This window comes from Ascaphus truei, chromosome 13, assembly GCF_040206685.1.
Source record: "Ascaphus truei isolate aAscTru1 chromosome 13, aAscTru1.hap1, whole genome shotgun sequence".
Classification (NCBI taxonomy): domain Eukaryota; kingdom Metazoa; phylum Chordata; class Amphibia; order Anura; family Ascaphidae; genus Ascaphus; species Ascaphus truei.
In genome coordinates, this window is record NC_134495.1 from 7,160,207 (window position 1) to 7,232,139 (window position 71,933).

At 45.6% G+C, this 71,933-nt stretch overlaps 3 protein-coding genes across 10 annotated transcripts in view; all 3 read left to right on the forward strand.

The window, feature by feature from the left end:
* The first annotated feature begins 446 nt into the window (after positions 1–446).
* PSMD9 (proteasome 26S subunit, non-ATPase 9) lies at positions 447–12,862 on the forward strand. Of its 2 annotated transcripts, none has more exons than XM_075568234.1 (6): positions 447–623; positions 5,647–5,746; positions 6,495–6,688; positions 9,417–9,518; positions 10,954–11,042; positions 12,403–12,862. In XM_075568234.1, the coding sequence occupies exons 1-6, from the start codon at positions 504–506 to the stop codon at positions 12,428–12,430; spliced, it is 633 nt and encodes a 210-aa protein (XP_075424349.1). In that variant the 5' UTR covers positions 447–503; the 3' UTR covers positions 12,431–12,862. The 2 variants fall into 2 exon arrangements, with proteins under 2 accessions (XP_075424349.1, XP_075424348.1); XM_075568233.1 differs by having other exon boundaries at positions 448–623; positions 5,644–5,746.
* Positions 12,863–15,125: 2,263 nt separating this feature from the next.
* Positions 15,126–53,798, forward strand: CFAP251 (cilia and flagella associated protein 251). Of its 6 annotated transcripts, none has more exons than XM_075568237.1 (27): positions 15,126–15,274; positions 17,410–17,703; positions 18,539–18,688; positions 20,641–20,790; positions 21,727–21,876; positions 22,594–22,740; positions 23,739–23,810; positions 24,173–24,511; positions 25,591–25,731; positions 26,036–26,145; positions 30,058–30,166; positions 31,460–31,540; positions 32,123–32,200; positions 33,522–33,566; positions 35,440–35,657; positions 37,195–37,389; positions 38,594–38,844; positions 38,955–39,106; positions 39,765–39,938; positions 40,931–41,115; positions 42,910–43,024; positions 43,152–43,315; positions 44,903–44,993; positions 45,834–45,977; positions 49,614–49,842; positions 50,253–50,354; positions 53,036–53,798. In XM_075568237.1, exons 1-27 carry the CDS (start codon positions 15,203–15,205, stop codon positions 53,173–53,175), a joined length of 4,098 nt encoding a protein of 1,365 aa, XP_075424352.1. In that variant the 5' UTR covers positions 15,126–15,202; the 3' UTR covers positions 53,176–53,798. The 6 variants fall into 6 exon arrangements, with proteins under 6 accessions (XP_075424352.1, XP_075424351.1, XP_075424354.1 ...); XM_075568236.1 differs by having other exon boundaries at positions 24,176–24,511; positions 33,519–33,566; XM_075568241.1 differs by having other exon boundaries at positions 15,128–15,274; positions 17,366–17,703; positions 33,519–33,566.
* A 7,304-nt stretch (positions 53,799–61,102) lies between these two features.
* The window catches only part of BCL7A (BAF chromatin remodeling complex subunit BCL7A), a 37,057-nt gene continuing 26,226 nt past the window's right edge, over positions 61,103–71,933 (forward strand). Inside the window, exons 1-3 of one of the 2 annotated variants that reach the window (XM_075568242.1) lie at positions 61,104–61,296; positions 69,691–69,772; positions 70,763–70,825. In XM_075568242.1, coding sequence (XP_075424357.1) covers positions 61,205–61,296; positions 69,691–69,772; positions 70,763–70,825 — 237 coding nt within the window. In that variant the 5' untranslated portion in view covers positions 61,104–61,204. Of the gene's footprint in view, positions 61,297–69,690; positions 69,773–70,762; positions 70,826–71,933 lie in introns of both variants that reach the window. The other variant, XM_075568243.1, reaches the window with a different exon arrangement.

Consider the following 71,933-nt stretch of genomic DNA (forward strand, 5'->3'; position numbering starts at 1 on the left):
ATATCCTGACAACTTGACCTGTTGGTGGCCCTTGAGGACTGGAGTTGCCACCCCTGGTGTACATGGATGTATTATACACACATATATATACTTATATAGAGACACCATAAGTCAGTCTACAATTTTATGTTTCATAGGAATCAAGGTCCAAGAACCCAAATCGAGTGATATTTTGGTGGATAATGTCCAAACATGGCATTTTAATTTATTTATTCTGACTTTAATGAGATTTAGTTAGTTTATCCAGCCAAAGACACTGGCCAGATCAGGCTGCAAGACTAGAACATGCCAACAAGGGATATTGTGACAATTTGTGGGACAGATGCCTCACATTTAGCATCACAAGCTTGTTTAGCTGCCAGTGTCAATGAGCCACACGTGTTAAGGTCAGCAGTTTCATGGCTTCGCGTTTCTGGCACTTGGTAGTTTGTCCACTGCGGGGACCCGTACTTGTAGTTTCTGGCTCTGGGTGGGACCCGTACTTGTAGTGCTGGCTGTGGGAGATGTCGGAAGTAGGGGGCCTGCCTGGAGTTGGGGTCACCATGCGTGATGTGCAGCTGCTCATCGGGAAGAAGGATGAGATTGAGGCGCAGATCAAGGCATATTACGATGTGCTGGAGGATGTGAGTGGGAAATACCTTCCCTAGCTGATTTACCTGTGTCATGGGTGCATACCCTCTACTACCCCCCCACCCCCTCTACATCCTTCCCACCCCCCCTCTACATCCTTCCCACCCCCCCTCTACATCCTTCCCACCCCCCCCTCTACATGCTTCCCACCCCCCCTCTACATCCTTCCCACCCCCCCTCTACATCCTTCCCACCCCCCCTCTACATCCTTCCCACCCCCCCTCTACATCCTTCCCACCCCCCCTCTACATCCTTCCCACCCCCCCTCTACATCCTTCCCACCCCCCCTCTACATCCTTCCCACCCCCCCTCTACATCCTTCCCACACCCCCCTCTACATCCTTCCCACACCCCCCCTCTACATCCTTCCCACCCCCCCTCTACATCCTTCCCACCCCCCCTCTACATCCTTCCCACCCCCCCCTCTACATCCTTCCCACCCCCCCCTCTACATCCTTCCCACCCCCCCCTCTACATCCTTCCCACCCCCCCTCTACATCCTTCCCACCCCCCCCTCTACATCCTTCCTACCCCCCCCCCTCTACATCCTTCCCACCCCCCCTCTACATCCTTCCCACCCCCCCTCTACATCCTTCCCACCCCCCCTCTACATCCTTCCCACCCCCCCTCTACATCCTTCCCACCCCCCTCTACATCCTTCCCACCCCCCTCTACATCCTTCCCACCCCCCCTCTACATCCTTCCCACCCCCCCTCTACATCCTTCCCACCCCCCCCTCTACATCCTTCCCACCCCCCCTCTACATCCTTCCCACCCCCCCTCTACATCCTTCCCACCCCCCCTCTACATCCCTCCCACCCCCCCTCTACATCCCTCCCACCCCCCCTCTACATCCCTCCCACCCCCCCTCTACATCCTTCCCACCCCCCCTCTACATCCTTCCCACCCCCCTCTACATCCTTCCCACCCCCCTCTACATCCTTCCCACCCCCCCTCTACATCCTTCCCACCCCCCCTCTACATCCTTCCCACCCCCCCTCTACATCCTTCCCACCCCCCCTCTACATCCTTCCCACCCCCCCTCTACATCCTTCCCACCCCCCCTCTACATCCTTCCCACCCCCCCTCTACATCCTTCCCACCCCCCCTCTACATCCTTCCCACCCCCCCTCTACATCCTTCCCACCCCCCCTCTACATCCTTCCCACCCCCCTCTACATCCTTCCCACCCCCCTCTACATCCTTCCTACCCCCTCTACATCCTTCCCACCCCCCCCTCTACATCCTTCCACCCCCCCCTCTACATCCTTCCCACCCCCCCTCTACATCCTTCCCACCCCCCCTCTACATCCTTCCCACCGCCCCCTCTACATCCTTCCCACCCCCCCTCTACATCCTTCCCACCCCCCCTCTACATCCTTCCCACCCCCCCCTCTACATCCTTCCCACCCCCCCCTCTACATCCTTCCCACCCCCCCCTCTACATCCTTCCCACCCCCCCTCTACATCCTTCCCACCCCCCCTCTACATCCTTTCCACCCCCCCTCTACATCCTTCCCACCCCACCCTCTACATCCTTCCCACCCCTCTACATCCTTCCCACCCCACCCTCTACATCCTTCCCACCCCACCCTCTACATCCTTCCCACCCCCCCTCTACATCCTTCCCACCCCCCCCTCTACATCCTTCCCACCCCCCCTCTACATCCTTCCCACCCCCCCCTCTACATCCTTCCCACCCCCCCCTCTACAGCCTTCCCACCCCCCCCTCTACAGCCTTCCCACCCCCCCCTCTACATCCTTCCCACCCCCCCCTCTACATCCTTCCCACCCCCCCCTCTACATCCTTCCCACCCCCCCCCTCTACATCCTTCCCACCCCCCCCTCTACATCCTTCCCACCCCCCCCTCTACATCCTTCCACCCCCCCCTCTACATCCTTCCCACCCCCCCTCTACTACCTCCCACCCCCTCTACATCCTTCCCACCCCCCCTCTACATCCTTCCCACCCCCCCTCTACATCCTTCCCACCCCCCTCTACATCCTTCCCACCCCCCTCTACATCCTTCCCACCCCCCCTCTACATCCTTCCCACCCCCCCTCTACATCCTTCCCACCCCCCCTCTACATCCTTCCCACCCCCCCTCTACATCCTTCCCACCCCCCCTCTACATCCTTCCCACCCCCCCTCTACATCCTTCCCACCCCCCCTCTACATCCTTCCCACCCCCCCTCTACATCCTTCCCACCCCCCCTCTACATCCTTCCCACCCCCCCTCTACATCCTTCCCACCCCCCCTCTACATCCTTCCCACCCCCCCTCTACATCCTTCCCACCCCCCCTCTACATCCTTCCCACCCCCCCTCTACATCCTTCCCACCCCCCCTCTACATCCTTCCCACCCCCCCTCTACATCCTTCCCACCCCCCTCTACATCCTTCCCACCCCCCCTCTACATCCTTCCCACCCCCCCTCTACATCCTTCCACCCCCCCTCTACATCCTTCCCACCCCCCCTCTACATCCTTCCCACCCCCCCTCTACATCCTTCCCACCCCCCCTCTACATCCTTCCCACCCCCCCTCTACATCCTTCCCACCCCCCCCTCTACATCCTTCCCACCCCCCCTCTACATCCTTCCCACCCCCCCTCTACATCCTTCCCACCCCCCCTCTACATCCTTCCCACCCCCCCTCTACATCCTTCCCACCCCCCCTCTACATCCTTCCCACCCCCCCTCTACATCCTTCCCACCCCCCCTCTACATCCTTCCCACCCCCCCTCTACATCCTTCCCACCCCCCCTCTACATCCTTCCCACCCCCCCTCTACATCCTTCCCACCCCCCCTCTACATCCTTCCCACCCCCCCTCTACATCCTTCCCACCCCCCCTCTACATCCTTCCCACCCCCCCTCTACATCCTTCCCACCCCCCCTCTACATCCTTCCCACCCCCCCTCTACATCCTTCCCACCCCCCCTCTACATCCTTCCCACCCCCCCTCTACATCCTTCCCACCCCCCCTCTACATCCTTCCCACCCCCCCTCTACATCCTTCCCACCCCCCCTCTACATCCTTCCCACCCCCCCTCTACATCCTTCCCACCCCCCCTCTACATCCTTCCCACCCCCCCTCTACATCCTTCCCACCCCCCCTCTACATCCTTCCCACCCCCCCTCTACATCCTTCCCACCCCCCCTCTACATCCTTCCCACCCCCCCTCTACATCCTTCCCACCCCCCCTCTACATCCTTCCCACCCCCCCTCTACATCCTTCCCACCCCCCCTCTACATCCTTCCCACCCCCCCTCTACATCCTTCCCACCCCCCCTCTACATCCTTCCCACCCCCCCTCTACATCCTTCCCACCCCCCCTCTACATCCTTCCCACCCCCCCTCTACATCCTTCCCACCCCCCCTCTACATCCTTCCCACCCCCCCTCTACATCCTTCCCACCCCCCCTCTACATCCTTCCCACCCCCCCTCTACATCCTTCCCACCCCCCCTCTACATCCTTCCCACCCCCCCTCTACATCCTTCCCACCCCCCCTCTACATCCTTCCCACCCCCCCTCTACATCCTTCCCACCCCCCCTCTACATCCTTCCCACCCCCCCTCTACATCCTTCCCACCCCCCCTCTACATCCTTCCCACCCCCCCTCTACATCCTTCCCACCCCCCCTCTACATCCTTCCCACCCCCCCTCTACATCCTTCCCACCCCCCCTCTACATCCTTCCCACCCCCCCTCTACATCCTTCCCACCCCCCCTCTACATCCTTCCCACCCCCCTCTACATCCTTCCCACCCCCCCTCTACATCCTTCCCACCCCCCCTCTACATCCTTCCCACCCCCCCTCTACATCCTTCCCACCCCCCCTCTACATCCTTCCCACCCCCCTCTACATCCTTCCCACCCCCCCTCTACATCCTTCCCACCCCCCCTCTACATCCTTCCCACCCCCCCTCTACATCCTTCCCACCCCCCCTCTACATCCTTCCCACCCCCCCTCTACATCCTTCCCACCCCCCCTCTACATCCTTCCCACCCCCCCTCTACATCCTTCCCACCCCCCCCTCTACATCCTTCCCACCCCCCCTCTACATCCTTCCCACCCCCCCTCTACATCCTTCCCACCCCCCCTCTACATCCTTCTCACCCCCCTCTACATCCTTCCCACCCCCCCTCTACATCCTTCCCACCCCCCTCTACATCCTTCCCACCCCCCCTCTACATCCTTCCCACCCCCCCTCTACATCCTTCCCACCCCCCCTCTACATCCTTCCCACCCCCCCTCTACATCCTTCCCACCCCCCCTCTACATCCTTCCCACCCCCCCTCTACATCCTTCCCACCCCCCCTCTACATCCTTCCCCCCCCCCCTCTACATCCTTCCCACCCCCCCCTCTACATCCTTCCCACCCCCCCTCTACATCCTTCCCACCCCCCCTCTACATCCTTCCCACCCCCCCTCTACATCCTTCCCACCCCCCCTCTACATCCTTCCCACCCCCCCTCTACATCCTTCTCACCCCCCCTCTACATCCTTCTCACCCCCCCTCTACATCCTTCTCACCCCCCCTCTACATCCTTCTCACCCCCCCTCTACATCCTTCTCACCCCCCCTCTACATCCTTCTCACCCCCCCTCTACATCCTTCTCACCCCCCTCTACATCCTTCCCACCCCCGCCCAACATTTCTCCCATTCTGTATCTCTTCCCCCTCTACATCCGTCCCACCCCCCCCCCCCCCAACATTTTCCTCTTTCTACACCCCCCTTTCTATATCCTACACCTCCCCTTTCTATATCCTTCCCTCCTCTATATCCTTCCCACCCCCCAACATTTCTCCTATTCTGTATCTCTTCACCCCCAACATTTCCCTCTTCTACATACAGCCCCCCTTTCTACATCCCCCCCTCCTCTTTCTACACCCCCCCCTTTCTATATCCTTCCCCCTCCTATGCACCATTTCACCACTTTCTGCAGCTCCCCCCACGCTTTCCTCTCACTTTTTGCAGCCCCCACTAAATTCTGTCTTATTTTGTAGCAGAAAGGGGTCGGGATGGACGGGCCGCTGGTTGACAGAGAAGGTTTCCCCAGAGCTGATGTAGATATTTATCAAGTTCGCACCGTGAGGCATAATATTATCTGTAAGCTATTTATCCAGAAACCCACTTACACATCACATTTTTGTTGTGCTCTAATAACTCTTTTGGACGCCTTCACTGCCCGAGACATTACACGCTGAGCGCAAGAAGTTTATAGGTGTGCGTAAAAAACAATAGTTTGCTTACCCTCAATTGAATTGGTCTAGTCATTAACGGTGCTGGCCTTTGGTGTGGGAGAACATGCTTGTAGACCCTGTATGTTCCCTGGTTTCAAGTCATTTCATTGTCCGCTCTTCTGATGCAAAATTCTATATTTCTTTTAAATTCTGCCAAGTACAGTTCTGTGCAGACAGTAAACATTATATTGAAACCGAATTAAAATTCTCCCCCAAATTGAATCTAGACTTTACATTTGAAACCCAGCTAGTTATCCAATCAGATTATAGCAAGTTAATATTATTTTTTGTCTTGGATATTGCTTCGAGTGTACGCGGCGTTGTACGTGGCATTAAGCAGACGCAATAAGTCCCCGCCACGTAGCGATGACGCCGGGAATTTAACCAGGCTCCCCCAAAGTCCGTGTCCACTCCAGCCTGGAAAACCACACATCTTCGTGACGTTTTTAATCTTATAACACAAGTCACGGTGATACTGTTTTTAACCCTTTTTTTTCCGCTGGAGCCTTGTGCTTCGCCAGTCATCCATTCTTCAGACCTCAAAACGCCATGTGCTTGTACCTGGTGCTGGTGAGTAAAAGAAAGTCCAATGCTGATCCAAGTCCCCTCTGCAGGTTTGCAGAATGATCATCGAGCCCTCATGAGAGAGATCGAAGAGGCCCTGCACAACTTGCACTCGCGGGATAAAGAGAAGCGCGAGAAGGATGAAGCGGAGGCGCAAGCGGAAGCGTCCAAACAGAACCAACCTTTGCCTGCGGCCTTTGCCCGAGTAGATACTGTCACCCCGGGATCTCCTGCCAGCGTATCCGTAAGTAATGTGTGCTGTCAAATGTGTCTACAGCGCCCTGAGATACTGGGAGAAAAGTGTCCCGTGAGACACCCAACCTCCGCACTGCCTGTTCTGCTACATGTGACTGATCCTATTAAAGCGGGGGTGGCCAACTCCAGTCCTCAAGGGCCTCCAGCAGGTCAGGATTTAAGGATATCTCTGCACAGGTGGCTCAGTCTTATTGATCCACCTGTGCTGAAGCAGGGATATCCTTAAAACCTGACCTGTTGGTTGGCCCTTGAGGACTGGCGTAAGACATTGGCCCGCCCAACAATTTGTGCCCATTTATTGGCACGCCAGCAAAAAAGGTTGGTTCTGCTCTCGTACAATGGTAAACGGGTAGTGGATAACGGCCCATATTTACTAAGTGCTGCTAAGCCACAAGACACCTTCCGACCAATCCAAGTGAGTGGTCCAAAAGTCTTCGGGCGCCAGATGGTGTTTTTGTGTCGCCGCTGGGTGAATATGGCTGACTATACATGTACGTGTCTGTGTGCACGACGACGCGGTCACTGCAGCGCTATGTGAAAACTAGAATATCGTTGCGCATTTATTCCTGCGCAAGCAAAACGCCGCTGTGAGGTTCACAGAACGAACGCCCGCGGTTCCGTATTCCTGTCTCCAGGCTCCCCTTGTTACTTACGCTGGTCTCGGCAAGACCAAGGATGAGCGCTGCCAAACCCACGGCGCGACCACAATGGGGGTCCGACTTCCGCAGCAAGAACCTGACCCATCTGGACCTCATTGGGATTGTTATTTCTGCTCTTACAACATCTGTTATGGGAGAAAAACAACCCCGTGGCTGCTCAGTGCTGACTCATGCCTCCCACCTTCAGCAGAGCTGCCGATCATTGGATAGAACTCCACTTTTTGACATTGCTCGGTGCTGTTAGACCTGTGATTTCCCCCTGCACAATTTGTATTTTTTACGGGTTCTTTACCATACCTTTTTTAAAATGAGACCAGAACCTAAATGGATTTGGCTTGTAATGTGCTCCCACCTTGTGGCACCGCTGCACTTCTCAGCGAAGGCCAGGATAACATTGTTTCTCTGCTAAGTCTATTTCAGGGGTACAGGAGGTGTCTCCTAGGCTAGGGGTTCACCCAAAATATTATGTAATGGCGTGTTCCTGAGCCTGTGTGGGGACTGCGCACTTGGTAAGCCCCCAAACTGCCCCTTAGCGTGGGTAGCATGGCTGTCATTTACAGCAGGAGATTCCAAAGTCACAGCAGCAAGGCATTGTGGGGCGTGACTTTGGAAGCTCCCGCAGTGAGTGCTGCTATACCCCTCATGCTACCTGTACACACTGAGGGGCAGTTTGGGGGATTATTAAGCGTATGTTCCCCCCACGATCAGGACTCTACACTGGCCTGTGATTGGTCACACTGTTTTGTTAGCGATAGTCTGAGTCGGCAATAAGATTTATTAATTGGGGATTTGAAGGACAAAAATAATTTCTAGCGGGGGGTGCACCGTGTAAAAACGAATGGGAACCGCTGGTTTATTTGAAGTTTGCATGGAAACCGTTTCTGAGCTGCCTGGGGGAGTGGAGCCAGTGCCGATGAACAGCAGAGGTTGCCATGTGGACACTATACTGCAGGCTTCGGGCCTTTGTAAATTGTCATTTAATATCGAATAACAAACCACTAAAAAAAGCCGAGTTGATCATCGACTTTAAAGCAGCAATCCCTCCCAGAAGCCCGGGCTATATACGTTTAACTCTTATCATGTTTGTATCTTACCTCCTGAGAATGTCCCGCTCTTTAACAAAAAATAAAATAATTGTTTTGGGGTGTTCAAAATCAGGATTTTCCTCATCTCTACCATGGTAACCTGTAGCCTGCACTGGGGGGGTTGGGGGGGACTCCATTTTAACATCCCGGACACTTCATTAATTAAAAAAAAAAAAATGCTGATATCTCCTAAACAGAGCATCCAATTTTAAAAACGTTAAGCTTTTTTGAGCGGACGTGCTCGAGATCCTAACATTGTGACATGGTATGAGCTGGGCCCGTCTAGGATTGCTGCTCTAGCAGCGTTTAGCTGTGTATGGAGTGGGCACACACTGTGACTATCTGTTTTTGATTATAGACTGAATTCCTGAGGGCGGGGGAGGTGACACGGGTTGTAAATCTTCATTTTATTTACACGTAACCCTTTTTACAACTCACAGCATGTTGATTTTATTCACGTTTATTACATCTCAATTAGGGCCAGTTTGGGGGTACGTTTATGGGCCCCTAAACAAAAAAACAAATAGGGACACGCTAATAAATAAGATTATCTGTAGGTTCCTTCACCGATGGTCATTATGACAGCCACTGATTGAGCCACCTGTGCTGAAGCAGGGATATCCTGAAAACCAGTCCTGTTGGTGGCTCTTGAGTACTGGAGTTTGCCACCCCTGGTCTAAGCCCCCCCTCTTATCTCGCTATAACAGGCCTCACAACTTGACTTTTTTTTAGTGGGACGCCTCTTACAAATTAGGGAAAATAAATATAAAGTTAAATCAGATTTGTATTTCTCTTAAATAGCCGATTGCTCTCCGTGGTCCTGAGATATGGGCAGTTTTTACACCCTTTCCACATGCGTGTGTCCTAGCTACACCCCACATTGATAAGATATGTATATTCGCTGCTCTTCTGGCATCTGTACATTTCTTTTATATACAATTAATTTTTTTTACCATGTTCTCTCTTTATTTAGGGCCTGCAGGCTGGAGATGAAATCATTGAGTTTGGCTCCGTGAACACAAGTAACTTTCAAACACTACAGAATATTGCTGTCGTCGTCCAACACAGTGAAGGGGTGAGTATGAGTGGGGTATTATAGGAAAGAGACAGACCCCGGCCCATAGAGTGGGGTACTGTAGGAAAGAGACAGACCCCCGGACCACCGAGTGCTAGATTCACTAAGCTTTGTTAAATGTACAATCCCACCCAGTCGGACAGTTGATTTCTCAGGGTCTCGGATGGGGAAGTGTTTTATTTCCCCTTCTACTCTCCTGTATTTAATTAACTTGAGTTAAAGACCCATTTCAGGGTCAGAGTAACGTTAAGACGTACTTAATGTCACGTTATTGGCAGACAACGTACCTTATGCTACAATAAGTGCCGCTAGCCCCGTGCTGATGAGATGCAGAGCGCCGTTGGTTTTGCATATAATTAGCTGTGACATACCATGTTAACTCCGGGAAATTCACTTCTGTTCCTGTTTTAGGCAACGGCCCGTTCTGATCCCTTATTATAGGAGACCATCCCTCCTGGAACCAAAGTGAACTCATTCCTGGGACCTGTTTAATGGGTCTCATCGGGGGGATTGATACATGTTTTATACCCAAATTTGACACCTATATTTGTTAAAGGGAGACTTCAGAGAGGTTTCATTTCCTCTGACTGCTCCCTACGGTGTGATGTCACTGTGTGATGTCACTGTGATCAGCGAGCGCTTGTACAGCCTAAGAAATTAATCTGCCTGATTTTTATGTGGAATTGCACCTTTAACAATCCGTTAGTACGAAGATAGTCCGTGGTGGGAGTTTCATGGCAGTAGGGGGGTAGGGTGTACCTTTTATTATGCATATGTGTATCTGTCTATATTTTCCTCTCTGCAACTTCTACAAAACTTCAAACAGAAAGGAGGTGATACAAAGCGTAGCATATCCGCTCAATGTATGAACAAATATAATTAGAGTGTAAGCTCTTGGAGCAGGGGCTTCTTTTCCTGAGTGTCACTTTTATGTCTCAAGCACTTCTTCCCTTTTTTGTTATTTTTTTATTGTCACGTGTATTACTGCTGTGAAGCGCTATGTACATTAATGGCCATACATACATACATACATACATACATACATACATACAATGGACAGAGAACCCCACATATAGAAGGTATTACCGCTACTTTTGATAGAGTAATGGTTCTATTTATTTTTTTAAATGGTACGACCAGGTGGATTGTAGGAAGACCCTCTCGTTTTCTGCTTCCTAAGCATAAATATTGTATACATCCGATTTATATTATATGGTCACAATAACTTCTTAATGTTGAATGTCCTTTTTTAGTTTTTGAATCGGACATTACTACTTAATTTTTTTTTTTTTTATGCCGCTGATTTCTGGAGTCGCTTTGATGTAAGATATTGTGGGAAAAGTCCCGATTTTACATATATACAAGCCTGTGTGTCCATGGTTTTGTTTTTTTTTTACACCGACGATGGCAGAAACCATGCATGTTTTAATTACAGAAGCCGTTAAGCGTCACCGTTATTAGAGTGGGAAAGAAAGTTCATTTAGGGCTCACACCCCAGCGCTGGAGCGGAAAAGGACTTCTGGGGTAAGTGTTATCGGGTAAGCAAACTCCAGTCCTCAAGGGCCACCAACAGGTCAGGTTTTCAGCATATGCATGCTTCAGCACAGGTGGCTCAAACAGTGGATCAGTCGATGAGCCACCTGTGCTGAAGCAGGGATATCCTGAAAACCTGACCTGTTGGTGGCCCTTGAGGACTGGAGTTGAGCCCGCCTAATTTATATACTGTAATATCGTAAAATCAAAACATTTCTAAAGCTCAATCACTGCTGAGGATGAGGTGATTTTTATTTGAATTGATTATATATAGAGATAGAGATATAGAGATATAGATGATGAGTTAAGTTATGGTGAGTAAAAAAAGTGACAAAAACCCTCCACAGGAAAGCAAATATGCAAATACAACTGTATGCTCATCTGCATGTCTTAGGGTTGCAGACCTGCCTAAGACATGCAGATGAGCATACAGTTGTGTGTGTGTGTGTGGTGTGTGTATGTGTATATATATGTATATATATATGTGTATATATATATATATATGTATATATATATGTATATATATATGTATATATATATGTATATATATGTATATATATTTTTTTTTTTTTTTTTTTCATTCAGTTAAAGAAAATGATTATTTGCAGAAGATTGTGTGTGTGGACAAGTGCTACGTTTCCAAGATAAAATATAAACTGAAACATTTATAGAAAATAATATAACTGAACTCTAAATGTAATAGTATTTTGAGTGTTTAGTTTTTTTTCAGAGCGGCCTGGTCTGATTTCCAGGCAGGTAGTGACTGGTGTCTGTTTTTATAGCAGCTAAACACCTTGCACTACATATTCTCTACCCCCCTAGTTCTAGGATTAAAGCAGGGGGTCTGACGCTGAACCTGGTTAATTTCAGCTTCGGGACCCCCTGCTTGCAGAGATACTTCCCTCCCGTAGAGGGCGCCGGTGTCTCTGTGCAGGTTTAAATGTCCCGGTCACGCTGGCTAATAGGAAGTTGCACGGGATGATGTCACGGCTTCCTATTGGCCCGCGGCAAACCTTAAGCTGCCATTTTGTTAGGCACACAAGCTCCCGGCCTGCCGAGATACCGGCACCCACTACCTCAGTATCTGTACCCACCTTCAGTCTGTATCTAGGGGGAGCAGGGGGTCCCCGGAGTTGAAATTAACGCAGCTCCACTCCGTAGACCCCTGCTAAAAAAAAAAAAAAAAATCAATTAAAAAAACATGTAGGGTGAATGGTTTTGCTGCTTTAATATCCACCTTATTTTGTACCAATAAAAGGCCCCGTATCTATTATTATTTTTATTATTTAAGGGATGTTTTTACGGAGGCGTCAGGTCTAATTTTATTTATTTTTATCCATTTTCTTTGCAGATGTAACATCATTCCATTAAAAAGATGAAATTAATACCAGGAAACTTCCCATACCAACTGCTTTTGGAGTGTGTCATTTTTAGAAACTGGCAGATTGTGTTAGAGGCGGAGTAGCCAACTACCAGTCCTCAAGGGCCACAAATGGGTCAGGTTTTCATGATATTCCTGCTTCAGCAAAGGCGGCTCGGTCAAAGACCTGAGCTACTGATTGAGCTGCCTGTGCTGAAGCAAGGATATCCTGAAAACCTGACCTGTTGGTGGCCCTTGAGGACTGGAGTTGGCTGTCCCTGTGCTAGACGGATGGTGATTGGTACTTCATTAAAGCTTCAAGTTCTGCCGGAGACATCGCTGCAGCGTGGATCGATTTTTCTCTTCAGATGATATTGGCCTGTTTTTGGGGCATTTTTTTCCTGTTTTGTGGTCTTCTTTCCATCGCAAAATAAAAATAATTTACACCTGTTTTGATGCCTGCAATAAATAAAATGTGATTTCAAAAAGAGCACCGCTACAGTTTGGGACTGATGAGGGACGTAAGATGATGTTTCTGAGCAATAACCGTGTAGAAATGGTATTACTTGGTCCTTATTGACGACTGAAGAATGGAATTGGATGTTCCTGGAGGTCTGGCTGCCATTACCAGCTGCCTGATTTCCTGTGGTACTTGTATATTGTTTTTATTGAACACATTAAACAATTTCAATTGTAATTAGTCTCAAAGGATATGTCAGGGGCGGCAAACTCCAGTCCTCAAGGGCTGCCACCAGGTCAGGTTTTCAGGATATCCCTGCTTCAGTACAGGTGGCTCAATCATGCACAGCCATTTTTCAGCGCAATTTGCGTTTAAAGTGAGATTTCGCACATGTATATGTGCTTTGATGCATAGAACCCAAACCCCCACACGTGCACGAGGGAGAGAAGGAAAAATGAATGCAGTGTTCGTATAGTAGTGCAAAGAATCTATATAGGCAGGCACACGCACCCCCATCGACACCCTCTATAGCGAGAGACACTGACCTTATAGACACACCACCTCTTCCCCTGCTAATTGTGTTAATACTGACCAACCTTTAAAACTTGCCTCACAAATCAAGCACCCAAACAGCCTGCATTCATGGCTACTGCCCCACAACCACTGCTACCGTCCCATTGTGGCCAAGCCCTGCCATCCACTGCACTTATTCCCTCGCCTGCTGTCTCTCTAACTCGCCCAATATACCACTAGGGCCTCGGGCATGGTGCCGCAGACCGTGCGGACGCCGAGCGATCAGATTGCCTTAAGGCAGTGTTCGCGTCCACGCGGCGTGTGGGAGGGGGCGCGCGTTGCGCAAGAAATCAGTTCAAAATGATTTCTTGGCGTGACAGGCCCGTCTAGTATGGCCAGGGAAAGCACCCGCTTTCCCGCGGCCTTAGATTGTAAGCTCTTCGGGGCAGGGATTTCCTTTCCTATGTCTGACTTTGCAGCGCTTGTTGTATTATTATAATTCCTTGTACTGTATTCTTTGTGAAGCGAGGAGTACACTTTTGGTGCTATATAAATATATACATACAAAGATATATATACCTACTCCCCTCATAGAAAGACACAGAAACCCCCTATAGAGAGACACCCCTATAGACACACACCTATTTAGGAACGGTCACGGAGTTTGAGTGCATTAAAATCTTCCTGTATGTACTGTTCTCGTTAGCATTTCCTCGTTATTAATATTAATTTCCTGTTAATATGTGTATTTGCTCTTTATGACTATGTTTATAAGTATATTAACCTGTGGGTGCCATAGATGCAGAATCCCTCATTAAGTGTTTTAGTTCTGGAGATCATTAGCATTTACATTCCAGATGACCTTTGTGGTGGGCAGATCCATTAAGAATTAGCGAAGGCCCCATGTTTAAAGCTGGATTCCTTCCCCCTCCTATTATCACACACACTTAAATCTCATATTCATGGTTATCCTGGGCAATGCACATTCCCTGCTTGCCCCAGCCCCAGCTTGCACAGCCCCTGGCTGCCCCAGCCTGCCTGCACAGCCCCTGTCCCTGCCCGCACAGCCCCTGCCTGCCCCAGCCCCAGCTTGCACTGCCCCAGCCTGCCCCAGCTTGCACAGCCCCTGCCCGCACAGCCCCTGCCTGCCCCAGCCCCAGCTTGCACAGCCCCAGCCTGCCCCAGCTTGCACAGCTCCTGCCTGCCCCAGCCCCAGCTTGCACAGCCCCAGCCTGCCCCAGCTTGCACAGCTCCTGCCTGCCCCAGCTTGCACAGCTCCTGCCTGCCCCAGCCCCAGCTTGCACAGCTCCTGCCTGCCCCAGCCCCAGCTTGCACAGCCCCTGCCCGCACAGCCCCTGCCTGCCCCAGCCCCAGCTTGCACAGCCCCAGCCTGCCCCAGCTTGCACAGCTCCTGCCTGCCCCAGCCCCAGCTTGCACAGCTCCTGCCTGCCCCAGCTTGCACAGCCCCAGCCTGCCCCAGCTTGCACAGCTCCTGCCCCAGCCCCAGCTTGCACAGCTCCTGCCTGCCCCAGCCCCAGCTTGCACAGCTCCTGCCCGCACAGCACCTACCTGCCTGCCCCAGCCCCAGCTTGCACAGCTCCTGCCTGCCCCAGCTTGCACAGCTCCTGCCCGCACAGCCCCTGCCTGCTCCTGCCCCAGCCCGCACAGTCTGCTCTACAAGCCACTCACTGGGGGCCAGTGGTGAAACAAGCAGACAGGATTCACAAAGGACTACATTTCCCATAATCCTCTGATCTGTAAAGCACGTGCACGCCTCGCTGGGTTTTACGACACAGCCGTGCGCTGGTATGTATCGCCATGGGAACGCTCTGTGGTTTACATGCTGTTGCTAGGCAACGCCAAGCAGTAGCTGCTGCGGTGGAAGTGTTGGTGAGTATGTTACTGCATGTAATCCTGGTACTAATGTGTGTGTGACCCCCAAATATCCCTACCCGGGACCCCCTCAGCGCTAGAGGGGCCAGCAAAAGCATTGCCCCCTGGGGGGTGGGGTTATTACACCTATCATTGCAGTATATATATATAATAATAAGAATGTAACACATAAATATACACAGACACACATTATATATTTATTATATATATATATATATAATATATATATAGACACTAAATATTTATAGACGTGTATATACATTATATATTATACATTGCACTATATTGTATTGTATTGTATGTCTTTATTTATATAGCGCCATAAATGTACATAGCGCTTCACAGTAGTAATACATATCATATAAATAATATAAATAATAGATCATGGGAATAAGTGCTTCAGACATACTGTAAAAGTAACATTAAGGAAGGAGTCCCTGCTCCGAGGAGCTTACAATATATATATATATATATATATATATTTTTTTTTATATATATATATATATATATATATATATATATATATATATATATATATATATATGTAAACACATAAATATACACAGACACACATTATATATTTATTGATAGACAGATAGATATAGAGACACTAAATATTTATAGACGTGTATATACATTATATTATATATATATATATATATATATATATATATATATATATATATATATATATATATATATATATATATATTGTGTGTCTTTCACTATACTTAGTTAAGTTATGGTGGGCAAAAACCCTCCACAGCAAAGCATATAGCAAATGGAAATATTACTGTATGCTCATTTGCATGTCTTAGACAGGTCTGCAACCCTGCAGATATATAAATATATATATATATATATATGTAAATATTTAATGTGTGTATATATTACAATATTTTGTGTATGTATGCATCACTAACATTCAGGGACTATTTAACACCTCAAGTCATAAATCGCATACTGCACAGGGGGGAGGGATAGGCTCTAATCACAGATAACATTCCAGGATGCGCTGTTTTTAAGTAAAAACCTTTCTTGCTTTATCCATTGTCGCCGGAAGAAGAGATCAGTGTATCTCGAAAGCTCGCATAAATAAAAGCATTTTGTTAGCCACAGAATGGGATCGTCTATTCGTTTTTGATTAATATATATATATATATATAAATGACACACGTATATAAATATTTAGTGTTTATATATTCAAATATTTAATGTGTGTAATATATAAGAAAAGAGGAAGTGAAATATATTGCGTCAATATTTTTCACTTTTTTTGTATATAGGAGTGCCTGTCCCTTTTTTCTGTATCTTTTTGGACAGTATTTACCCTCCCTTTACCTTTATTTTGTTTTGTGCGTGCCCTGGGGTGTATACACTAAATACTGGCACTGACAAAACTAGCAAATAATACAAAAGTGGGTTTATCTAATCCATAGAACATTAAGTATCCCGACTTTTCGGTCCCCGCTGTATCACTCGTGTCACAGAGGCACACGAACGTTGTTGTTGATCATATGGAGACGGACACCCTATTATCCCCATGGTCCTCTAATGTTATTACCCTTATGTTGAGCATTCAGTAAATATGTAACACATGCAAGTGATATACATCTTTATTGTTCATTTGATAGTCTATAATGTATTTATTTTTATTTATACATTGTTTCTGCTCCCTTTGCTCCTGTCCTATTATGGTATAATTGTATGTAGTTAATACAATTTGATTGTAACCTCACATTTTCGTTTTGGCATACACCCGCTCCCCACCCCCTTTGGCCCCTGGTTTTGGTGCCAAATGTTGTATTTACGTGTATGTTGGTGCATGTCACAGAACTCCTGAAGAAGGTCCCTCTGGGGACCGAAACGTCGGGATACCTGGTGTTCTATGGATGAAATAAACCCACTTTTTGATTATTCACCCCCTTTGTCACTGCCAGTATTTTGTGTATAACAGACTTACTCCCCTACCTGCCCATCAGTCTACCTGGCACAACTACTTGCTCTTTTGCACTGTTTTTCAGGACTGCGCAACCATCTTTGAAATATATATATATATTTAGTGTGTGTCTATACATGTTTTTTTAGATCTAAGCATAGGCATTCAGCTAATGTAATCTAGTCCCATCCAGACAACAATGTCCGATACCCATGGAAATCCACATGAAGAAACAGTGCACGAAAATACAGAGTCTCGTGATGTTGGCCAAGGTGAGAGTCCAGAGGAAACCCCTAAAACAGAAGCTGAAAATTCTAATGTAGAACAGGAACTATCTCAACTCAGTGAGAGCCCAGAGGTCCACCTGCTTTCCGATAGCGGACACACTGAGGCCAGAAGTGAAGAACACGAGGAGGGTGGAGCAGGCGAAGGAGAAGCCATGGAACAAGCTCACTCAGCAGCCTCACTTGAAGAAATTACCTTAAATGTAAGAACAAGTCTATTTATGGGGTTTGGCTTCAGCTCTTGATAAAACACGAAACCTAAAAATCTGGCGTGTCATTAAACTTTACTGTTCAAAATGTTTGACATAAAATATATTGTATATAATTCCTTGCCGTAGTATTGCATTGTTTATTATGCTTTGAAAATTAAAATCATAAATTATCCATATTCAGGACAGTTCCAGCCCAAATAATTGCGCCAACGACTTTTGCAAAACACAGTTAATTGGTGGATACATAACGACATAAAACCCACACATATTATTAAAACTGCAGACCAGGCAATTTGCTACATGTGTTTTTTTTTTTAAATATATCAGTTCTGTACTATTAGAAAATACTTGTAGCATTTAAAAAACAACAACTCTGAAATGACATTTTAAATGTATTATAATGTAACAAGCCTTTTTTGTTTCTATAGCAACCATTTACAATGTCACATCCCCTTCCTCTTCTGAAACAGGCTCTGGCACACCCCTTTTTGAGCCCTGCCCTCTCTCTAGCAGTGCACCAATTGCATTTAGTGACTGCCTGGTCACATGATCTTCCCCAGAGAACTTTGCATCTTTAGTCCTCTTTTGCTGCACTGACGGCCATTTAGTGACCCCCGAGCCGAATCTTCATTGATCGATCGGCAACTTAGCTAATTACTTATCATTGTGTGGATTGTATTGATGCGCATATTAAAGGGGGAAATAATAATTAGAATTTTTTTTAAAAGCCAGCAGCTTGGCCTGCTACTGTAAGAATTACGGGGACCTGGGAATCATTAGAAGCAGTGAGAATTGATCATTTCTGTTTATTTTCATGTGGAATTAGCGATCTGGTGCCACAAAAACTGACATTTTCAGAACCCAACACGCGGAATATTCAGCAGAGCAAGAGGTTTACAGGGAGGAGGTGGCAGTGAGCCAGGGTGGGAAAGAAGAAGAGCAAGATAATGGTACCACATCGCCCTCTGAGGATCAGGTAATGTCACCTTTTTGTTAAATGTGCATATTTGTATCCAGACAAGAACAGCAGCGTTTGAGTGACGGCACATTCACTTCCTACAGGAAGATGGTATATTGAATCTGCAAATTGTGGGAGGTTGTGTCCTTGCAAGAAGAAAGTCAGTAACTCAGACAGTGACGAGCATTAGGCTGAGTCCCCGCTGGCGCTGAGCGTGGTCATGCATTTACGCGCGGGGGGGCGGCGCATTGCAGGTAGTAAGCGTGCGATAAAGGTATAATTTTTTTGTTTATCTGAGCGCGGGTCAGTGTGTGCGCGCGCGCACGGCGTGAGTGGAGACTTACATATATCTATATATGTAAGTAACCGCCGCAAGCACCGCCCGCTCAGCGCTAGCGGGGACGCAGCCTTAGGAGGCAGGAGCGGCAGATCCTTGAGAGACTGGAACTTGCAGGGCAGCTGCAGTGAAGTCCGAGCTCCACCCTTCCCTTTCTTCCTTTCAACTGATCCCTCCTTAAATAGTACCAGACTTCATTCATTCCAGGACTAAACCAAATGTAGCATTTCAAAACATAAACAAATTAATAAAACATAATACACTTGGCATTAAGTATACAGTATCCTACAGCCAAACATAAGTGAATATTATAAATACCAGCTGCAAGTTATGTTACTCTTGCAAAGTGAGAATTCAAACCATTGCAGTATCACCTTCCTTACTTTGAACACCTACAATGGTATAATCCACCATGTATGGGATTGTGGGAAGGAAACTCCCCTTCCTTTTAAGGCTACGCCCCCCCCCCCGCCCCCCCAGTGCGCGTGCGACGGGGTGCCTGGCGGCGCTCGTTCCCTGCATCAGAGCGATCTGATGGACTCCAGGCAACTGGTGGCGGGGGCGCGGCCATGACATCACGTGGCTCGTTTGCCCTCATTGGCTGAACCGCCGCGGTGACGTGGCCAACGCTCGGCCGCCACGCCAAAATACAAATATCTTGTCTTTTGGCACAGGCGGTCGCGCATCGCGCTTTGTGCGCACACAAGGTGAGTGGGGCCTGCCCCATAGAGGGCTGTACTTTGTGTGCGGCACGCACGCCATCGCACGCAGCCACGGCTCCCGGAGACGCAGCCTAACAGACACTGCCCAAGAAACAGCAAACACTAAACTACTTTAACAGATCCTGATATATTCCAGGTAAGGATTTGTCTATCTTTATACCTGGGAATTAACCTCCCTCCCCTTATTCCTGCTAGAACTGCATCTAGCACGGGTAAAATCCATTAAGTACGGTGTAGCAAGAAAATAAACAATTCCTGCATTTATTTCACTGCCTTCAGGACACTAAAGGAAAAGTTAGAAAAGTTTGGGGAAAAATAGAGAAACGATAGCTGGGCCCAGCAAAAAGGAAACAGAAAAGACAGAGACACGTGGTGCACTGATTGCAAGAAACAATATACTACTAATACTGTATTACTTTCATAAACAGAAATTTACAAGCAGCCCTGCCACGGGAGAACGGATCAATCGGCAACTTAGCTAATTACTTATCATTGTGTGGATTGTATTGATGCGCATATTAAAGGGGAAACAAATTATAATTAAAAAAAAAAGCTGGCAGCTTGGACTGCTACTGTAAGGCTGCGCTTATAGTGCCGGCCACGTGATGTCGCCCGAAAACAAATGTATCGCCGCCGCCGTCGTGTGCGCTTATAGTAAGCGCGACGCGACGTGAAATTTATATGCCGGTCAAATTTGATTTTTCGTGACAGCCTCTGAACCAATCAATGACCTGATCGCCTGCGACGTCGCCTCAAAGCGAATTACAACTTTTGCTGGTCGGCGACGGGTGACGTCACACGTCGTGTCGCCGTCGCGTGCACTATAAGCGTGACCTAAGAATTACGGGGACCTGGGAATCTTTTGAAGCAGTGAGAATTGATCGTTTCTGTTTATTTTCATGTGGAATCAGCGATCTGGTGCTACCGAAACTGCCATTTTCAGAACCCAACACGCGGAATATTCAGCAGAGCAAGAGGTTTACAGGGAGGAGGTGGCAGTGAGCCAGGGTGGAAAAGAAGAAGAGCAAGATAATGGTACCACATCGCCCTCTGAGGATCAGGTAATGTCACCTTTTTGTTAAATGTGCATATTTGTATCCAGACAAGAACAGCAGCGTTTGAGTGACGGCACATTCACTTCCTACAGGAAGATGGTATATTGAATCTGCAAATTATGGGAGGTTGTGTCCTTGCAAGAAGAAAGTCAGTAACTCAGACAGTGACAAGCATTAGGCTGAGTCCCCGCTGGCGCTGAGCGTGGTCATGCATTTACGCGCGGGGGGGCGGCGCATTGCAGGTAGTTGAGCGTGCGCTAAAGGTATAATTTTTTTGTTTATCTGAGCGCGGGTCAGTGTGTGCGCGCGCGCACAGCGTGAGTGGAGACTTACATATCTCTATATATGTAAGTAACCGCCGCAAGCACCGCCCGCTCAGCGCTAGCGGGGACGCAGCCTAGGCCCGGGCCATAGAGGGGTAGGGAGAGCGGAGGCGCGCTAACGCTGAGGCTCGCCTGCTTCAGTCAGCGCGATTGCACGGACTTGCAGGCGAGCCAGCGTGCGCAAAGGGAGCCAGGGGGAGGTGGTTGGAGGTGGGGCAGTGACGTCGCTGGGCCAATCGCCCGCGACGCATTGACGTCAATGTCTTGTCTTTTGGCAAAGGCGGTCGCGCATCGCGCTTTCTGCGCACACAAGGTGAGTGGGGCCTGCCCCATAGAGGGCTGTACTTTGTATTCGGCACGCACGCCATCGCACGCAGCCACGGCTCCCGGAGACGCAGCCTAACAGACACTGCCCAAGAAACAGCAAACACTAAACTACTTTAACAAATCCTGATATATTCCAGGTAAGGATTTGTCTATCTTTATACCTGGGAATTAACCTCCCTCCCCTTATCCCTGCTAGAACTCACTATAAGCGTGACCTAAGAATTACGGGGACCTGGGAATCTTTTGAAGCAGGGAGAATTGATCGTTTCTGTTTATTTTCATGTGGAATCAGCGATCTGGTGCCACCGAAACTGACATTTCAAGAACCCAACACGTGAAATATTCAGCAGAGCAAGAGGTTTACAGCGAGGAGGTGGCAGTGAGCCAGGGTGGGAAAGAAGAAGAGCAAGATAATGGTACCACATCGCCCTCTGAGGATCAGGTAATGTCACTTTTTTTTTTAAAATGTTCATATTTGTATCCAGACAAGTACAACAGCTTTTGATTGACGGCACATTCACTTCCTAAAGGAAGATGGTATATTGAATCTGTAAATCTTGTGAATATATGAGGGTTTTGTGTAGTTGTGACATCCATGATGACAATTAAATAGTTTTATTTTTTTTATAACATAATACCTTTTCCTTTGCAATCTATCCAAAATTCTGCAGCTCGGATAATTTCACTTTGTCCCAGAACAATCTGTGCTCATCTCCTCCTTAAACCCCTCTCCTGGCTTCCCATCAAGTTCTGGATCACTTACAAAATGATCTTTCTTCCCTCCACGGCCCTCCAATCATCTGCCCCTCCCAACATACCAGCTCTGATCTCTCGCTATGCCCCTGCGCTCTACCCATAACTATCTCCTTTCCACCCCTTTCACCTCCACTACACTTTCTCTCGTCTTAAACCTATTTGAGGTAGGAAAACAGATAATTATTTGAGGAAGGAAAACGGATAATTATTTGAGGAAGGAAAACGGATAATTATTTGAGGAAGGAAAACGGATAATTATTTGAGGAAGGAAAACGGATAATTATTTGAGGAAGGAAAACGGATAATTATTTGAGGAAGGAAAACGGATAATTATTTGAGGAAGGAAAACGGATAATTATTTGAAGCCAGGAGAACTTATCATTTTTTTTTTTTTTGGAATCAGGGACCTGGTGTCTCAGAAACTAACATTTTGAGAACCCAACAAGAGGAATATTCAGCTGAGCCCGAGCTTTACAGAGAGGAGGCAGCAATGAGCCAAGATGGGAATGAAGAACAGGATAGTGATACAACATCGCCCTCTGAGGATCAGGTAATGTCACGTTTTTGGGAATTGGCACATTTGTGTCCAGACAAGTACAAATGCTTTTAATTTACAGCACATACCCTTCCTAAAGGAGGATGGTATATTGAATTACCTTACCAATTTCACAGATATCAGAAGGATAAGGATAAGTGGTACACAGCACAGACTATGTTTTGGTTTCATTACAGTGAGGATGTTTTACAATTCAATATTGCCTGGAGTCTTGCGACTTCGTTTAAAGCAATAATTTGCAAGCAAGCACCACTTGAAATAAAGGTGTTTAATCAATTAAATGAAAGCACATCTGGCCAAAACAGAAGTGAGGTGCTTAATTATCACCTGAGAATATATTTCGGAATCACAGAAGGATTTGACGCCACGGTGTAATATTATACCTTAGTCTTTATTTTCACAGTTCTCCAGGAAAGGACTGACAGCTCTTCATATAGTTGTACTTCAGCATTAGATATTTTATATAAAAAAAATTCTATTGTCTAACTCCCTTATTCATTGGATCTCAATGTTGGGAGAAAAGCTGAATTTTCATTGTTTTTTTCTCCACAGTACGATTTAGTTTAATGAATAATGATTTATCACATCTTAAAGGAATTATTTAATGTGTAAACAATAAGTCACAAATGATTAGAGATCATTTGTGATGCAATTATAACATGAGAAAGCGGGTTATTTTTGTTCCAAATTGTGATTTTGCAAGAGTAGCTAATTCTGACTTAGTGACCCCAGCTGTTTGCTAAAATATCCCAGCAATATTTTGACAATATCATAGTTGTGGCAGAAATTGGTCACCAATTGAGAATTGCCTAACTGAAATTGGTCATGTCTTACTTACATTTGCGTGTGATAAATGCAAAACATGTTATATCAGCATTGGTTTTATTAATAGCTTGAATGTTGCATCACCGGCAGATCCCTCTGCCAGCATAAGATGGGATAAGAAAAGTGCACAATATTCTTATCGTTTATTTATAATGTGCAATCCGTAGCGCTGTGCAGTGAGGGGACCGCAGTTACATCAAGGAGAACAACATACAAATAAGAACAAATCGATACAAAAGGTACTGAGGGCCCTGCTCTTTGGGGGCCCTGCTCTTTGGGGGCCCTGCTCTTTGGGGGCCCTGCTCTTTGGGGGCCCTGCTCTTTGGGGGCGCTGCTCTTTGGGGGCCCTGCTCTTTGGGGGCCCTGCTCTTTGGGGGCCCTGCTCTTTGGGGGCCCTGCTCTTTGAGGGCCCTGCTCTTTGGGGGCCCTGCTCTTTGGGGGCCCTGCTCTTTGGGGGCCCTGCTCTTGAGAGTTTATAATCTAGAGGGAATAAGGGCCACAGTTGAAACAAAATGTATAATTGGCACATTCGTTAATTCTCTTAACTGCAATTATTATTCTCCCCCTTCCCTCCCCCACGGTCTTATATGTGTTTTTATAGCAGGGCACTACAGCTCCAGATGGAAATGTAGTAGACGATTTGTCCAAGGAAAGAGATGACTTGGAGAGGGGGCATCCTCAGCAGAGGTTCTCTGAGATTTGTGACCGGGACCAAAGGTTGCAGTTAGAAGCCAAAGAGCGACAGCGCTCAGCTGAGGGAAAACAGCTTATGTCAAGCTACGAAGACGTGAGAGGGAAGGAAGCTTTGGAAGGAAAAGCAACAGAGAGACCCTCAATTAGGGACCAAGAAGCGGGTCCAACAGAAACCTCTTTGGTTTACACTTCCAACTCCAGGACGGTATTTGAAGATGCAAACTTGAGTCCCACAGCGAACCCACTTGTGAGTACTTGAGAGTGCAGCAGAGTCTCCGTGACTTATGAAAGCACGTAACACTTCACATGGCATCTTACACACTCACCTTCTGGCCCAATTACAGTCTCAGAGAAGGGGCGCCTCAGTGAGTAACGACACTGACTCTGTAAAACAATAACACTGAGTGTGAAGCAGGGGAACTTAGTTCTAATACCGCTGTCAGCTCCTTATGACCTTGGGCACTTTATCTGCCTGTGCCTCAGGCACCAAAATCATAGAGTGTAAGCTCCACGGGGCAGGGACTGTGCCTGTAACATTCCTATGTGCTGCGTACCACGCGCTGTACTGTAATTGTGACGCGCTTTGTGTCCCACTGGGAGAGAAGCGCTGTATGTAATAGAGTTGTTATTTCTCGTACCTGACTTAACCATGGTCACAAAGAGTTGGCACTGGAATTCAAACCTGTTTTCCCACAGTTGAAAAACAGATAAGGTCCTTATTTAGTACTATTAACGGCCAATATATAATGTGCCAGTAAAAGATGCACACATTTTATGTACTTAAAGCAACAGTCCATGCTGCCGTTTAAAAAATATAAAAATTCCCTTTAATATGCGCATCAATACAATCCACACAATGATAAGTAATTAGCTAAGTTGCCGATCGATCCGTTCTCCTGTGATCGATCGAAGAAGATTGGGCTCAGGGGTTCACTAAATGACTGCAGAGGAGTATTGACTGAGGATCTGTGACTTTGTAAATGGTTGCTATAGAAACAAAAAAGGCTTGTTACATTATAATACATTAAAAATGTCATTCAAAGTTGTTTAAAAAAAAAATGTATTTTCTCCTAGTACAGAACTGATTTATTACAAAAAAACACACATGTAGCATATAACTTGGCCTGCAGCTTTAATATTAGCCAGTTTTAGGTTGTGCATTTAAGGGGCACATTTGCCTTATGATAAATTACATTGTATCACCTCTTTCACCTCATTGCCTTACTTGCTTAAATGAAATGCCCACATACAGTGCCTATAATACAGAGCGAGGTTTACACCAGCTAACAACATCAATTAACGGTATTTATTTATTTATACACGCAGAACTTGTCCTGGTCATTTGGTATGAACAATAATCTTCCCGTTCACAACCTGCACGATGAGGATCACCAAGTGATTCTGTACGTGTGTGCTCACACGGCTGTGATCCACGACTTCCGGCTGAACCGCCAGCATCACCTACAGGTACAACAGGAAGCCGGGGGTTTCTCATATCTCGGGGTCAGTGTGCGGTGAACAGGCTAGAGCCGCATTTCCTGTCTTGGGGGGGAGGGGATGGGGGGGGGTCCCTGTCCCCCCTGTCTCCCCTGTCCCTCCTGTCCCTGTCCCCCCTGTCTCCCCTGTCCCTGTCCCCCCTGTCCCTCCTGTCCCTGTCCCCCCTGTCTCCCCTGTCCCTGTCGTCCCTGTCCCTCCTGTCCCCCCTGTCTCCCCTGTCCCTGTCGTCCCGTCTGATTTGTACATTCCACTGTGTTCTTTTATTCACCCGCAGGGTCACTGTAGCTGCATTTCGTGCGTGTGTGTGAGTGATGATCGGAGATGGATTGCTACGGCCGACCGGGGACCGGAAAGTCTCATCATTGTATGGGATGCCTTCTCTGGGTAGGATTGTATTTGCAGTACATATTACTGAGACTACAAACACTGGCCCTACGTATCGAAGGCAGAATGTAGGCACACGGCTCACACGGCAATACTTAGGCCAGGCAGCATCTATGCCAGGGGCGGGCAAACTCCAGTCCCCAAGGGCCACCAACAGCTCAGGTTTACAGGATATCCCTGCTGCAGCACAGGTGGCTTGGCTCAGTCTTCTGATTGAGCCACTTGTGCTGAAGCAGGGATATCCTGTAAACCTGAGCTGTTGGTGGCCCTTGAGGACGGGAGTTGGTCACTTCTGATCTATGTATTGGTCTTAGTTGCGCCATTTTGGGGTATCTCTGCGCCTGCCTGCGACGAGACGAGGGATTTATGGAGCACGTGAGAGCAGGTATATTAGCGCAAGTCTGTGTGTTAGTAAATGTGCGCTATTCCTGACTTTTATTGACGGTTGCGTCAGTTTTCTCCATCTCCTTACAGGGGGTGTAAGTCGTTTCTTAGCACATAATACTAGCGCAGCTCGCACCAGAGTCTGCAGGAGTATAAATACTGCTAATCTCCTGGTACGTACAGTATGTGAATGCACCTTGGCTTGCTGTGCAGGAGTATAAATACTGCTAATCTCCTGGTACGCACAGTATGTGAATGCACCTTGGCTTGCTGTGCAGGAGTATAAATACTGCTAATCTCCTGGTACGCACAGTATGTGAATGCACCTTGGCTTGCTGTGCAGGAGTATAAATACTGCTAATCTCTGGGTACGTACAGTATGTGAATGCACCTTGGCTTGCTCTGCAGGAGTATAAATACTGCTAATCTCTGGGTACACACAGTATGTGAATGCACCTTGGCTTGCTCTGCAGGAGTATAAATACTGCTAATCTCTGGGGACGTACAGTATGTGAATGCACCTTGGCTTGCTCTGCAGGAGTATAAATACTGCTAATCTCTGGGGACGTACAGTATGTGAATGCACCTTGGCTTGCTCTGCAGGAGTATAAATACTGCTAATCTCTGGGTACGTACAGTATGTGAATGCACCTTGGCTTGCTCTGCAGGAGTATAAATACTGCTAATCTCTGGGTACACACAGTATGTGAATGCACCTTGGCTTGCTCTGCAGGAGTATAAATACTGCTAATCTCTGGGTACGCACAGTATGTGAATGCACCTTGGCTTGCTCTGCAGGAGTATAAATACTGCTAATCTCTGGGGACGTACAGTATGTGAATGCACCTTGGCTTGCTCTGCAGGAGTATAAATACTGCTAATCTCTGGGGACGTACAGTATGTGAATGCACCTTGGCTTGCTCTGCAGGAGTATAAATACTGCTAATCTCTGGGGACGTACAGTATGTGAATGCACCTTGGCTTGCTCTGCAGGAGTATAAATACTGCTAATCTCTGGGTACGTACAGTATGTGAATGCACCTTGGCTTGCTCTGCAGGAGTATAAATACTGCTAATCTCTGGGTACGTACAGTATGTGAATGCACCTTGGCTTGCTCTGCAGGAGTATAAATACTGCTAATCTCCTGGTACGTACAGTATGTGAATGCACCTTGGCTTGCTCTGCAGGAGTATAAATACTGCTAATCTCTGGGTACGTACAGTATGTGAATGCACCTTGGCTTGCTCTGCAGGAGTATAAATACTGCTAATCTCTGGGTACGTACAGTATGTGAATGCACCTTGGCTTGCTCTGCAGGAGTATAAATACTGCTAATCTCTGGGTACGTACAGTATGTGAATGCACCTTGGCTTGCTATGCAGGAGTATAAATACTGCTAATCTCTGGGTACGTACAGTATGTGAATGCACCTTGGCTTGCTGTGCAGGAGTATAAATACTGCTAATCTCTGGGGACGTACAGTATGTGAATGCACCTTGGCTTGCTCTGCAGGAGTATAAATACTGCTAATCTCCTGGTACGTACAGTATGTGAATGCACCTTGGCTTGCTGTGCAGGAGTATAAATACTGCTAATCTCTGGGGACGTACAGTATGTGAATGCACCTTGGCTTGCTCTGCAGGAGTATAAATACTGCTAATCTCTGGGTACGCACAGTATGTGAATGCACCTTGGCTTGCTCTGCAGGAGTATAAATACTGCTAATCTCTGGGTACGTACAGTATGTGAATGCACCTTGGCTTGCTATGCAGGAGTATAAATACTGCTAATCTCTGGGTACGCACAGTATGTGAATGCACCTTGGCTTGCTATGCAGGAGTATAAATACTGCTAATCTCCTGGTACGTACAGTATGTGAATGCACCTTGGCTTGCTCTGCAGGAGTATAAATACTGCTAATCTCTGGGTACGTACAGTATGTGAATGCACCTTGGCTTGCTGTGCAGGAGTATAAATACTGCTAATCTCTGGGGACGTACAGTATGTGAATGCACCTTGGCTTGCTGTGCAGGAGTATAAATACTGCTAATCTCTGGGGACGTACAGTATGTGAATGCACCTTGGCTTGCTCTGCAGCAGTATAAATACTGCCAATCTCTGGGTAAGTACAGTATGTGAATGCACCTTGGCTTGCTCTGCAGGAGTATAAATACTGCTAATCTCTGGGTACGCACAGTATGTGAATGCACCTTGGCTTGCTCTGCAGGAGTATAAATACTGCTAATCTCTGGGTACGCACAGTATGTGAATGCACCTTGGCTTGCTCTGCAGGAGTATAAATACTGCTAATCTCTGGGTACGTACAGTATGTGAATGCACCTTGGCTTGCTCTGCAGGAGTATAAATACTGCTAATCTCTGGGTATGCACAGTATGTGAATGCACCTTGGCTTGCTCTGCAGGAGTATAAATACTGCTAATCTCTGGGTACGTACAGTATGTGAATGCACCTTGGCTTGCTATGCAGGAGTATAAATACTGCTAATCTCTGGGTACGCACAGTATGTGAATGCACCTTGGCTTGCTCTGCAGGAGTATAAATACTGCTAATCTCTGGGTACGCACAGTATGTGAATGCACCTTGGCTTGCTCTGCAGGAGTATAAATACTGCTAATCTCTGGGTACGTACAGTATGTGAATGCACCTTGGCTTGCTCTGCAGGAGTATAAATACTGCTAATCTCCTGGTACGTACAGTATGTGAATGCACCTTGGCTTGCTCTGCAGGAGTATAAATACTGCTAATCTCTGGGTACGTACAGTATGTGAATGCACCTTGGCTTGCTGTGCAGGAGTATAAATACTGCTAATCTCTGGGGACGTACAGTATGTGAATGCACCTTGGCTTGCTGTGCAGGAGTATAAATACTGCTAATCTCTGGGGACGTACAGTATGTGAATGCACCTTGGCTTGCTCTGCAGCAGTATAAATACTGCCAATCTCTGGGTAAGTACAGTATGTGAATGCACCTTGGCTTGCTCTGCAGGAGTATAAATACTGCTAATCTCTGGGTACGTACAGTATGTGAATGCACCTTGGCTTGCTCTGCAGGAGTATAAATACTGCTAATCTCTGGGTACGTACAGTATGTGAATGCACCTTGGCTTGCTCTGCAGGAGTATAAATACTGCTAATCTCTGGGTACGTACAGTATGTGAATGCACCTTGGCTTGCTCTGCAGGAGTATAAATACTGCTAATCTCTGGGTACGTACAGTATGTGAATGCACCTTGGCTTGCTCTGCAGCAGTATAAATACTGCTAATCTCTGGGTACGTACAGTATGTGAATGCACCTTGGCTTGCTCTGCAGGAGTATAAATACTGCTAATCTCTGGGTACGCACAGTATGTGAATGCACCTTGGCTTGCTCTGCAGGAGTATAAATACTGCTAATCTCTGGGTACGCACAGTATGTGAATGCACCTTGGCTTGCTCTGCAGGAGTATAAATACTGCTAATCTCTGGGTACGCACAGTATGTGAATGCACCTTGGCTTGCTCTGCAGGATTCCCGTTCACACCATATTCGACAGCCATCCAGAAGGTGGAGTCGTTGCCATTGCAATGTCTCAGAATACAAAGTATTTGGCGACTATCGGAGGTGGAACAATCCAGGTAAAAGAGACACTTCACATTACTTACTTGGTACATTTATAAGGCAAACAATATAGATACTGGAGTGATTGTCACAGATGCACAGTACTACTGTACAATGCAGTATGTAAACAGTACATGCACACGGTAGAACTCCAGCAAAGACTTTCTGAGTGCGAGTTCATTTTTACCAGGGGTGGCCAACTCCAGTCCTTAAGGGCCACCAACAGGTCAGGTTTTCATGATATCCCTGCTTCAGCACAGTGGCTCAATCAGTGTCAATGACTGCACCACCTGTGCTCAAGCAGGGATATCCTGAAAACCTGACCTGTTGGTGGCCCTTGAGGACTGGATGGCTACCACTGATTTATAAGGTCCATTTGGGAAAGCTAGCCTATGCAAACATTTTGGGAAGTATCCGGCCTTTGCTCATACATTTTACGTGTAATAATTGTTGACCTTTCCACAAGCAGAACCAATTGTGAGAGTGGCTGTGCCCCAGATAACGGGCATTACATGCCGTGGAAACAGCCCCCACCCACATCTTTGGAGAATGAGTTTAAACAAACAGCATACACTGACAGCACAACCCGATGTCCCTGTTCATTCTAACACATTAGTGCGGGGCTGGCCAACTCCAGTCCTCAAGGGCCACCAACAGGTCAGGTTTTCAGGAAATCCCTGCTTCGGCACAGGTGGTGCAGTCGAAGACTGAGCCACTGATTGAGCCACCTGTGCTGAATACCCAGGGATATAGCCACTGAATAGCCACCTGTGCTGAGCCACCTGTGCTGAAGCAGGGCTATCCTGAAAACCTGACCTGGGTCTTGAGGACTGGAGTTGGCCGCCCTTGCATTAGTGCTTTAGCTGTTAATAATATTAATCCTAGTCCTGGATACTGCAGTGCTGTGTGCACTATGAATCCCTTCCCCCAAACACGTTATAACCTCATTGTTGGTTCCTTTGGAAAAACATAAATAGTGATTTGCTGTCAATGAATTCCCTACATTGAGTTGGGTTCAGATTTTCATGGGCCTTAAGGTGCACAAAGGCTTAGCACCGTTTAGTAAACCTGGCCCCATCTGATGTACAACAAAACATAGTTATTTACTGTTTATCTCTAAAGTGCTCAAAGGGCCTGTACTAATGCAAGAGGTAGTGGCTGCTAAATATGAACCCTAATGAGCTGTATTTTAGTTATTATTATTATTATTATTATAATAATAATACATGTGCAATGTATTTCAGTGTGTCGGAATGACATTGTTTCTACCAATGAATGATGACGTTCACAGGACTCTTTGTATTTTTTAGAGAGTTTGCATTTGGGGCTGGACCAAAGGTACTGGGAAACCCATTTGCACTGCAGAACTCAGCCCAGACTTTGGCCTGCAGGTAAGCCACTTTACAAGACATATACAGTAATACAGTATGCACTTAAATATATACAGCTATCTATAGGTACATGTATATGTAGGGTTCTATACAGTAAGGGCAGATACAATAGATATGTTCAAAATAGGTTGGATATCTTTTTAGAAAGAAAAGTTATGCAGGGATATACCAAATAAGTAAACATGGGAAGGATGCTGATCCAGGGAGTAATCTGATTGCTATTAATTGGAGTCAGGAAGGAATGTATATCTCCCCTTATGAGACAGCATTAGATGATGTGTCACTGGGGTTTGATGTTTTCCTTCCTCCGGATAGGATAAAGTATCTGTCGTCTAAATTTAGCATAGGTGTAACTCGATGGGCATATGTCCTTTTCAACATCTACTGTGTAACTGTGTGCGTATACAACATACAGAAGCATGTTCCCATATAATTGTGACACCATTGATATGATAATATAATCATATACTGATCTAGTTTAATGTATATCAAGACCATATCATTATTATCAACTGGAAGTTTTATGGGGCTGACGTGTCATTTGCTTATATTTAAGCATCTATGTATATAATTACTTTGCAGAAATACATCATATTCAACCCGCGAGACCATGCACAGCTCATCACCAACAGCGAAACACAAGTGATATTTTATGCGTGGGTGAGTAGAGAATGAACACGGTTTAGATTCAAAAGACCCTGTCTCTCAAAATGTATATACAGGCAGTCCTCGGTTATCCAACGGAATCCGTTCTGGGAGTAGCGTTGGATAGTGAAACCGTTGTAAAGTGAGTCCCGTGTTAATCAGTGGCGGTGAGCGTCGGATAACGCATTCCGGCGTCGAAAAACGACCCAAAGGGAGGCATTGTAAAGCGTTGGATACGCCCTTCGTTGTAAAGTGAAACGTTGGATAGCGAGGACTACCTGTAGTCGGTGATCTAAGTGGATTAAAGAAAGTTGTGGTAAACTTTATGGTCCTTCAGAAAGATCTCCATTTATTAAACGTATTTCAGAAAGAAATAATCTTTCCAATGCCCGTGACGCAGAGTCACCAAAGTGGCACCACCCCCGGGGCACTTATGTGATTTGTCCTGGAGCGATCACGTGACGTGGCTACTACCCCGTGAAACAGGAAACAGAAGTGGAAGGATCTCCACTTCCGTTTCCATCGCGATGGCCGCTCCAATGGAGAGGTGCCCCCTAGGTAACGGGTATTTGCCCCCGGTGTACCACGGGGCGTCACCCGGGGTCTGAAAAGGGTAAGCGATGGGAAATAGAATGAGGAGAGGCTCAGCAAAATAAATCACATTTTCTTTCAAAAGAAAAGTGGAATTGTAAGTTTGTAAATAACAAAAAGTAGCTCTACTCTGGGTGTGAATTATTTTATATATATATATATATATATACACAAATTTGTGACTTACATTTTTTATTGAAGTTATTCAGGGGGTTACAGAAAAGAATAAAGCGTGGGAGGGGAGGGGGTCCGTTCATATTGCATACATCACAAGACATGAATTACGTCTCTTACACAGCTGGAATCTCCCTGGTGCGCTCAGAATTTGGGACTCTCTTAGTGAGTCGAGTTTGTCTCTTGGCACCGTGTAGTGTGGTATCTTATAGTGGTCTCGCCACTCAGTGGGCCTGGGGCATCCTAGATTTAACTCTTCCTCCTGGGGACGGGTACTCGTGGATATATATATTTTTTAATATTGGTACCCTGTACTCCGTAGCAACGACACATGTCAACCACTGGTATTAATCCATAATGGCTTCATCAATTTGAAATACTGTCCCCACTTTCCCTAAAAGCTGCCGCGCCTCTGGTTCTGAGCAGCAGCAGCATCGTGACTCTGGTATTTACATGACATAGTATTTAAATAGCCATCTTTATATATCAAGCAAAAACCATCACGTTAAAATAACTGCTAATTAGAAATCGTATGTGTGTATATATATATTTTTTTTTTTTATATCAGCAGAATGATACCAGTTTGGAATACGTTGCACCTCCTCTGAGTGACACAGTGAGTTGATTTGGTTTATTAATTAAACAAAGAGTGGAAAGTGGCATAGCATCTCTGGGACGGCAAGTAGATACCTGGTAAGCGCCCCAAGGGGGGGTGGCAAAGTTGATGTAAGCAGCCAAAGGATGGAGACAGTTGCCTCCCTCTACAGAAACAGGCTTTAGCTTTACAATGAGCTCCCGTCTAGCTTTGTCTTAACATATATGTTCTCTTTTGTGATACAATGTTACTGGCTTCCCTCTCACACTGCGCTGCGCCAGGCATTGAAAACATGACCATTATAACCCTAAGGCCAACCTGCCATCATGAGGCTTTAATCTTCTGCTGCTGGGGCTGCAAAGAACTACTGCCCATAGAAACCCAGGGACGTGGAGAACCAGCAGGCACTGGGATTAGAGGTCGAAAACTGGTCTGGATCAGAACCTCGTGTTGATATGGATTCCAGAGGGCAATAGTGCTTGGGGTAGACGTAAGGCTATCTCAGCCGTAACTTAATTTGTGTCTGGTTATTCCCACTACCAGCTTCACATTGCAAAACCAGTACCCAACCTCACACTTAGGGCCACCAACAGGTCAGGTTTTGAGGATAACACTGCTTCAGCACAGGTGGCTCAATCAGTGGCTCAGTCGAAGACTGAGCCACTGATTGAGCCACCTGTGCTGAAGCTGGGATATCCTTAAAACCTGACTTGTTGGTGGCCCTTGAGGACTGGAGTTGGCCGCTCCTGGGCTATGAACGACTTGAACCCCGGCAGTGCTGCAAAGCTGTGCAATACGGCAGGCATAAGCTTATAGGGGCCATGTGAACATGGACAAGAAGCAAAAAGAGACGCACTGTGCGCGCTCATTTGCATGTCATTACCCAGAATCCCTGGCTGCAGCGGAAGCAGTGTATGCTAAGAGATAATGGCAGGTTTGTGGCCCCGTCTGAGACATGTGTGTATGTGTGTATTTACTTACACAGCGCGTCACAGCGGTACTACACGAGACATAATAATATAACAGACAATGCGAATAAGCGATTCAGACATGGCCGTAACAATAGGAAAGGGAGTCCCTGCCCCAAAGAGCTTACAATCTACTTGAATGGGTTCACAAGTGGTATTTTTATTTACTAAACCACGTGAAAGAAAGCCACGGGTGTGAGGTTTTACTGCAGATCGGAAAATGCGCAGACACGGATGACCACATGATTCTTATCTGCCGTCACATCCTATGTTCCTATGCTATATTGTTTTCTGCTACATGGGTGTTGCCTATATTGTCTAAATATGTAGGGTTGCCAGACGTCCCATATATACAGGATTGTCCCGTATTTCATTGGCGTGTCCCATTATCCCGGAAAGGACTATCGGGACGCATCACTGTCCCGTATTTTAGCGCCTTGTCGGGAAAATGCCTGAACTTAAAATGACTGTAATGGAATCAGTTCTACAAACATAATAGATTTGTTCTTGAGCGTCATCGTTGCCTTTTCCGATAGTGCTGGGCTTAGTAAATGATTAAAATAATAAAGTTCGGACACTGCCTGGTCATCTCCTAATACCCTGACCCCCCGGCCCCTACAGGCGTTCCTTTTTCTCCCACCGCTACTCGTTAGTTCCGCGCGCGTCTTTCCTCGCCCGTCCAAGCGCAGAGAGGATAAAAAAAACAAAGAATATAGCGGACAAGCAGGAGATACCATTCATCATTCATCCCACGTTTATTTATTTATAAAATGTTTTACCAGCAAGTAATACACTGAGAGTTACCTCTCGCCATGGCGTCACACTCTCATACTGGATTTCGCCGTCCCTGTATTTTAACAACTTCAATCTAGCGACCCTATAAACACATGACAACCCCATGGTAATACTTGTACCTCTTTTTGCAGACATTTAACAAACCAGTGGGGGCTTTCAGCCAGTCGGTGTTTGATTTCAGTGCGGGGAAAGCTTTCACGGGCACATATGCAGGAAAGTTGGTCGTCTGGGAGACAATCTACATCCCCTCTATCAGCGCAAAGACCCCCATAAAAGCGCACAATAAAAAGCCCCTGAAGTTGATGCACTTGCAGAACGACGGTATCACTGTGCTCACCACCCACGACAGGTCATTCTATATTTTTCCCTCGATCCTCAGCAACCCATATATTTTGGATTGTCTCGTTTTCTATTTAAAAAAGCAACGTTGTTAGCGGAGCCGTTGAGTTCATTGTGATATTTTCCTTTTCCTATTTCCTTTTGTGATGTTGCAATCCGGATATAGGCCGCAATTATAGCGCTGGCGGCGCGCGCGCGCCACCGAATCAAATACCTGGTGTCCAGTGACGCTACACATCGCGGGCGTGACCGCGACTGCGCGACTGTATCCAGAGGCGACAAAATAGTTTGTTTTAGATGCGCGCCGCCGCCGCCACTATAATCGCGGCCATAGCCTCCAAAATCATAGACTTGATCCATATAAAGATGGCTGCCGTTGTGCTCATGGGATGAAGCCTGAGCGATGAATGCTTATCTTAGCATTTGTAATGATGGCTAAAAAGGGAAAAGAAGAACAGAATGTTGTATATTTTAAGAGTATTATGTATTTTAGGGGAGTGCACCTCTCAATAAATCATCAGTTTGTCCTTTCAGGAAAGACCGAAGGACATTAATATGTACAGCCTAGAGCAGGGGTGCACAAACTGGGGGGGGGGGAGCCGCCAAGAGGGGGTGCGAGATTTTCTGGGGGGGGCGCAGCGCTTACAGAGGCCCCGCCCTCTTCCCGAAAGCATCTAAATTAAATGCCGGGGGACGGCGCGAGGCCTCTGTAAGTTCCCTTACCTTGACTCAGACGGGCGATGTGTCGCCACGGCAACGTGGCATCGAATAAATGACGCCACTGGGTCACGTGATGTCACATGACCCTGCGGCGTCATTTGACGCTTGAGACAAGGTAAGGGGGGGGGGGGGGAAGCAAGCAGTGGGGGAGAGCAGGGCAAAAAGTTTGCACACCCCTGGTCTACAGAATAGAAAGGAGAGGGGGAATATGGTCAAAACTTTGAAATACCAAACAAAGTACAGGAGGGCAGCGTATCTCAGGGAAAGGGGAGTGCAAGAGCAAGATAATAACTTTATTTCATATAGTGCTATTGCCCCAATGGGACTCAAAGCGCTTCACAGTAACAGTATAGTGCGCGGCACTCAGCACATAGGATTATTACAGATACAGGCCCTGCCCAGCAGAGCTTACAGTCTGTTTGGGATAAAGTGACTTGCCCAAGGTCACAAGAAGCTGACACTGGGAACTGAACCTGATTCAAACTCGGTGTCATTGTCCTCAGAGTGTTTACTCACTGAGCCGCTCCTTCTCCCTGGGAGATGCTGTGCTCTGCCGCTGGGAGGAGGCAGCTAAGGGGAGATGTGAGGAGGTGCTTCTTCACTGAAAGGGTGGTGGATGGGTGGAATAGCCTCCCAGCAGGGGGTAATACAGTAAGGGAATGCAAAACACGCTTGGGATAGACACGAGGCATAATCCTAAATACGACAGAAAGCCCCGCGGGTCAGATAGTGTCCGAGGTTTTACGGCAGGTAGGGAAATGGGCAGCGGGGTGGGGTCACGTGGTTCCTACCTGCGGTCACGTTCCGTGTCTCTATGTTCCGTTCAGGTATTTTGTGACTGGCGACGTTCAGGGTCACGTGAAATTCTACGACCAACAACTGCAGCTATTAAACGGGTACAGCCATTTCCGCCTGGCGCCGATTCGTTCCATCTCCTTCTCCACGTGCCCACCGCGCACAGCCAGTAACGAGACCAACTACCCTCAGGACTGCTCCATATGGGGAGATCAGTTTGCCATAAGGTGGGACCTCCAGGAACCTTGCTGTCCTTTTGTTGTCCTATTGGTTTTAATATAATTTCCCAAATTGCTTTGGTTAAGAAACGTTTGATATTATGAAATAAAAGGGGAGCAGTTCAGTATTTGGGGACATGGGGAAAAAAAAAACGCATTTTAGGTTTCTAAAGCCATTTAAAGCTGCAGTTCAGTCTTTTTTTTTTTTTTTTAATTCAATAGTTTCATGTGTGCAATCTCTAATTACCTAAAGAACTGCATAGCTGCCGGTCAATTCGTTCTCCATGTGTTGATCGGCGAAATTTGGCAACACCTTTAGATATGGGATATGTTTTTCCTCTGCTTCTGTCACCCAGTGGAAGCTCATGAATATTCATGAGCACTCCTGCACTGACATGTGCTAGAGGGAGGGCAGGGCTGACAAAGGGGTGTGCCAGAGCTTGTGACAGGACATGAAGGGGCAGTGCCTTAGCAAATGCTTGTTAAAATAGTATACAAGAAAATTGGTCTTTCAAAGTTGTTGTTTTTAAAACAAAAAATGCTAAAAGTATTTTTTCTTACTACAGAACTGATTTATTAAAATAAACACACATGCAGGATATTGACTGAACTGCAGCTTTAATGATGAAGATGTTGCATTAGTACGCCTAAACCAGGGATGGGCCACCAACAGGTCAGGTTTTCAGGATGTCCCTACTTCAGCATAGGTGGCTCAGCCAATGACTGCACCACTTGTGCTGAAGCAGGGATCTCCTGAAAACCTGTGTTGGTGGCAGCCCATGAGGACTGGAATTTACCCACACCCTGCCTAAACCATTCACCCGTCTGAAGCTTTAGAAGCTTTATTGGGGAATTATTATTATTATTATTATGGGTAATTGCATCTGCTAACCCACAACGCAGCTCTTTCCATTTGCACCCTTGCAAACAGCAAACAAAATCTTATTTTCTCACTAAACATCAATAGAAAATGAGAAGTTGCAAGAATTAGGGGTAATTCTATACTGTCTAAGATGGTTTGGGGCAGGATTTCCGCCTAAAACAGGCCGAATGGCTGCTTCGGACAATACAGCAGAAGGCTCAGGTTTGCTAAACAGTCTCCCCCTCCCCCTCCCTCTCCCTCTCCCCCTCCCTCTCCCCCTCCCTCTCCCTCTCCCTCTCCCCCTCCCACATAGAAACATAGCTGTGACACTGGTACCTTTTTATTTTACAGCAATTTTATTGCATCCACGTCCGATGCTTTGGTGCTTCACGTATTCACAGAGGGTACAATGCTGAGAAAGGTGTTGCAGGAGTCCAGCGAAGCCGTTCACGCGCTCGCCGCTCATCCCTGCAAGCCGCAAATTGCTATCGGAAGCTATAACGGAGTCCTAAAGGTTTGGGACTACAGGGGCAGAAATCACTTCATCAGCAGAATCTTTGGGAAGGGCAAACGTTTGCATTGCCTTTCATATGATCCTACAGGTAACTATGCCACTACGGAGGAGCGGCCACCTGCAGTCCTCAAGGGCCACCAACAGGTCAGGTTTTTAAGTGTGGTTTCTTATCTCATGGCTTCTGGATCTGCATTTTAGGGTTCCTGTTGGGAGCTGGTTTCACGGACGGGAGTGTCCATGTCCTTGATGCCATTACACTGGAAGAAGAATGCGCAGAGCCGTTTAAATACGCCAGAGGAACAATAACTCACATCACTTTCTCGCACGATTCGCGGTATCTTGCGACCGCTGTAAGTCCCGGGCGAATGACGTAGCTTTTAACATGCCAACATTTTCTTAAAGTACGTGAAAGATTTGACGTTTCGCGGCAGTCCCCTTCCGCGGTAGAAACCGTCGCGCAGGTTAAGGGCTCGTTTTAATCATTGTTTTATACGCTCTTCAGAGTGGGTTTTCCCTTTGATTTTTCTGCTGTTTACACTCTGCACGTGTTTGATTTTTATGCTGTTTACACTCTGCACGTGTTTGATTTTTATGCTGTTTACACTCTGCACGTGTTTGATTTTTATGCTGTTTACACTCTGCACGTGTTTGATTTTTATGCTGTTTACACTCTGCACGTGTTTGATTTTTATGCTGTTTACACTCTGCACGTGTTTGATTTTTATGCTGTTTACACTCTGCACGTGTTTGATTTTTCCTCTCTCAGGAATTGTGTTATTTTATTTTGTGGTGTTTTACAGTATCGCTAAGGGGATAACATATTAGTCCAGATACGCAGTTAGTGCCGGATGTGACATGTATATACAGCTGAGGCTGGAAGGAATTCTATTTCTGAAGTATTACTGTACCTTTCAGTGTTGTGATTGCTGTCACGTGAATGCTATGTATCGCAAAAAAAAAAAGGTTAAATATACCCAGCAAAACTAATACCCTGTAATCTTGTGGTAGGATGACGAGTTCACAGTGACACTGTTCAAACTAATAACCCAAAATGGTAGAGCCGCTTGGGAATACTTTGGAAGATATCGGAGCCATTATAAGCCTGTACAGAGCATAGTGTTCGGCATTCATCTGGACAGCGATGAACCCAGACTGTTATCCCTTGGAATGGATCGGATGTTGGTCGGTATATTGGTTGTTATAACATATATATATGTGTGTATGTGTATATCTCTATCTAGCTATATCTCTAGCTATCTCTAGCTATCTCTATCTATATCTCTATTAGGGCCACCAACAGGGGGGGACAGCTGGGACTCCTGTCCCAGGCCCGGTGAGTAAAGGGGCCCGGCCCCCTGCTGGCAAAGCTAATCTGGCCTGATCTGCAGAGGAGGCCTGCTGGAAGGTGTCCGTGGAGGTGCCTGTCCAGGCAGCATGCTATAGACTGGTAGAAGGGAGGTTCCCCTGACAGGCACCTCTGTTGGCACCTTCCAGCAAGCAGCTTAGAAGGCCCCCTCCACGGGCCTCTAACAGGCCCCCTCAATCCTCCAGGGTAGGCAGTGGGGCGCACTCATATACTCTCCTCTCTTTTAATATCCCTGCCCCGTCTCTCCCTCTCTCTCTCCTTCTCTCCTACACCTCTCTCTTCCATTACCTCTCTTCCCCCCCTCTCTCTCTCCTTTCCCCTCTCTCCCTTTTCTTCTCTCTCCTTCCCCCCTCTCTCTCCCCTTCCCCCTCTCTTTCTCCCCTCTCCTCCGCGCACTCACTCCCCCTCTCTCTCCCCCTTCCCCCTTCCTCCTCTCTCTTCCGCACCCTCCACTCTCTCTCCCCTTCTCTCTGCCCCTTCCCCTCTTTTTCTCCCCCTTCCCTCCTCTGTCTCTCCCCATATCTCAGTCTCCCACCCCTAAGGAACACACAATACACTGGGGATTAATGGGAGGTGAGATGTAGGGATTAATGGGAGGGGGTGAGATTTGGGGATTAATGGGGGGTGAGATGTGGGGATTACTAGAGGGAGAAGGGGGGGATTGATAAGGGGGGGCCCTGCTCCTTTAATATGTCCTGGGTCCCAATATTTCTGTTGGTGGCCCTGATCTCTCTCTCGCCCTCTCCCTCCCTCCCCAGCAGAAGATGTTCCCAGTGTTTGTAACACGTTGTTTATGATTCTTGAACAGGTGGAGTATGATCTCATCAACAGCAGTAAAGGCCGCCTCCAAGTCCACAGCAGGGACCGCATTGACCAGAGTGCAATCCCACAATGCTTAGCTTGGTATCCGCCGCTGACCAAAGAATGTTTTATCCTAATACCCAACGATCAGCACAAAATGAAGCTGTACAACGCGACAACCAAAATGTGCAGGTACCGAGAATATATCCCACCTAAAAACACTCTCGCCATGCCCGAAAGAGTACTTGCGTTTTGGTTAATTCGGATTTGTGTTGGTTGTGCCATTAAAGTATTAAGTATTAAGGTATTAAGGTGCCCGTCGGGCCACCAACGCGTTTCTCTGCAAAGATCTTCCGCACAAAGTAGTTTACGGCACATCTGTCACTTGCCAACACGAATTGAGCGATAGTTAGCTGCTGTTTAAAAAGTTACTACTCGTGGCACTGTGGGAGGATGAGTCAGTCAGCGCTTTCAAAACATTTTGCTCATATCGTTTCATATTGAAAGCTTGCTCAATGTTTGTTGGCGACAGATTTCTTATTATAGAAAACAAGTTTCCTTGTTATACCTCAATGTTTAGCAGAAGCTCCTGTCATGCTTTCATGGGAAGCGAGATGCAACAGAAGGGTAATCAGATGTTGGGTTTAAAGTCATATTAGTTACAGAAGCCGAGTTCGCAAATGCAGAATTACCTTTAGAAAAACACTGAGATTTTTGTAATCGTTTGTGTACTTTATATAGTTTATTAATTCACTACAGTTTTCCATAATGTCTACTAAAGGGGCAGATAAGCTTTTTGAAAGCGGTGAATTAAAGCTTTCTCTGCCCCAAAAGTATTCTTTCTCATTGTTCTTTTTATTGGTTTTCCAACATTGTTGGTAAACATGACAGATTTCAGCACATCTTTATAATTTCTCATGTTTAAATTATACAACAAGAAATACAACAGGTATAAAGCAGATGCTCAAGCTTAAGTCCAAAATACACCATTTTGAAATGCAATAATTAACTTACAGAATGTACAGAACATAATATAGTCAGACACATATTACAGACGTTAGGTTCAGATATACTGTTCTCCGGTCTGGATACCCCTTTACCAAAAAGTATTCTAATTATTAAGAAATAACACTATTCCAGGACATTGCTATTTTGTAACATTTAGGGCACAGGGAAAAGCGAGGGATCCAACAAAGAGATAATGAGACGTTTGAAATGTTTTTCAGTAATTAAGGAAAATGGTTTGACTCGATGAGACAAAGGATCAGTATTTTGATATGTGTTTTACAGTGTTTTTATTCTGTGATAAAAGGTGGGGATACTGTGATTCTCCAACAATTTTTTTGTGAGAAGCTATTAACACAGTAGCCGTCTGCACATGCACGAGAGGTCACGTATCAGAGGTCACGCACACGCAGGCGGCCACTGTATTAATAGCTTACACAGTGGCCGTATGAAAAAGGTGGGGATACGGTGTACCCCCAGAAAAAAAGCCCTGATTTTACATACTTTAATTGTATATGTTTGCAACATACATCCAAAATGTGAGCCTTATAGTTGGCAGTAGCAACAATGCTGAGGCTGCGGCCTGGCAGGGAGCGGGCACGCTGGCACTCGTGCGCTGCGCCCTGCTCGGCCGGGCGATTCGTGGCCGGCTAGGTGCGCGCGCTGAGAGGCGTGACGGGGGGCGCGGCCGAGACGTCACGGAGCTGGTACGCCCTCATTGGGCGAACCGCTCACGTGACGAGCGAGCAGCAGATTCAGATTTGCCTGCTTGGCAAGCAGGTAAGCGCTGCGCATGCTCAGGCGCTTGCTCACGCTGGTACACAAACGTTGCCGCAATCTGTTTCACCGTGGCCAGCGTGAGTGCGCCCACCCGCTCAGCGCCACCCCGGACAAGGCCTTCTAAAACCCAAAGTGTATTTTGTGCAAAATGCATTTTTCACGGTTCGTGAAGCCCATGTGCGCTTCTGTCTCCTTCTTCAGGCACACGGTGCTGGGACCGACATTTGGTTCTCCTATTAAGAAAATGGAAGTGCTTTCCTCAGTCAACAATCATGATGCCAGCAAGGGCTATTTGGCTTATATTATAGACGATAAGGTATGCTTTTTTGTGCTTTTTTGGATAAATATTAACAGTAGAGGGTGAGGGCTCCAGGTAACCAGGTTTAAAATCGTACATAATATTTGATCAGCACCTGTTCCTTTATTGCTCCCCTCGCCTATAGGTTGGTCTTCAGATTTTACCGGTTGATGGTAACCCGCACAAGTCAACAGCTCTTACATGCCACCCAGAAGGGGTCTCCAACCTGGTCTGTTCGCATGATGGACGCTATGTCTTTACTGCTGGGGGGAATGACTGCACCGTGTACATGTGGCAGACGAACTTACAGTAAGTGCACGCAAAGCAATAACACAGGGGAGGCCAACGCCAGGCCTCAAGGGCCACCAACAGGTCAGGTTTTCAGGATTATCCCTGCTTCATCACAGGTGGTTCAGTCAATGACTGCACCACCTGGGCTGAAGCAGGGATATTCTGAAACCCTGACCTGTTGGTGGCCTGTAAGGACTGGAGTTGGCCACCCCTGCAATAAACCAACATTATGGTACAAATGAAATCGGTTCAATCGGCGGTTAGAACCTCCCCAACATTCCAAGGTGTTTTCTTCCTTAAAGCTTCAGGGCCCCACGTTTTACTCATTCCCACTCTATAACATCGCATGAAACATCTCATTTAAGGTGAGACTCACCCGTTAGTTACTGCAGCAGGGGCAGGCAGAACAAGAGAACGAGTGTGTCAGAGATGTGTGTGTCGTGGATACTGCCAGTCGTGTATTCTCTGACAAGCAGGAGCTCGGAGAATTGGAAGCGGGAAGGTACTCACGGGGCCTATTACATTTTCCAGACGGTAAAACTCCGGCGAAGGAAACGCAGCAGATTTACCAGAGGAAATTAACCCATTACTTCCCCCTGTAGATCAAAACAAACGCTTGAGTATTATAATACAATGCACCGTGTTCATTTTTCATGCTGCAGTATTTCAAGCCTGATTTATCATTTCTGGTGGGCGAAGAAATCTTCAAACGTCACCTTCGTGGAAATAAAACGCAGCAGTAACATGTAACCGTTGAGGTCTGAGGAAAGGATCTGGACTTTTATTGTATATGACTGTGAGATGTGTGCAGAGGTACATATAATGGAGACTGTTTTAGGGTGAAGTTATATCTTGGCTTTATTGAGCCTGTTCCTTTATCCAGGCAAAATAACAAAATAACAAATTAACAAACCCCTATCCCTGTGTAAGGGTAACTTCCTTCCCCAGACCCTATCTGCAGGACTGGAGGGATATTCCCATTACCAGCCTATCACCCCAATGTCTCAGGAGGTACCTTAAGCAGGTGGCCCTCCGTGTCAGTCTCTGGCAGGTTCCTGGGGCCTCTGTGTCCAGGAAATATAGGTCTCTGGGTGTCGTGGTCTCAGCACAGCCTTTGTGCTCAAGAGAGTGTCTGCGTGCAGGCTTCTCTGCTCTCCTTCTGTCAGCCCAAATGTGAGCTAAGGAATATCTCTCCTGTGTCTCTCATTAGGCTTTTTACAGAGCTCTCATTAGTCCAGGTGGAGACTAGTTAATGGAGTGGCTGCAATTAACTATCTCTCTGCTGGATTCTCAGAGCTCTGAGGCTGCTTTATCTTAACAGGGACATGTCCCTGTTACATGTCCCTGTTACATGTCCCTGTTACATGCCCCTGTTACATGCCCCTGTTACATGCCCCTGTTACATGTCCCTGTTACATGCCCCTGTTACATGCCCCTGTTACATGTCCCCGTTACATGTCCCCGTTACATGTCCCCGTTACATGTCCCCGTTACATGTCCCCGTTACATGTCCCTGTTACATGTCCCTGTTACAGTGACGTGTAACCCAGAATCTCAGATGGCACGAGTAGATGGAAGGAATGATGTTTTTTGTTTATTTTGCAGGGCTCTGGAGGCAGTGGCTTCCCTGGGGGGAGCGGATTTAATACCATTTTACGGTCTGTTGGAGGGAGGGAGAGATGGCGCATTATTCAAGGTTAGAACTTGCATGACGGCTTTATTTCATTTATTTATTTTTTTAAATATGGTTTTGAGGAAAGGAGAAGTTGATACTAAGACACGGATGGGTTATCAGCGCTATTGCTTTTTGTCTTAAAGGTGGTTTTAATTATACAAAACATTGTACATGGAAAGGCTAGAGGTTAACCTGAAAGCGAGTCTGTTTGCAGTCTCTGATTTATAAATGCGCTGAAGTCCGATACCATCTGATGCTAGCGCTAATTATCCGAGTCTTAACATTGGAGCCCTTGGATCTTCCCAGTGCTGCGATTATTCAACTCCAGTGCGGTATTCAAATGTCCTGCTGGATAATGGAACGGTTTCATGTCACAGGTTTGCTGCCCAATAATGAGACCAAAGTGGTGTAGAGGAAGTTAGTGCCAGACTGCAATTAATGCCCCCCCCCCTCACCCCCGAAAAACAAATAAATACCTCTGCTATATTGTTTTCAGCCTTATATGAGTGTTGTATAAAGCATCTACAGCAGGAGTGGGACAACTCCAGTCCCCAAGGGCCACCAACAGGTCAGGCTGTAAGGGTATCCCTGCTTCAGCACAGGTGGCTCAATCAGTCTTTGCTTCAGCACGGGTGGCTCAATCGAAGACTGTGCTACTGATTGAGCCACCTGTGCTGAAGCAGGGATATCCTGAAAAAAGGACCTGTTGGTGGCTTTTGAGGACTGGAGTTGGTCACCCCTGACCTACAGAAAACTGTTTGTTGGGACCGGGCGAACCCTGACCCAGCGAGACACGTAGGGCTCGGTATTTACCCCCTGTGCAAGTCAGCATGTCCGTGTGTGCTTTGTATTCCCACTCAGGAGATGGAGGATTATTTCTACTACGCACAGCTGCGTAGTCAGGGCATTGATACGATGGAGACCAGACAAGTGTCAACTCATATTCCCTTGAAAGAAGTTCCTGTTATCATGCGGGCACTGGGATTCTACCCAACGGAGCAAGAGGTGGTGAAATAACTCAATAAATAGAGATATTCCCTACAGAACCTATCGCTATGGCTGCAGGAGAGTGCGGTATTCATAGATCAATATGAAACACGTAGCAGTTGCTTTGAATAGAGGAAGCTGAAACAGATACTTGCATGTATTATTTTGTGTACGTTTATGTGATGTATGTCTTTATTTATATAGCGCCATTAATGCACATAGCGCTTCATAGAAGTAATACATGTGACAATCATATAAATAACAAATAATACAAATAACAGATCATGGGAATAAGTGCTTCAGACATAAAAAAAAACATTTAGGAAGAGGCGTCCCTGCTCCGAAGAGCTTACAATCTAATTGGTAGGTAGGCAGAACGTACAACACAGTAGGAGGGAATTCTGGTAAGTGCGTCTGCAGGGGGCCAAGCTTTATGTCATGTCTATAGTATTAGCCAGGGAGCTACTCATATGCTTCGTTAAGCAGGTGTGTTTTTACGGTGGGTCTTAAAGGTGGAGAGAGAGGGTGCTAGTCGGGTATTGAGGGGAAGGGCATTCCAGAGGTGTGGGGCAGTCAGTGAGAAAGGTTTAAGACAGGAGAGGGCTTTAGATACAAAGGGGGTAGAGAGAAGACTTCCTTGAGCAGAACGCAAGAGTCGGGATGGTGCATGGCGAGAAATTAGGGCTGAGATGTAAGGAGGGGCAGAAGAGTGTACAGCTTTAAAAGTGAGGAGGAGAATTGAGTGTGTGATACGGGATTTGATAGGAAGCCAGGAGATGGATCTCAGCAGGGGAGACGCCAAGACAGATTTAGGAAAGAGTAGAGTGATTCTGACAGCAGCGTTTAGGATAGATTGTAGGGGAGACAGGTGAGAGGCAGGAAGGCCGGATAGCAGGAGGTTACAGTAATCGAGACGGGAGAGAATGAGGGCCTGAGTCAGAGGTTTAGCAGTCGAGCAACAGAAGAAAGGGCGTATCTTTGTTATATTGCGGACGAAAAAGCGACAGGTTTTAGAAACGTTTTGAATGTGAGAGGAAAAAGTGAGAGAGGAGTCGAGTGTGACCCCTAGGCAGCGTGCTTGGGCTACTGGGTGTATCAACAGTAATGTGGAAGGAGGTAGTAGGGCCAGGTTTGGGAGGAAGTATGAGGAGCTCTGTTTTAGCCATGTTGAGGTTAAGGCGGCGGAGGGCCATCCAGGATGATATCGCAGAGAGACATTCGGAAACTTTGGTCTGTACAGCAGGTGTAAGGTCAGGGGTTGAAAAGTAAATCTGTGTGTCGTCAGCATAGAAGTGATATTTGGTGATAAATTTGTGATTAGGTCACCTAGAGAGAGTGTGTAATTATGAGTACTGTAGCTGCCCATTTCAATAGGAAAATTATCCATTCATTACAATGTTTTTAATTCAGTTCAATTTAATTCAGCAAGTTAAAAATAAGTTGCCTGTTAAATAATGTTACATATCCTATATTGCCGGGGTGGCCAACCCCAGTCCTTAAGGGCCACCAACAGGTCAGGTTTTCAGGATATCCCTCCTTTAGCACAGATGATAGTCGTTGAATGAGCCACCTGTGCTGAAGTAGGGATATCCTGAAAACCTGACCTGTTGGTGGCCCTTGACGACTGGAGTTGGGGCGCCCCTGTGTTCAGTAGTAAAAGACGTGATCTGATTGCATTGTGGCCGACGTATCCGGCTAACGTGTAGTGATCGGTTACGGTAACTATGCTTCTGTCTTTCGAGTTAGCGTTGGATTTTGGCTAAAACCGGGCAGTTTTTATGCGGACACAACAATAAGGGAGAAAAAGTGATGGAAATGCACAAGATTAACACATACTACATGCAGTCAGGCAGGGCCAAATGAGAGCAAAGTAACTAACCATAGGACAGGAAAAGTCCAGTGGGTTCCCTTTGGTTCTTTATACATAGTACTCGCAGTGTTTAACTTTGCTGCCTTCTCCCCTAGCTCTACAGGCAGCCAATCTTTACAGCTGAATAGATTTCATTGTATTCAAACTGACCTAGTTCATGAAGCATATCCTAGAAGTAATGGTACGAACAAAGAATGAACATGTTGTGACTAAACTAACCACTGGCAGACATGGGTGCAACATGTAGGGCCATGTTTACTAAGTGTGGCTAACTTGAATGTCGCAGTTAATGATTAGCTGCCTTGAAATAACAAGTGGGAGAATGAGGAAGAGGTGTGGGGCGCCCGGTAGGAGCAATAACAAACAGTTCATTGGTGACTAAAATAGAAGATTACTGAGGAGGTGTCTCTACTTGTTAGACTGGTTCCTGGAGAGCTCGGAGACATGATGGGACCCGGCCCTTTAGTGCAGATATATACTGTACGAGACGTCTGCCTATATTAAAGCTGCAGTCCGTGCGGATCACTTTTTTGTTCTTTTACTTACTGTATGTATGGATATCTTTATATGGCGCCCACAGGTGTTCTTGGTGCTTTACAAGAGAGGCAATACAGTACAGGGAATTATAGCACAATAAGATCAGACAATAGGAAAGGAAACCCCTGTCCCGGAGAGCTTACAATCTAAGAGGTATGATGGGAGAGTCACAGAGACAGCAGGTGAGGGAGTACGTGCGGTAGATGGCAGTGGTTAGTAGGAGTGACTGTCCGGGGCCCTTTTTGTCCTTTCCAGCTCTGATTTTATTTGTAACATCTGACGCTTTGTTCAGGAGTTTGACATATTAAGTCTGCGGAGCCCTTTGCAGTCTAAAGCTTACCTTGGTAACCGCAGACATGGGCTAAAGAAAATCATGTTGGTATTTTTTCCCTTAAAACCTTTTTTTTATTCAGGTTTCAATTTTGGGGGTACAAAAGAAAAGGGGGGCAGGGGTATCAGATCAAAACAACATAAACAAAGGAATATTGACAAAAAAAGAGTACAGAGGGTAACATGCAGAGCTCAATTCAAGCATTTCCAAATATATAGGTTTTCAGGATATCCCTGCTTCAGCACAGGTGGCTCAATTAACGACTGAGCCACTGATTGAGCCACCTGTGCTGAAGCTGGGATATCCTCAACCTGACCTGTTGGGGGGTCTTGAGGACAGGAGTTGAGAACCCCTGAGTTAAACTTAGACATGTTGGGGGGGGGGGGGGGGAATGGTAAACTTAGACTTCTTGGGTGGGGGGGGGGAGTGGTAAACGTAGACTTCTTGGGGGGTGGAGGGGGAGTGGTAAACGTGGACTTCTTGGGGGGGGGGCGGGGGAATGGTTGCTGCTTGAAGCTCTTGCTAAATGGATACAAGATATTCAGATAAACACACTCAGTTAGGGTTTTACACATAAGGAAAAGTAAGCGGAGGGTTGAGGGATTTCTTAAAGGGGCCAAAGAACTGGCAGACTTCCCACTAAAAATGTTTATTTGTATGCAATGCAATGTAAAACCACCAGTACTATTTTCTGAACACTAACGTCTTTAGGTCTTTTCGAGGTCGTACTCGGATGTGTCTGGTTAACCTCCATATCCGTATAATCAGCACTTTATATGCAAAAGTTTGGGTAAACTGTACGGGGTCCACTACCAACATTCAAAGAGAGAGAGCGTGCGTGTGTGTTTCCCTTCAGCATCGAATGAAAGGTAAAAGTTAAGGCCTTACTTCTCCTAACGAATATCTTCTTATCTAGGTGGAAAATATGCTGAATGAAGTCAAATTCAGTCAGTACGTCGACACTGGAAAACAAGTCACACACATCAATTTAGGAGATTTTATAAAACTTTACATAAACCATAGACCGGCGTTTGGACTTTGTATGACGGAAATACAACGGGCATTTAAAGTGCTTGGTTTTGCTAACGAGATCGCGGAGCAAGCGATTGGCAGAGGGAATTTTCTACAGCTGCTTCAAACGAGAGGTGAGGGGCTGCGATACACACAGACACTGGGTGCAGGGGGAGGGGGGGGCAATTACCGTCCTTAAGGACCACCAACAGGCCAGGTTTTAAGGATATCCCTGCTTCAGCACAGGTGGCTCAGTCAGTCCTTGATGTCGCACAAGTGGCTCAATCTTTGACTCAGCCACTGATTGAGCCACCTGTGCTGAAGCAGGAATATCCTTAAAACTTGGCCTGTTGGCTCCCCCCTGGCCCCCCCTGACATAGGGGGTCATTCTATATTGTCCAAAGTGGCTGATCGCAGAACGACCTGGTCAGTCGCTTCAGATGATAGTGAATTGCCCCCTTAGAAACAGCAATAAGAAAATCTTATTTCCCAAATGTATTAAAAACAAAAAGAAATGAAACTGAAGTTACCATATTCTACCCAGGTGAGCATATGACGGAAGAAGAGCTGGCAGAATATCTTACCACCTTGTTAGGTCTGAATGCAGAAGGAGGGAGCTCGGAGCTATGCACCTATGACTCTGCAGGTACCGTATGTAATTGTAACCCCAGACTGTGTTTCCGTGTCGGGGTGCTGGATCCGTGCAGGCCGGGCCTTGGTAATGCAATGATCGGCACCAGGAACTTTATTCATACAAACAGGCTAGGGAGGTACTAAGACTTGCTGGGTTACCTAACCGATCCCTCCGCTGCATGGCAGCGATAGCGCTCCATCTCCCGTGGGCGGGTCTTGTACTGCACTCTCTCTGGCTGCTGTCAGTATCTCCGTGTCGGGTACTGAATGCCACCACATGGCCTTTTGTGCTGGAGTTAGCCATGGAACCTACGGTTGGGTTGATCATGTGATGTCTCAGGGCTGCAGCTTGGGTATCCCCCGTCTAGGCATACTGTAGGCTTCCTCCATGAGAAACAAGTCATAAGGAGCCATTCGTATGGACACTATCTGGGTAGGACACAATCCCTAAGTACAAAACAACAAAGGGGGATCCCTACACTATAATATTCCCATCTATACACTGAACATATTTACACTATTCACAGGGAGGCTCCTCCACTATTACTCCTCCAGGAATCTGAGTTTCAGCACCTTCTCCATCTCTATTATCTATCTATCCTATCTATCTCTAACATCTATCTATTTATCTCTATCATGTATCTATCATCTATCAATCTCCTACTGTGACGTCACTGTCACCAGCCAGAAGTGGGCGGGACTTAGGTTCTGCCAAGTCAGCCAATACTGTGCGATAGGAGAGAAGTGTTACTCTGTGTGAGCCCACACGGTTAAACCTCTACGGCCCTCGTAATCCCAAAGGGGGGGGGGGGTTACATGATGGAATGAAGAGCAACGATAAGGACAATTCCAAACACTTCAGGGATTCATTAAGCCCACTGCCATGCACCACTGCCCTGTGCCACTGCCATGCACCACTGCACCACTGCCCTTCACCTCTGCCCTGTGCCACTGCCATGCACCACTGCACCACTGCCCTTCACCTCTGCCCTGTGCCACTGCACCACTGCCCTGTGCCACTGCCATGCACCACTGCCCTGCACTACTGCACCACTGCCCTGCACCCCTGCACCACTGCCCTGCACCACTGATCCCCCCCTTTATTGCTGGAAGGTTCTTCAACCTAAAGCTTTGCAACCTTCTAAGGCAGCGCTTACAGTGCCGTCGCCGGCAAAAGTGACACGACGGTGACGTCACGCTGCGGTCGCTGGAAAAATCAAATTGACTTCCAGCGATCGTGATCAAGCCGTCGCACCGTCGTGCCGCTTCTACTATAAGCGCATGCGGCGGCGGCAATACATTTGTTTTGCCGCGACGTCGCATTGCCGTCACGGCACTATAAGCGCGGCCTTAAGGTTTCGAGTGTCATGTCAACAGCAAACTGTGATGCAATTGTAATATATGGATATATTCAAGTAGTAGGGTAGTGACATTTTGAAATCCGCCGCCCCTAGGCACAGCTGTTGCGGCCGCCTCCTCACCTGCCGCCCCCTCCTCACCTGCCGCCCCCTCCTCACCTGCCGCCCCCTCCTCACCTGCCGCCCCCTCCTTCTGGACCGCAGTGTCAAATGACGCCGCTGACGTCACGTTGCCATTGTACCGCGACCTCGTGATGTAATTTGGCGCTGCGACGTGGCATTGCCGTTGGCATTGTGGCGGTTGAGGACGAGGAGGGCGGCAGGTGAGGAGCCGGCTGCAACAGATAAAATGACCCCATTTGGTCCGATTGGCACGAGAACGGGGAAAAAGAATATGGGGGCGGACATTTTTGCCTCCCCCAAAATGTTGCCGCCCTAGGCCCGGGCCTAATGAGAAATCCCGCTACTGGGTAGCGAAGTCTGCAAACATTGTCTGCCACTCATTATAAATATCCCTGTTCCTGCTGAGTGTGCATGATGAGTGTGCATGATGAGTGTTACATGATGAGTGTTACATGATGAGTGTGCATGCTGAGTGTGCATGATGAGTGTTACATGCAGTTACAGTGACCAGCGACAGTCACATACAGAATAATGGGGCTTTTCTAGGTCCCTGATTTACAGATGTTCACACAGAGGTCCTGGGACATGGGAAACACACACGTTCTGCTCTCATGGTTCCCAGGCCCCTGAAACATGTGGATGCGATTAGTCCCACACACCCGTGATATCTTCTTAGTATAACATGTGCTTTTCTGTGTTGACAGTGAGTTTTCCTACATATTTTCCTAAAAAAAATGTAGCTGTTTAAATAAAAAAATGGACCGGATTGTAAATGTTTTTATGGACCTTTCTATAGAACAGGTATGTTAAGGAAATGTGGGTTTTTATTAATAGTACAGTGCTATCAGTGTATATAGCTATGTTCATTGTGCAAAGGTTCGCACAATATATCTGTACTCAAATACTTACCACCTCATTTTTAGTATATGGTACATACTAGCGCAGGGACGGCCAACTCCAGTCCTCAAGGGCCACCAACAGGTCACGTTTTCAGGATATCCCTGCTTCAGCACAGGTGGTTTAGTTGTTGACAGAGCCACCTGTGCTGAAGCAGGGGTATCCTGAAAACCTGACCTGTTGGCGGCCCTTGAGGACTGGAGTTGGGCACCTCTGCGCTAGTGCATCATGAATCATGGAAATTGAGAAATAACTGGTTTATTTGGCATTGATTAAATCCTGCGCCATGTAAAGCCGGTATACATTTGCTTTGTAGGTGCAGCAGAATTGCTTGAACAAGAAATACCAGAAGAAATCACAACAGATATGTTTGCTGCTGAAATTCTTGGTTTACCTGTTCGTGCAACTGAGGCCTATGAGGAACCGATTCCAAATCCAGCGGCAGCCGCGTCCTGACCTCATGATGGTTTATGTTATGAACATATTTTCTTCTTTATGCATCTTCAACCCAATCCATTGCTGGCAAAAACTAACAGTAATATTACAGGGACATCCCAAACTGCAGCGGTTTTCAACTCCAGTCCTCAACACCCCCCCCCCCCCCTGCCCAATCAGTCAGGTTTTGAGGATATCCCAGCTTCAGCACAGGTGGCTCAATTGACTGAGCTACAGATTGAGCCACCTGTGCTGAAGCAGGGATATCCTGAAACCCTGACCTGAGTTTTATATTTGTTTGACACTTGTTAGTAAAATGTAGGAAGTAATACAAATAGTCTACCAATATGATGTTTTCTACAGCTTAAAGTGTAACGTTTGACATTACACCCTGATATTTTGGTTGTATAAATGTTTTGCTCTGGGTAGACACAGTTATCTAGCTTCAAAACGTGTTTACTTTTGTTGACAAATGGTCAATGATATTATTATATATATTAGATATGAGATATAGTCATATATTCCTATTATAGAAGTCCCGTTATCACATATGTAATATTGTTTGTACAATGTGACCGTACATGAACGTGTAAATGTTTTCTTGAAGCACTATTGCCACAATAAAGTGAGAACATTCATCTGAATCCACTAACCTCCTGTACAGATTATTGCACTGCAATCCCGCAGTAACCTCCACTAACCTCCCGTACAGATTATTGCACTGCAATCCCGCAGTAACCTCCACTAACTTCCCGTACAGATTATTGCACTGCAATCCCGCAGTAACCTCCACTAACTTCCCGTACAGATTATTGCACTGCAATCCCGCAGTAACCTCCACTAACCTCCCGTACAGATTATTGCACTGCAATCCCGCAGTAACCTCCACTAACCTCCCGTACAGATTATTGCACTGCAATCCCGCAGTAACCTCCACTAACCTCCTGTACAGATTATTGCACTGCAATCCCGCAGTAACCGCCACTAACCTCCTGTACAGATTATTGCACTGCAATCCCGCAGTAACCTCCACTAACCTCCTGTACAGATTATTGCACTGCAATCCCGCCGTAACCTCCACTAACCTCCTGTACAGATTATTGCACTGCAATCCCGCAGTAACCTCCACTAACCTCCTGTACAGATTATTGCACTGCAATCCCGCAGTAACCTCCACTAACCTCCCGTACAGATTATTGCACTGCAATCCCGCCGTAACCTCCACTAACCTCCTGTACAGATTATTGCACTGCAATGCCGCCGTAACCTCCACTAACCTCCTGTACAGATTATTGCACTGCAATCCCGCAGAAACCTCCACTAACCTCCCGTACAGATTATTACACTGCAATCCCGCAGTAACCTCCACTAACCTCCTGTACAGATTATTGCACTGCAATCCCGCCGTAACCTCCACTAACCTCCTGTACAGATTATTGCACTGCAATCCCGCCGTAACCTCCACTAACCTCCTGTACAGATTATTGCACTGCAATCCCGCCGTAACCTCCACTAACCTCCCGTACAGATTATTGCACTGCAATCCCGCAGTAACCTCCACTAACCTCCTGTACAGATTATTGCACTGCAATCCCGCAGTAACCTCCACTAACTTCCCGTACAGATTATTGCACTGCAATCCCGCCGTAACCTCCACTAACCTCCTGTACAGATTATTGCACTGCAATCCCGCAGTAACCTCCACTAACCTCCCGTACAGATTATTGCACTGCAATCCCGCAGTAACCTCCACTAACCTCCTGTACAGATTATTACACTGCAATCCCGCCGTAACCTCCACTAACCTCCTGTACAGATTATTGCACTGCAATCCCGCCGTAACCTCCACTAACCTCCCGTACAGATTATTACACTGCAATCCTGCAGTAACCTCCCGTACAGATTATTGCACTGCAATCCCGCAGTAACCTCCACTAACCTCCTGTGCAGATTATTGCACTGCAATCCCGCCGTAACCTCCTGTACAGATTATTGCACTGCAATCCCGCAGTAACCTCCACTAATCTCCCGTACAGATTATTGCACTGCAATCCCGCCGTAACCTCCACTAACCTCCTGTACAGATTATTGCACTGCAATCCCGCCGTAACCTCCACTAACCTCCTGTACAGATTATTGCACTGCAATCCCGCAGTAACCTGCTGTACAGATTATTGCACTGCAATCCTGCAGTAACCTCCACTAACCTCCCGTACAGATTATTGCACTGCAATCCCGCAGTAACCTCCACTCACTAGAATTGCAGTTAACGTGGGATCGTGTTCTGATGACCCGTATTATTCTTTTAATCTTGCTTAATATCCATTTTAAACAAGCAGTTGAGGCTGGCTGCAGTAATAATGAATTAACACGGAGTCTTACAGTTTTTTCCTACCTATTATAATTGTTTTACACTGCAATACAATCCACACAATGATAAGTAATTAGCTAAATTGCCGATCGATCCGTTCTCCTGTGATCGATTGGCGAAGATTCGGCTCAGGATTTCACTAAATGGCTGTCAGTGCAGCAGAAGAGGACCAAAGATGCAACGTTTTGTGGGGAAGATCATGTGACCAGGCAGTCACTAGATACAATTGGTGCACTGCTAGAGAGAGGGCGGGGCCTGTTTCAGAAGAGGAAGGGGATGTGACTTTGTAAAAGGTTGCTATAGAAACAAAAAAATGCTTGTTACATTATAATACATTAAAAATATCTTTTGGAGTGGTTTAAAAAAAAAACAACAACTGGCACAATGGAGCCTGTTCAATATACTGTAAATACGTCTTCCCCGTGCTGGTGAAGAGTTCAGCTCAATTCAAATTAATAGGACTATAATCTTCTCCAGCACGAGGCAGACAACTTCACAACATGTTGAATAGGGGTCTGTGATGGCTCAGTCAGGCTTTTCTGAACCTTATTGATTAGCCAGAAATAGATGCGACACGTTGCAAAGTGTTGCCATATGCTCTGACAGCAGATACAATGCATACATTATTTGAGTCTATTACCAGGGACGTTCCTGTTAAAACATATTTTCAGCATTTAACAGTAAATGACATCTATCGTTTAAAGACCTGCAACTAGATTACTCGCTTCCTAATAAAAATGGTCACCTTTGGGATGTTAGCTGTGAGAAGACAATTATATTATAAAGAACAATATTCATTCAGCACGTTATTTTAGCAGCATTTTATGTTAATGCGAGTGCCCTTCCCCGAGCAGCTGTGATGAACTATTTTCATGTGTATCCCTTTAAACCAAGCCTTGAGAGTAGGATTACTGTACACTAGGGTGGGCTCAAGCCCCCCCCCCCCCCCACCCCAACAGGTCTGGTTTTCAGGATATCCCTGCTTCAGCACAGGTGGCTCAATCAAAGACAGCCTCTGATTGAGCTTCCTGTGCTGAAGCTGGGATATCTGAATAACTGACCTGTTGAGGGGTCTTTACGATTGGAGTTGAGTACCCCTGCTGTGCATAACTATTATGGTGAATGCTTTTACTGCAATGAACACAAATTGTGATCACTGTACAATCTCTTAATAGGGTTTCTAAACAAAGAAACTCTTAAAAATAATGAGCATAGTGTTCTTTTGTTTTCATTTACACATCATGCAATACTAATGTATTCAACAGACGGCAAGCTGAATAATTCTTAGGAGCCAAAATGTCACTTATCTACTTCCAAAAAAAACAACACAAAGCACAGTCGGATTTCTCTGTAGTGCTATAGCATAAAATCGAAAGAACTGTAAAAGGTATACAATTATTTCTTTTTTTTTTTGCAATTGCACTTTAAATACATATTCAGAGAACATGGAACTCCTTCAGTGATAACATAGCAAAGTAAAAGCCAGTTTAAAACTGGTCATATAATTAGAATTTTGATTTTGACGTTCAACAGTATTGTCATTTCCAAAGATATCAAAGTAGCAGGGAACTAAACCATCTGAAGAAACATAAATTTAACTCATTTAGCGACGATAACAAGGGCACATAACAACCTGTAATTCTGTCATCCCATCTCCTAAAGCTACTGATATACTGTACTTAATTCCACATTCAAAGCAGCCGTCTGTCATCTGGCTTTTAATGCCACTGTCTTTGTACAAAATGTTGCTTGTTGAAGTCATCATGCAGATTTAAGTAACAGTTCCATCGTGTCCCAACCCTGAGGACATGACCGTTTTTTCTCTATGCACACTATATAATGATTTATACTTATCCTTGTGTGCTGTTTTTTTGTTGCTTTATTTTGCACTTTATTACACCTGGTGCACAAGGTGAATTTGTAAGACAGGGAACATATATTTTTTCGTATCTAATGCAAAAAAGGAACCGCACACACAAATGTTATAATGTATGGGGAGATTAATACTCTTAACACAGCGGTAGTATCCACTCGGTCTTATTTTTTCTTATCTACATTACAGTGGTAACTCCATTATTCCGATACCATGGCCCCATACACCCAAGATTCTTACTTATCTTTATTATTAAGCCCCACTCTGCTACCGGGGCGTGCAATGCATTGTTCTGTTGATCAGTGACTCTACTGGTGTGGTGACCCTCATATATTGCAGCTGAATTGGTCCTGGAGAAGGGTGTATTAGTTGGAGCTTGTGATCTCTTTCAGAGGAACCACATGGATGAAATGATAGTATTACAGAACTCACAGGCCTCGGCTGCACACGTTCCATTGTTAGTAAGGAAGCGCATGTTCGTGGGTCAGAAATAAAAGAACATCGCCGACGTTCGATTCTAATTACGAGCCGAGCAGTTTGAGACTTTGGCATTCGATGTGATCCCCGGGACAAACGTTCAAATCCGAACCAAGGCTCATTCTCAGATTATTTTTTAGTTAGTTTAGTATTTTAAACTATACTACAGGCATACCCCGGTTTAAGGACACTCGCTTTAAGTACACTCGCGAGTAAGGACATATCGCCCAATAGTCAAACGGCAGCTCACGCATGCGCCTGTCAGCACGTCCTGAACAGCAATACCGGCTCCCTACCTGTACCGAAGTTGTGCGCAAGCGGGGAGACTGTAGAGCCTGTTACACATGCGTTATTTACATCAGTTCTGCACGTATATGACGATTGCAGTATAGCGCATGCATCGATAAGTGGAAAAAATGTAGTGCTTCACTTTAAATACATTTTCGCTTTACATACATGCTCTGGACCCATTGCGTACGTTAATGCGGTGTATGCCTGTTTACTGTATATTTTTCTTCACTCATGCCCTGTGTGCTGGCTCTATGTATCTTCAGACCTTTGGTTTGAGTAATGTGTTGTCATATTTTGAGATTGCTATACGTGCACATGCTTATTACCAATTTTGTTTATATATATATATATATATATATATATATATATATATAATCCAATGCAGCCGGCACTCCATATGCAAGTAAATAAGTTTTGGTGCTTATCCCATAAAGCAATAACAGACCATACAATACCAGTTGCAACACGACATCAAGGGACAGCACGCAGGTAAGTAAATCATACATTTTCTATATTTGATAGAAGACACAAAAACTGACGTTTCGGTCCCCCAGTGGGACCTTTCTCAAGGTGGTGCGTGGCACCTTGAGAAAGGTCCCACTGGGGGACCGAAACGTCGGTTTATGTGTCTTTTTCAATACAAAAACTTGTGATCAAACTTACCAGAGTGCTGTCTCCTGATCTCGTGCTTCAAACGGTATGGTATGGTGTATGTATATGTATAATATATAAATATATATAAAACAAAAGACAGGGGTGCCCAATGCTACATCCAATTGACAAAACATATAAAGTTTAAATACTTCAATAATAATATTTACTTGGTTATTTAGTTAAACCCTTTGGCCATTACATTCCCCGGGCGAAGCCGGGCACAAAAGCTAATATATATATATATATATATATATATTAGAAAAAGAAAAGAGAAAAAGCGCCCGATCCTTGTATAAAATCAGATGAACAATTTAATAAATCATGGACAAGACAAATGCACACTTACAATTTGTCTGATTAAAACAGGCATTTTATGGGACCTGCCCATGCACCAAATGAAGACTCCACAGTCACCTTCTGCTCTGTAATCTCACGATTGGTTCTTATTCCAGTATTTGAGAACGCCGTTTTCTCCAGGGTGGATATCAACCACTTGTCAGGAGCTTCTCAGCAGCGTGCGTCCGCCATTGCTCCCACGCATGTGGTACTGGAACCCGGAAGGACTTTGCTTGTGTCTCCACGGTCTCTCTCTGGTGCCGAAGGCAGGTCAGCCACCGTAGTTACAATGTAAACCGTCCCTACGCGTTTCTTCCGCCTTTGCGGATTTCATCAGGGGATGGACACCAAAGGCTATATATATATATATATATACCGGTATATATATATTTGTAGTTATTTTTGTCACAGTATGCACCCAGGCAGCTAGCTAATTTCAGTGGCATGCCAATACACCAGGAGTAGCCAATTCTAGTCCTCAAGGGCCACCAACATGTCAGGATTTCAGGACACCCCTGCTTCAGCACAGGGTGCAGTCGTTGACTGAGCCACATGTACTGAAGCAGGGATATCCTCAACTTTGTATGTGTTAAAATACCACTCGAGTGTAGGTAGGTAAATCGCAGTTAATACAATTGGCCTCAGACAACTAGTCATACCAGAAAAAGAAAGCCAGAATGGCGCACTGAGTGACTATTGATTTTTATTCAAACCCTTAGGGTATAACATATATGTAAAAATACAGTAAGTGGCTAAAACCACTATTAATAAACACAACATACAATAAAGTAAAGCTAACGACTGGACATTGACTAAACTTAAACTAACAATAGTGCTTTAACACATGCAGTAGGGGAACGGAGAGCTCCAGGTGTCAGCTACATGCAGTAACAGGAGGGTCCGGGCCCAATTTTCTCACTTGCACAGCGGGGACACCCTCGCTCTCACGGACGCTAACCGGAAAATCTGCAGATCCACGGAGCAGCCTCATGTGACCGCTACGCGTTTCGCACGTAGTGCTTCGTCAGGAGAACACGCGATGGCGCTGCCCGTCTGATGCCAATTGTATTAACTGCGATTTACCTACCTACACTTGTGAGTGGTAATTTAACCTTTATCTCCAGCCGTACCATTTATTATTGAATTACCGTACACTATGGGGCATGCGCTTGCTTTTTGTTTGACATATTTTCTTGGAATTGATTATTTCTTCAACTAGCAGCTGAGACTCCAGGGATTTATACGCTCCATCTGTCCTAAATCCTTTTTAAACACCTCTCGGAAGTTACATTTCATGGAGTTTTATTTTGTTTATATGTTTTGGTATTTGTGAATCTTTTAGCGCTGATCATATATATACAAATTGAATTAAAAAAAAATATATATATATATATATATATATATATTATATATACACACACACACACACACACACACACACACACACACACACACTTTTTTGAAGGGCTTGGAAGTTTGTTTTTTAAATTAATGGTTTGAAAAAAATAAACCAAACCAAAAAAAAAAAAAAAAGGGTATTTTCATTCATTTTTTGTAACCCTATGAATTTTGACAAAAAACAAAACTGTTTTACAACAAAAACACCAGTGACCGTGAGACAGCCCCGGGAGAGGGGAGACGGTGAGAGGAGACAGCCCCCGGAGCGGGGGGACCGTAAGAGGAGACAGCCCCAGGAGAGGGGAGACAGCCCCAGGAGAGGGGATACGGTGAGAGGGGAGACAGCCCCGGGAGAGGGGATACGGTGAGAGGGGAGACAGCCCCGGGAGAGGGGAGACAGCCCCGGGAGAGGGGAGACAGCCCCGGGAGAGGGGAGACAGCCCCGGGAGAGGGGAGACAGCCCCGGGAGAGGGGAGACAGCCCCGGGAGATACAGCAGCTTTGCCCTCCTTCAGCACTGATCTGCGCACGCGCGGCCTGGCCTCGTGCGCGCCTCCGCCCGTGTGTGTGTGAGTGAGTGAAGAGACTGTGAACGCGCGCAGAGAGAAAGAGCGACAAGTAACCGGCAAGCTCCGCAGACCCGAGGCAGCCATGTCGGGCCGGTCGGTCAGAGCCGAGACCAGAAGCCGGGCGAAAGATGACATCAAACGGGTTATGGCCGCCATCGAAAAAGTACGGAAATGGTAAGAAAAAAAACAAACAAAAGGCGGCGGGCAGCAGAATGGAGGTGTGTGTGTGTGGGGGGTGGACTTGAAACCGGCGCTGCCGAGGTCACCTGATCCCCTCAGTCCCAACGTTCTAACCCGTTGGCACAGGTGTATGTGTGTGGCGCGCGCGCCCCCCTTTTCCCGCGCTCTAGCCTAGACCGGCGCGAGGCAGCCCCCAGCGCGGGGCCGGACCCAGCAGCCATTTCGGCGGCGGCCGCCGGGAGGAGGAGGAGGATGTGAGGGGGCCGAGCTGAGCGCCTCTGTGCCGCTGCGGTGACTCGGGGCCTGGTCACTTCCCCCGCTGCCGCCGCCGCTCCTCCTCACACTGAGAGTGCGCTTATTTATATTATTATTATTGTTGTATAGTGAGGGGTGTTTTTTAAATTTAGCGCTTTGGCCCAGGCCGCTCCGTGTTGTCTCCTCCTCCTTGTCCTTTCTCTCTGATAAAGAAAGATGGGGCTGGAGGAAGGAGGAGGGAATGCTGCTGCTGCTGCTGCTGGGTGGCTGAGCTGAACACAGGGACCACTCATAAAGAAAAAGACCCTCCTTATTTTGTAGGGACCCCCCCCCCTCCCCAACGTGTTACATCATGTTACATCATCTAAACAACGGCAAATGTGGAGCAAAATAACTGCACCTTGTTATGCATCAAAGGAAAAAATCTCCTTTAAAGTGCAGCAATAGGATTTGTTTTAGTGCATACTGTACATGTGGTGTAGGTTCTTCTTTTTGTTGCTCCCATCTCTGTGCCACTTTTGCCCTGATAGATACCCCGTTATCTCAAAGGGGGGCGTCTATACAAAGCTGATGCAAAAATCATCGGGATTTATGAAATCGTACAAATCCTGTTAAATTTTGCAGCTCAGCCGTGAAGAGAACGTGTTTAATAAAGTGGTTTATAAAAGTAATGCGCCGGTTTTGGAAACAGTAGCACATTTTTATTTGATTAATGTAATATATATATATATATATATATTATTACATTAATTAGGCCTACATGATTTTTTTTCCTTCTTGCTCAGAGAATGTAGTAAATAATGCCCAGAATCTTAAAAGTTGATTTTTAATAGAATAGGGGATAAAACACATTAAAGGCAATGGAAACTTTTACTTTAATACATTTAGTGCTGCTTTTATAGACTTTTTTTTTATAAGTGATGTGGTCATTAAAAAAAATTAGCTGTTGTCATAATCCGGCTGCAAAATGGTGCAAGAACTGAATCAGATTTATTGAAGATGATAAAATAACTGAAACCAATACACTGTTAATGTATTTATGGGGCTTTTTTGTGCTTGTACCAATCCCAAATGCCTTTAAGAGGGCTATGTTTTTATTTACGTCGTCTTTGGTATATAAAAAAAACGGTTTGTTATTGGATATTTCGTTATCCCCCCCCCTAAGAAAATAGGCTTTAATAAATAGACTCCCAAATCTCTAGTAATTGGTTATCATCACATGTTCTTAACCCATTTCCTGCCTGATGAGTCTGTAACTTATTGCAAACCCTTTAATTGTTTGCCCTTATACCAGCAAAGGTATTAACAATGCAGTGTTTTTCTTAACCATTAATTAATAAAGGAAACCCATGTAGCTGAAAAATGTTTTTGTTCTCCTTCCTTCTACATGAGGCCACATCCACACTCACCGTGGCGTGCGCAGTGCAAACAAGATACGGCCCTCTATGGGGCCTGCCCCAGTCACTGCCTGCGCGCGCCTGCAGAAAGCGTGATGCACGACCACCTTTTGATCCACAAGAAATTTGTCTTTTGGAGCAGCGGGCTACGTCACGGCGGCGGTTCAGCCTATGAGGGTGAACCAGCCGTGTGACATCATGGCAGCGCCCCTGCCATGGCCCCCCCATCCCCCAGTTGCGACCTCCCGCGCGTGTGCACGGAGTGACTGGGGCCGTAGCCTAAGCATCAAATCCATGACTGATTTATCAGACCTCTAAAAATATTTACAAATTACTCCACGTGGTCATGCTACTTAAACATGTAGTCATATCCTAGTTGAAGGTGTTTCTATGTAGGTTGTGCTATTTCTTCTGAAGGATTTCTGTATGACTCTTCTAGTAGTAACCCCTTCCCTGCCAGCGGCGTCAGAATCTCATTGCTTTGCAGAGTTCCCTGGCAGTCAAGGTACCCTACAAAAAAATGTCCATCCCTTTTATCAAGAATGTCCATCCACTTGTAATTTTCAGTTTTCTTTTTCTCCCATAGGGAGTAATGGTGTTACTGTGTATTGATTAAGTCCATGTTACGTAATTTGTAGGAAGACATTTAAAACAATAAGAGGATGGGTGTATTTTAGCGCCTTGATTTCTTGTGGTCCTGTTGGAGGGATGCAGTTATCTGTGTGAATATCATCTAATTTGTTATAAACATGATTTATTCATATTAGTTAAAGCTCTATATATCAAGTGGAAAAAAGGAGTAGTTTGCATGTTGGCGTGGAATTGACACTGAGGGGTATTTAATATTGTGTCTTGGTATCAGTGTATTTAGCCTCATTCTCACCCCATATGTTCATAGGAGTTAGGGATACACATGATATTATATCCGAAAACACTGCCCCGTCTATAACTACTTTCCGTATCTCTGCCATAAGCAAATTTAAACACCAAACATTAATTACTAAAATCAAAAGATACTTGTACCGGTGCTCCTTGGTCGTGGTAAGACTTGCTGCCTGAAGAGCCCTTCTTTTCTATGCATTGTATCTCTGCCTAACATGTGCATCAGCTGTAGTAAGCGTGAATAACAAATTCCTACACATCAAAGATCTCTCTTATTTACTCTGATACAGGCTCCTCCTTGTAGGTCAGTGAAACTCTGTTTTAATAAGATATTTCTAAAGAGATGTGAAGGATGCAGAGCTGCATATGACTTGTGAACCTGCCTCTTGTCAATTATCCTCCCAACACTCACTGAGAGAGACAAGTGTTCTTAGGATATTGAGCGCTTCATTCTAGCCAGTAAATTGTTTGGGCTATGACCCGAAACATTACAGCACTGACATCCTAATGTGTGTGCACAGACTATAATAGCAGGCTTCATTTTCCGCTGTTTAAGTGCCTATAGCTAAACAGTAATTTTTGGTAATACCGGTTGCTTGATTGAAGGTATGACCATGAAGCTCTGAAGTGGCTATTGTTTGCGATCATGCTATTTAAGATTGGCCCGATATATCTCGTTCTACTAATCGCTGTATTTTGTAGCAACCATAAAATAAAAGTGCTCCGATGTTACAGCTTCTCTATCTTGTTTAACTGCTGCAGTGCGTTGCAGCTTCCTCTGACATGGAAGGACATTATGGGGTTTTCCATCATTTAAAATATGGTCAATGGCTATTCCATTTTGAGATTAAAAAGCTTTAATTCCACGTACATGAACCATTTTTCCAAACCTTACCAATCTCTATATACCTTAAATATACTTGACTGATGAAGCCCCCACTGAAGAAACTGTCAGGACTATGGTAAGGTATAGAAGAGCACCAGTAACTGAAATAGTTATTGTAAATCGAGGTGCTCTGAGGAATGACCATATTTAATTAGTCTCCGCTGACACATTGGTGAGACTTCTCCCATATAGTAGTAATCCGGCACACAATATTTTAGGTTTTAGATTAAGACAAAGTTCAAGTTCTTCTTTCTAGTTTGTTTCAAACCACTCTCAGAAAAGGGCTTTACAACTCATACTTTTGGGATATGCACATGCTATGTATATGATTATCCTGTGCTGTTTACTCAACTATGCAGGTATGACATTACATGGCAATTTATTGTAATGAAGCCTACCAATAAACATATATTTAAAAAAAAACAAAAAACAACTCCAAACATCACAACACCAAATATGACCCGGTATAAGATGTGGTAGCTTTTGTTGCAGACGCCTACCAAAGTAAAATACTACAGGATTGCAGTGTTTACAAAGAAGCCGTGATCAGGGGGCTGTTTAAGAATAACATTTTCTTAGCACCGGCAGTGGATGTTGTTGTGTATAGAAATTTACAGGCAAATTCACACCCTGCTCCAAAGAGCTCCCAACCCAATTTTTGTTGCCAGAGGCAAGGGGAGAGGTTAGGTGATTTCCTAGGAGTTTTCACAGGGCTTCTCTATGGTACAGTACGGCTGCGTCCATGTTATGGCAGACCGCGCGTCCTCACGCTGAGCGAACAGATTGCCTTAAGGCAGTGTTCGTGTCTATGTGGCGTGCGGGAACGTTCCCGCGGGAGGGGGCGCACGTTGCACAAGAAATCAGTTGAAACTGATTTCTGGCGCGACAGGCCAGTCATGTCAGCGGTTCGCACAATGAGGGCGAACCAGCTCTGTAATGTCACTGGAGCACCCCTCGACACGCCCACGGGCGGCGCGCGTACCATGGCCAGGGAAAGCACCCGCTTTCCCTCAGCCTCCGCGCGCCTCCGCACGGCTGAAATTACCATGGACGCAGCCTATGAGTGCAGCTACTAAGCAGCGGAGTTCACCTGGTACATTCTCCGTTTGCACAGATCTGTATAAAAGCAAATAGGTCAGTGATAACTGCATGTAGCATAAAAAGCTTATCAAAATCACCAAAACGACATTTTCATGTGTATAAAGTGTCACTGATTGCATTGCTGGCTCATGAAAATGTCCCAGCTGAGACTTTAGTAGGTACATGACCTGGATAAAAGAGAGAAAGGAAACGAAATGGAAATGTGTAAAAAGAAAAAGTTCCTCGGTAATAAGTGAAAGAGTTCCTAGAAGCAAAATACTAATTTAGCTGTAACTCTGCTGATCTTCCAAGTGATTGGCAGGGCAGCCATCGTATGTTGTCCTCCATTTTTAAATACTGGAGTCTTGTGCTAAAGCATTTTAAACAACTGATTTTGTTTTTCCAATTGAGAATTGTTAAATGTAACTTTTTTATTTTATGGGCACTCTGTGCATATGTGTGCATATATCTCTTTGTTCTTTATCATCCCAGGTTTAGCTGTTCAAATAGTTTTATGTAACAGGCTACACCTTTCCAGGTATGCCTATAAAGCGAGGAGGCCAAAGGCAGCACAGTCGGTGTGATCTTTTACATGTCTATGCTGTAAACCTGAAATCCCAAGAGGCTTCAGAAATATTAACTTTCCCTTTTTTCTGATACTTATCTGTGAAATCCGCTAGCAATTCTTAGTTTCAGGGGGAAAACATTTTTGTGAAGTAGCTGTTGTGCAGCCTCTTAAAGAAAGACACCATTGTGAATTTGCTCAGAAACTCCTATTAACTCGTTCAAATATAAACCCCAAATAGTCCCTTAAGCTGTACTTTGTTGTATATTCCATTTAATTTGTAGTTGTGATCTTTGGAAATATGCTTTGAAAAGCTTTTTTTGTGTGTGCAAAAATGAGCTATATGACCCGTCAGTACTGGGTGTAATATAAAATAGGTGTAATCCTGACAAATAGCAATTCGCTTCCGATAACCCTAACCCATTTAGTTAATATGCCAAAAATGTTTATGCCTGTAAGGAAACCTATGATATATTCTGTAAGTGTTGTACAGCTTTGTAGCTATTACACCTTGTAGTAATATGCTCTATTCCTAACGGATTGTTTTTCCTTATTCTGTAATATTTTGCTTTTTATTGTAGGTTACAATGCTGTTTTATTCCAAACAGCTGACATGTTTACATGACACCAAGAAGTGCCTCTTCTCCCCCCCCCCCCTCATCCCAAAACAAAAAAAAACCTTTCACTGTAAAATCCCAAAAGAATAATACTAATATCTAGAAAGGGCACCACCATCGTTACAATCACTTAATTTAATATCACATCACGTTTCGAACTGGGACTCTGGGAGAAAGCAACAAGCTGCTGCGAAGCACCACCAAGCGTAATGAAAAGAGAGAGGGTGACTTACATGAAAAAACTCCAATGCATGTTAAAAACGGAGGTAAAACAATTCCACGGGCATGTTGCACGCTGAGCGCTTTATCTGATAAAGGTTTTAAAGGTGGAATTGTTTTACCTCCGTTTTTAACATGCATTGGAGTTTTTTCATGTAAGTCACCCTCTCTCTTTTCATGACGCTTGGTGGTGCTTCGCAGCATCTTGTTGCTTTCTCCCAGTGTTGCAGGTTTTTTTTGCGGATTTGCACGCCAGATGAACCCTGCAAGTGACTGAAGATATTTATTTATTCGTTCAAAGAATCCTCAATACAGCAGCACGTCAGTCTCTTTTTGAGTATTTACTCATTATAATGGGCTAAGTTTGCAGACTATTGGAGTTTTGGAGGAAATCTTGTATGTCATTTTCTGTGCCTGGCTACTGTATATTCTCATAGAGGAAAAGTAGTAGGCGTCATCCTCATTTAATAACTAGCTCAAAAATGTATATGTGGTTTATGGACACTTTGCAAGGGTACATCTGCTTATAATAAGAGATCAACACAAGGGAAGAAACATAACCTACTTTTTGTGTGTTTTTTGCAACCTTTTGAGCCCCAGGTCCCTTTTTCAAGGCGTTCTATACATTTCGAACAATGACTATTTATTTGTTTTTTCTTTAGATTTTAATTTGACTGCAGTGAGTTGTTTTTTTCCCATTTTGCTTATTTTTATAATTTTGCTTACTAATTTGTGAGTTTCTTCAGTATTCCTCCTTTGTTTATTTTGCTGCCTAGTTTACATTTGAACAAATTCTAGGTAAAAATAAATAAAGCCCTAAATACAGCTGTGTTTCCCAAACATACATTATGTTATCTGTTCATAAAAACTACCAATGCCCAGAGAGTGTGCGGGTACAAATATTAGGAATGGATTGAGGTGTCTAGGATTGTTTTTTCTTTGCCTTTTTGTCTGAAAGATACATACATTCTAGAAGGGCAATAGTGAGCGGTAATTTATATTACCGTGACAAAGTATAGATGTCTGTAAAGCCTTAAAAAAGGGTCCAGGTGCACAGTGCTATTATACAGACCAGGGTAAAGGAGGGGGGAGAAAGGGATTGGGATGGAGGGAACCCTCGCTACTGCCCGTGACTCAGATGCTACGACCAGGGGAGATAGGCAACAACAAACAAGGAGAGAAAGAACCCCTATATTGGGAGCACTCAGCGGCTAATGATACTGATGTGAGAGTATATTATAAAACCTATTAAAGACACAATGTATTGTAGTGTAATGTGTGATGAATTGGGGTAAAAACAACTTTAATGGGAGAAATCCTCAAATAAAATAAATGTCCTTAATGAATGATCAATCCTAAATAAGCGGCGAATTAAAATATGATAAAGGTAGGGTGAGCCAATATAAAGTTATATAAAGGGAATATAAAGTTCTAGGCTATCTAGGTATCCTCCAATGTGGTAGGTAAGTATGTGCCAGGTAATAAAGGTAATTAAAGTACAATTGTAACATAACCATATATAATGTCACAAGTTGGGCTGCTGTAATCCAGTGCTGCGAGTCCAACAAGTTGGCAGGTATATAGTCACTGCCAAGGTGTTTCTGACAACGACTTTTAACAGTGCTATTAACAGAGAAAAAGTGTGGCGCTCAACACTAATGCAGTGAATGATTTAAATAAATCTTTTAAAGTGATTAAAAGTGCATTAATTATAAAACACACATATATCATAAGTATCTAAAATATAACAAACGTGATAATTGTGACAAATCACTAGAAAATATGTGAATATATGAACCCCAGTGTCAGTTATAGGTAGGTTCAGAGAAAAGTATGGTAAATATACTCCTCCACTCAGAACCCTGGAACATGATCCATTTCAAATATCCTCCACAATCAGCGTCCCAAAAATCAGGGGAGCGGGGGACGTATCACCAACGGAGAAAGCGAACAAACCCGACATAGACCAGTATTGCAGAACACAGTAATCCTTCAGTCAATCAATAACCTCCAATGGTTATACTCGCGAATGGCAGGAAAATCAGGGGCATAGCCCAATCTGTGGCAAGCGTGGGTGGTGATAGACTCGGCACAGCAGAACTCAAGAGAAAAAGAAGGGAGACCCAAAATAGTGCAGATGGTACTATAAAAAAGTTTATAAGAGAACAAACCCCCCTTATGAATGCATGCTTACATAAGGGCAGTAACTAAGATCAATGTATGAAATTAGAGGTGGCGACGTGGTTCCCGGGAGCCGGGTGAGTGGTGTTGCGAATGATACAAGACACAAGAATGATAACGAGATATTTAGTATATTTGAGTCCTAAAAACTTTAACCTGCGGTGTCGGAGAGACCTGCAAAGAAATGTCACACATTCTTATCTAGTGCTGATTACATGGAACTAAGCATAGTCTTCCAACTGTGCTCAATTACTAAATACATTGGGACGAGTACACTGTGTAAATCAATGTCATTTTAATTTCCAGGGAAAAGAAATGGGTAACTGTTGGAGATACTTCCCTGAGGATCTACAAATGGGTACCTGTTACAGAGCCTAAGGTGGATGATGTAAGTGCAGGCTCAGGTTTATTTCAATCTCTCTTGTAACAGCAGGTTCTGCTGTGAGACTTCAAGCCCAGTCTGATTTCTTGTTAACCCCTTCCAAGGCCCGAGTTGCCTACAACGCATTGCTGCGGCAGGAGTACAGCAGATTGCTGTATTATCGTGCTCTGTATTGATATATGTTAATGTAGAGGATCATCTCCAAATGCTGTGTATCCTAGTATGATATATGATGTTTCCTTTGTGGCCAGTGGTCACATCTGTATTTCATTGTACAGTACACATGTTTGCAGGTTAAAAAGGCTAAACATTTCACTGACACATCCTGAAATATTGACCTGGTGGGGTAGACCTGGGTGACCTTCATGAAAAGGTCTCAACCTGTAATCCATTAGCTGAGGATGGGTCTGCAGAGCAATAAGTTTAAGTCCTGTCTGGTAGCAAAGGATTGAAAAGCTTTATTCCTTTGAGCTATGGCAGAGGAAGCCAGAGCAAATGTTACACATTCCCCTCCATAAATCTATGTTGATTTTAATATGAATAACGGGTTGCTCTTTTGCAAACGCAAGACACTATTACCTTGTCATGGATACAGCCTTCTATTCTAAAATATTACCGAGTTGTTTACGTTCAAAAGTGTTATATAAGCAGCCAGATTGATTGATTAACCCTAACCCTTATGAGTAGAAAGCTTCTGCTGTTTGTAAATTAAGGACAAGCTAAATATTGTTCATACTTCTAATATCACAACAGTTTCTGCTAGCTGCTGTAAAAATCAGGAACCAAGCGCAATCCTGCTCTGGATTCTTGTCAATGTGGACTGATGTCAATATCGGAGTATATTGTATCTGCTCTGAAAATAGGTATTTAATAGACGTTATTAAAAAATAAACCCATTTATTGCTGATTTCAGTCCTTCTAAAACAGGATTATTTTTTTTTAAATGCAGGCGGTATCAACCTGGTCATTTACTTTTGTACATTTCTTTTCCTTCAGATTGATTTTAAAGTGACAGATGAGAACTCTGGACTTCTGAGGCGGCCCAAACCCAGTGGAAAAGTCAGATTCTGCCTTTTCCTATCATCGTTTATTAAGCTGTTAAGGAATGGGGTTGATTTAAATGTACTAACAAACAAGCATGCCTTTTCAATCTTTCCTCTAACACGAGTTAGGCAGCAGGAGTCTGGTCCTAATTTATCGTTTTGATTGTAATGTAAGCTCAAGAAGCAGGGAGAATGTTTCACCATCCTTAGCACTGCCAATTCCTTGTCCAGTGAGAACTTCTTTTCTCTTTTTAAAATGCACATGGCACGTGTATTAGAAAAATATAACTGCATATGCACTCAAATGACTTCCAGACTCTGCATATATCACATTATATATGCTTCAAACATAAAAAGATCACAGAGCCAAAAGAAAATGTAGATACTTCAAAATATTTAATTTACAGCACTTTACACATAATTGAGCATGGCAACCAGTGCGTTTCTGTTATTGATCTACAGCTGATATATGGATAGTAGTTAAAAGGGCAAAAAGATTTAAAACGTTGGCGCCTCAAAAGGAACTTTCTAGTGTATAAAGCCGTATTAAACTGTATACTTTCAGACATTCAAAGACTCCTGTTGAATGCTGTGTAACCCAACCTGTAGTCAATTGAGAAACCCCTGTGAGTAATGGGAGCGGTCTGCTACAACATTGTTATTGTGCATTAGAAGGTCCACAGTAATATAGAGAGAGGGAGGCACGGTGTAACATCGCTGAGCTTTGAAGTGGGCTATCCTGATTTGAATGCAGTGTCGGCTCTGACCGTGCACAGTCACGTTATCTAGCTGTGCCTTGGGCGCAAGAGAACCAGTCCTTCGCTACGTACAAGCTCCCTTCCTGGCTACTTGATCCAGATCTCACCTGTGGCAGCAGGACTATTATACCGGGAGTGCTCCTAAAGCCTGGAAACTCTGAAATATGATGTACACTTTAGTGCTGTAAAGGAACAAATGATATTGATATAAGATCCACATTTCACATGGTAATACTATTCAGAAGAGGAGATACTCGACATGATTGTATCGTTCATTTACATGAGAATACTCCCCTCCACCCGGCCCCTAAACGAGCGTTTCACTTGTAAATAATTGATTTAGTTACCATTGTTTAATATAAGGTG

What these genes read in the sequence shown, in the direction of transcription:
- PSMD9 (XM_075568233.1), top strand. Translation starts at nt 504, where the DNA reads ATGTCGGAAGTAGGGGGCCTGCCTGGAGTTGGGGTCACCATGCGTGAT. An exon ending in CGTGAGGCATAATATTATCT is followed by an intron (nt 5,747 to 6,494) that starts GTAAGCTATTTA and finishes TCCCCTCTGCAG; the next exon opens with GTTTGCAGAATGATCATCGA. An exon ending in GATCTCCTGCCAGCGTATCC is followed by an intron (nt 6,689 to 9,416) that starts GTAAGTAATGTG and finishes CTCTTTATTTAG; the next exon opens with GGCCTGCAGGCTGGAGATGA.
- CFAP251 (XM_075568235.1), top strand. Translation starts at nt 15,203, where the DNA reads ATGGGAACGCTCTGTGGTTTACATGCTGTTGCTAGGCAACGCCAAGCA. An exon ending in CACCTCCTCTGAGTGACACA is followed by an intron (nt 33,567 to 35,439) that starts GTGAGTTGATTT and finishes CTCTTTTTGCAG; the next exon opens with ACATTTAACAAACCAGTGGG. An exon ending in GCGACAACCAAAATGTGCAG is followed by an intron (nt 41,116 to 42,909) that starts GTACCGAGAATA and finishes CTCCTTCTTCAG; the next exon opens with GCACACGGTGCTGGGACCGA.